Raw genomic sequence first — 60,948 nt, 5'->3', positions numbered from 1 at the left:
GGGTGGAGGGATCTTTCAAATGATACCTCTTATCAGAGATCCCTCTCTAGAACGCTAAGGGCAACTAACATTCCACTTGAATATTTCAGCCTGTTAATAGATTATAAACCACTGTAGGGCAGGGACTCTATTTAGTGTTTTGTTTACTAATTTTGCCTTAGTACCCAAGATAGTGCAGGTCTGTAGCCTGTGCTCACTATATATCTGCTGAACAAATGTTCGAAATGGAACTTTCTCCCACCCTCAGCTCAACCATAAACCTGGGAGTCAACCTTGACTCCTCCCTGTACTTCATCTTGTACATCAAATCATATATCAATCCTTGTGGGTTGTATTTCACTTACATCTATGACATATATACATCCCTCTTTAATCCTATGGCCATTACTCTAGTCTAAGCTTTGCATATCCACAATATTCTTAGTCAACAGAATTTCTGATAGAAAAATATCAAAGATTATATATTCTAGTAAAAGAATCAGGGAACCTCTAAGAGATGTCCCTAATGAAGACAGTCTTCAAATTTTTAATATTGGGAACTTTATGATATGAGGTTTAGCTATTTAATGTAAGCCACAGATTAAGGTTGTTCTGGGGTAGGGGGTTCAGGTAGATATTTTATGAACAGTACCTCAGAAGATAAATATTTAGGAATGAGCATGGCTCTGTTGTACATAAATGATGACAGAATGCCCCAAACTGTTCTGACCTTTTGGCTTATTGACAAAATTGGAAAAAAACACAAAAGCACCTAAAACTCTCCTCATTATAATATGTGTTGAATTTTCTAAAGCTCAGCAAGAGAGAGCAAAGAAGCTGACTTCCCAAAAGGCTTTCCCTAAGTTTCAAATAATGGGTCATTTAGAAAACATCTGTTGCCTCTAGAAATGGACTAGTGGGAGCAAAAACATTCATTGGAAAATAAAATTTGAATCTACATCACAGGCAGTTTCACAGAGAGTATCTAAGACTAAAATAAAATGAGATTAGATACAGCCGAACAGTGTGAATAGTATGCAGTTGATCAGTGTTCTCCAACTTGAGTAATGCATGGATCTTCCCTAAAGGAATTAAAAAAAATTAATTCTCAAGGTAGCATGAGACAGATCTACAAGTACAGACTTGAAAGGTATAAAATCATCTTAAATAAAAAAAATCATGTTACAGAATTACATGCTTAATACAATATTTTTAAGAAAACAGACAAATGCAAGTGGCAAACTCAAACAAATATTTGTTCTCTTTTTCTCTCTGAATGCACAGAAAAGACTAAAAATACACATCAAACTGTTAATAGTAGTTAACTTTAGGGTTTGGATTGAGATGAAGAAATATTAAGCAGTATTTTTGTTTTTTACTCTATATGATTCTGCTATGTTTTATTTATGTTTCAATAAGATTGTGTTCTTGAGTTATATAATTTTTAAAAATAAAATAATTGCAGGAAAAAAACCCTGTTACTTTAGGATTTATTTTTAATCTTAAAAAATTTACCCTGGATGGGAGTTATGAGATTTAAGAAGCAGACCAAGCCATACTTAATCCAAATACATGAATATAAAATGAGTTTTTCATTAGTGATCTCTGAAACCAAGCAGTTTATATACATGAGAAAGTCAAAAATCTTCATTAGCTCTTTGGCGTGTTATTTGTCACTCTAGCTTGCTATAAAATATTGTTATTTATCTGCCTAATCCATGTAGTGCTGTGGATGGAAAAAGTTCAGCATTCATTTTGTCATATATGAAAACTGCCCCCTGAGAGAATTTAATAGGATGAGCCAAGGTACCTCAAAATTCACTACAGTTGAGGGCCCAGGGACAAAACAGAGGAGAAGACAAGAAAGGTTAAACTCCAAGCAAGCCCGTCTTTTGTTCCAACATAAAATACCTAAATTCCTAACTTGGAAGGCAGGAATTAGCATCCCCATTTTACAGCTGAAATAAATTTAGAGGACTTTAGCAGATGAAAAATCTAAGTAGCTTATCCTGACAAGTGGCATGCTAATTTATATTTTCTTATTGGTGATAAAACTTACCCAAACACCAGGAACCAGGGGAAGGAGTAAAATCTATGAAGAAAGATGCTTGTGCTGATCTGAAAAAAATTAAGGTCAAATTAAGTGAGGAACAATTCACATAGTAAGAATTCTGTTATATCAAGAATTTTAACTGTCAACATGCTGTGATGGGAGGGGGACCAGAGATCTGCCTGCCCAAAGAGGTATCTTCTTCCATCCTTTCAGAAGGTCCTCTTGGGGTTGCATGTATTGTCATTGTCTCCAGAGGGACCTAGCAAGTAAATTAATGGCTCATTGAATGTCATATCTTAATCTCCTTTATAAAATGACAATTTATTTTGAATATGAGTGTATCTGGTGCTCTACCTGCTAATGCCTGGTGAGGTATCTCCTTGTGAAGCGGTTAAAGCAGATTAACATTCCTAATCTACGGTTGAGTAATGACCAAGTGGCAGCATTAGGATTCAAACCTGTGTCTTTGGAATCTTTATTCTGTTCTTTATTGATTCTTACACAACCTATCCATTCCTTTCCTGAAGTCATCTTAGCAATTTTTCTGCCCATTAACATTCTTTGACATTTTCATGCTTGTTCATAGCTTGTGCTTTTGCCCATAAAACTCCCTGGTCCTGAAAATGTATTTTTCAGTTCTTTTTTCTATCTCAAGATTTTACCTATTTGAAGGACCTTTCTTAAAGGTTGCCTCCTTTGTAAAGGCTGTCTTGGCATCTTCAGAAAGAATTTACCACTTACTCTGTGTGATTTCAAAGCACTTTGCAGATTTGTAGGTTAAAAAGCATATTTCACTGTAGCTATGCATATGTCAATTCACAATTGAGGATAGGGATGGCCTTGACCTAGCACAATGCTTGGCACATAGTAGGTACTTGGTAAATTATTACTTAATGAAGAAACTTTCAGTATTCTTACATTCACTGACTCTAATTGGCATGGGTCTATAAATTGGAGAATGTATAATCTAACTCTCAGAAGCTAATATTTATAGGCAGTTGATATCTGAAGGATTTATAAACTCAAATAATTTATTTAGATCAGTGATTTTCAACCGGTATGCCACAAGAAGCACACTGGTGTGCCGTAAGAATTTTTAAAACCTGTAATACCTGACTGTCTAGTCAGGGGCCAGACCTCTTTCCCTTAGATTGTCAAATAAAAAAACGACAACAGCAAACACATCAACAGCTGTCTAGTGTGAATGAATTACACCTATTTTTTTTGTCACATTGGCAAAAAATATGTCTTTTGGTGTGCTACAGGATTTTAGTAATTAATTTATGTGTGCCATGAGATGAAAATGTTGAAAATTGCTGCCTTAGAGCACAAAGTCTGATAAAATAATTGGCCTTTGGAGTCCAACAGGCTGTGCTTTAATCAGATAACAATTCTTCCATTCAGCAAAATGAATTTTAGCATTAATAATCATTTCTTCATTTCTCTACAGAGTAGAGCTTAGACTCGGATATATGCAGACTATTCGATCATTCCAGTTTAATTCTATTTTTAATGTGGGGGGCTGCTAACATAGTGGGGTCTCAGATGGAAATATAGTCTGGGGTTCAGGTTCAGGCATGCCCAGCTTCGTCTGAATGGCTGACCACACAGAGTGACCAGGAATTGTCTTTTCAGAGGTGATCTAAAAGACTCATTGAAAGGAGGCCACCACAATGAAGAAAGAGTTGAGAAATGAAATCTTGGTATAAATACAATGGAGTATTTTGAATTTAGCAGGAGTGTGACTTCTGGCCCAACACTACTGGCATCAATTAAATAATCGTGAACTCAAACCGTAACCATTTTTCTTTTTCATATTGCTTTTGACCCTTGAACAATGGGTAAGGAGTGGTAGGCACCCCAACTCCCCAAGCAGTCCAAGGCCTGCATATAACTTACGTCAGCCCTCCACGTACATGTGGATTCCCAACTGCCAGTTGACTCTTAAACAAAACAGGTTTGAACTGTGCGTGCCAATTGAAAAAAATCTGCATGTAAGTGGACCTGCACAGTTCAAACCCACCTTGTTCAAGGGCCAACTGTACTTACATACCAATAACAGAAATATTTAAAAATTTTTAGAGACTTGCTTTCCAAAGTTGCTCAAAATATAGAGGTACCCCTGCAATTTTCTAGGTGTGTGAGCAACCCCCAAGTGATTCTTGATCTGTAGCTCCTCTCTTTCCTACATCCATTTCCCAAGAAAAATAATCTCCCCACGTGACTACAAAGCCCAGGACTGCTGGCTAGCTACCTGACATTCACTGCCCCTTCGTTCTTCCTACCAAAATCATGATTTTGCTCAGGTATCCATCCCTGCATCACACATTCTACATGATTAGGAATAAAAGATACAATCTTGGGTACCAAGGATAGAAAATAATTAGCCTAAAGGAATCAGCTCCTGACATTCTCTTGGCAATTGTTATTGAGGCAGAAGTGGGCTTCTGACTTTAGGTGGCTTCATCAGACTTATATTCCATTCTTGGGCAGAAATTTTTTTCTCTCTCTCCACCTGGATGTAAACAAGAGACCGTGTTGCTATAGTTGCTGCTGGCAGCCATCTCGTGACTGAAACAAAAAGGATCCTTATGAGAAAGAAAACACTCTAGCCAGCAGAGCAGAGAAAATCGAAAAATCTGGGTTCCTGATGTCCTATCTTGAGCCATGAAATCAAATCACCCTGTGGTTGACTGCTGTATTTCTTATTATGTGAAATAATAAAGTTTCTTATTTCCCGATGAGTCCTGGCTTCTGTTACTGCAATCGACACCTTACCAACTAATACATGAATAGCTAACTATGAAGACTGATAACATAAAATTTTGTGTTGTACTTAAAACTTAAAGTTAACCTGACTCATTTAGCGCTTTACATAATTGTTATCACACCACATGATAACTAGGTATAAGTTATAGGCAATGAACACAAATGACTAATTTTACAGGGAGATGGTGAGAGAAATAAAAAGCATACCTGGTTCACAATTGTGGAGAGAAATCTTACACTCTGCTTCTAAGAAAAGGAGCTACTCCTAAATTTGTGATCAACAATCAGCTCCCAACTGGAAAAGCCAGGCACTGTCCTGGGCACTTTTTACACAGTCATCCAGCAGTCATTAAGCAGTAGACGTGGAATCACTCAGAACTGGTTCCGTTGGCTCATGTGCTGGAGCCAGACAGCTCTGAATTGAAAGAGCAGATGGAGTACAAGTCTTTCCTACTCTGTTTCATCCAAATTCCACATCTGGATTCCCCAAATTCCTCAAATTAGGTTATCCGAGCTTGTCAGTCTTTCCCAGTCCACGACTACTATGGCTCTGGTGTTAAGGCTCATGTAAAAGCCTAGCTAGCTACCCTTTTCATCAAGGCCAATTTATTTCAGGTGCCCCGTTGCTGTTCCTTGCCAGTGCGACCTGAGGGGAGCAATCCCAGAGAGCCCTGTGAGGCCTCCCTAAATTTTCATCTCAGGTAACTGCATGGGGTCTGTGATTCCCTGGATCCCAGAAGTCCTCTCAGTTCCTAGGTTACTCTTCTGAGGTTGTGACCTGATCAAGTTACAAAAAGTTTTGTTTTCAACAAATCTAAGAGTTCTTACTTTCCCACACTGAAACAAACAAGGAGTTTGCTCAGGTGATCTTCACTTGATAAAGAATTTAAAAATTCACAGAAAAACGACATATCCAAATTATGCACGTGTGTATGTGCATGTAAAATCAGATCATCACACAAATGCTGTGTCTTTTTAATGGTCCTGTGGGATTCCATCTATAAGAATATCATAGTTTACTTGGTCTTCCAATATTGAATTTTTATATTGTTTCTGTTTTTGTCTCATAAATATTTCAATAAATAAATAAACATTGCAATAAACACCAGACACAAAAGTTAAAATGTTCCCGTAACTTTTAAAATGTTTAATTAAATTTATGGGGGTAACATTGGTTAATAACATTATATAAGTTTGAAGTATACAATTCTATAATCCATCATCCGTATATTTTATTGTGTGTTCACCACCCAGAATCTAGTCTCTTTCTGTCACCATGTCTTTCACCCCTTTAAAAGGCCTTTCAAACTGAAAGACTGAATTCATGGAAATCCAGGATCATTGTAAAATAGTTTGGGGACTGCCTCCCCTGTCGACTAACTCAGTCTTGAGTGTCTCCTCATTGCTTTCCCCAAGGTGACCCTTGACCAAGGCCAACTAGACACTGGGGTGCCTCTGAGAGCCTAGCCCAATGCCACCCTGCTTTCTCCCTCTGCTCCTCTAAGACTCGATGGCTTGTGCCAGCCCTGCTCTCTGGTGAAGCATAAAGAAGTGACCACACAACAGCTTAAGTGCTCAATGTAAGGTGGGAGCTATGGGAAGGGCGAAGAGCTCAGCTGGGGCCAGGGAGTTGAAAACTTGGGAAAGTGCACTTGCAGAGCAGAGATCCCACACTCCCCTCAGTGCCTTTTAGCCCTGACATTTCCCTTTATTTCCTCTTTCTGACCCAGATTAATGTTCCAGTGACTGCCCCTGAGCTGCAGGTTTCATTTATGTTTTATCTTCTATTACCAAGCCTTTGGGCTGCTGTATTTTTACTGAGCTGCATTGGCTCCCAGCTCTGCTCTCCCTTCTGACCTTCCTTGGATCTCCCAGAGACCCTGTGCCTCTCCTGCATCAGGCGCTCTTGGTAATGAAGAGGCCGTGTTGCTCAGTCATTTATTCAGTCATTCATATTCATAGAACAGCGTAGAGACAATTTTCTTAATTACAATACTGGATGCTGCGATGTGTCTCCCAATTTTCTGTGTTTGGCTTCATCTGTGAACCAGGCACTCCGCTTGAATTCAGCACTTTTAATTGCTGAAGAATTTTCTCCAGGAGAGGTAATATGCAAAGAGGGAACTCGACTTCCAGGATTCCATTTAAAGAGTGATTATTTTGACTCTGGTCTTATTGGGTTCACGGGGCCTGGAAGAGCAGCTGCATTTTGATTTGCACGTAAAACCAAAATTAAGCTTCTGTTTTGTATTCTTTAATTACTAATAAAAGTTCGGTTTTGTATTTACCTGTAAATGAAGACTTAGACTTCATTCTCACCTGAGACCTGTGAAAGGAGGGAATGAGTGATTTGATGGCCTCTAAAACATGGAGAGAGAAATGCTGCAGCCTTTCACCATAAAATTGAATTTCTGTACCCATCAGTTAACAGCCTGGGAGTGTGGGGGAAGTGGAGTGTAGGTAGACTCTGTAGCCTCCCTCTGCATGCACTGGGAAAACTCAGCAAGTTGAGATTGGTTGGGCTAAGTGCTCTGTGCACTCAGGCCAGCCTGCAGGACTTCAAAAGAACAGCTTGAAGGAGAATCAATACCCCTGAATACATTTGCTTTTAGCATTTTTTGGGTTTATTTTGTTTTGCACAAGATGGTGGTTGTAAAATGCCATTTTATTTTATTTATTTTTTTCAATTTTATTTTTCAATTACCGTTAACATGGAATATTATTGGAACAGCTAAATCTCCCTGTTTGATTTCAAAAGTCCACTTTTATTACTGTCAGTTGGTCCAACTAAGCAGCCATTTCCCTCTTTATTCATTTATAGTCTAATGGCAGCCAAGTATGTTCCAGTCTGGCTCTGCCCCTCACTCTCTGCATCTGAATGCTGGAGGCTACTGAACACTGAGAGACAGTCTGAAGCCACAAATGGTCACGTCTGACACTGGTGCTTTACACAGTGCTCATCTACCTTTATGGAACATGGCAGCTCCAATCCCTTAGAACTCTTACAAATTTCTCACAATAACTGTGTCTATTATTAATGCCACTGTGCCAGATACTTTGCACCCATTTCTCAACCAAATCTTTGGTTGTTTTATATATGCTCTGAGAAATGATAGAGTTATTCTGAGATCACATAGAAAATAGGTCTAAATCTGCTTTACTCTAGTCTCAAAATCTTTAGAGTAAGTCCCCATTTTGTGCTTCGATATTCACCCAGACTGGGCTCATCAATTTCTGTCACAACTGATGAACACTGAGGTCATCTTCCCTTTCAGTTGATTCCTTTCTCCCATTGACTGGAATTCTGAAAGACTGAAGTGTCTAATTCTTGACACAGTCTTCTTTTGGAGAACCATATTAGAGGTGTGGGTTGTTTTCCATCACCATAACGACCAAAACAGTTTTCCCCTTAAAGCTCAATATAAGGCTCAGCATATAAAATGTCCTGGAAAAAAAACCCTCAATCCTTTTACTTATGCTATTACAAACTACATGTTTCACTACTTGTGATCCCAAACTTTGAAATCTATCCAGATTTTGATATGAGAATGCACACACACATCAGATTTTAATTGAATTCTGGAACATCCTTTCATTCCTAGCTTGGTGGTTAATCAGAATTTTAAAACCAGTAACCAAAGGGTTCTTTCTCTTTCTAATAAAAACTTTTTCTTTAAAATGTTTAAAACTTTGATACACTGATGACCAAATTCTTCAAACGTGCACCTGCTTTGCTCTGGCAACCAGCTGGGGCAACCCTTATTTCTCTTCAACCTATCCCTGAAAAGACAGACTGAAATTTTCTTTTATCTAAATAGTAGTCACAGTGTTCAAATAAGTGAGAAAATAGGAACCCAACACTGGACAGGTCTGTCTGGTCTTTGAGTCTCTGCAGTCACCTTTCCAGGGCTGGCAGCCACTTGACCTCACCTTGCAGGCTTATCCCAGGCTCTCAAATAAGTTGTGGCCTCAACAGGTTCTATGTAAGCACATATCTTACTCCTGCTATGCACAGCAACAAGTCTCCCATAATTCAGTGTGGCTCTGATTATTTACATTGATGTCTGCCTACTTAGATCTCTGAATATCACTAAATTCTTTCAGGTGCTCTATTTGCCTTTTAAATAAAAAAGCTACTTTATATTGGACTTCCCATTGTCTGATATATGTAGTGTATTTTGTATTCTACCAGTTATAGTGTCAGCACATTGTAGATGGTCACTACCCATTTGTTGCCTTAAATTGAAGTACGTGGATGCCATTTTCCCAAATGGACTGGATTCCATCTCTGTTTCTATAAATAGATGGGTCCCAGTTGCTCTGTGTCTTCAGGTTGTGGGTTTGATTCCTGGCGAGGGAATACCTAAATTGCAGGCTCAATCCCCTGTCGCAGTGCATACAGGAGGCAACTGTTTGATGTTTCTCTCTCTTCTCTCTCTATCTCAAATCAATAAACATATCCTCTAGTGATGATTTAAAAAATCAACAAAAAAATGGAAAATGTCTGTCTGTGTATTACTTATAATCATCTAGAAACACCTACAGTGGTACATGTTGAATGCCACTGGATTAAAATAAAGTTCTTCAGGTCAGTGGTTATGATCAGGTTACACCTAAAATGAAACAATTTGGAAGAAAAAGAAAGTGACAGAGCCAGCACTTCTGGTTTGATGCTTTATTGCTCACAATACACACATTGAAATAGACATACAGTTCTCCACAGCAGAGCTCATAATACTGCACTTTCTTAAAGAAGAGTCTTTGTCCCACAAGGACGCAATGATTAATTCCCAAGTGATGAAGTGATCAGCATAACTCTTTCTAAAATTGATAGCAGGAGGTCAACACATTCAGAAGCACATGATAAGCAACATGCAAGTCCACGATGTCACAAGTAATCTGAAGCTAATCACTACATGCTTTTCAATTTCATATTTAAACTTGAAGCTTAAGTTCATAAAGGGCCAAGGTCCCTGAGCTAGCTCTGATCTCTATGTGTAGCATAATTGGATAACCGGCAATCGTTAAGGACCCCTGGATGATACACACAGGTATAAATGCTTTTAAAAATATACTGACAATATAATGTAGAAACAAAGATATATACATATATATATATGTATACACACACACACTATATATATATATATATATATATAGATGCACTTGGAAAATTAAGACCATAAGAATACTTTCAGAATTATAACACATATATGACAAATAGTGTACTATATTTCCTATAGATAATAATTGAAATTCACCAAGTTTAGAAAATTAACATAGCTGACCAATAAGCTTTTTAACTCTATGTTCTCATGCATGGGTGCACATTTCCTCACCAAATGCAAATACAGGTAGATCCTTGACTTCTTTGACTTGTCCTTCACTTGGAGCTTTATTGGTGGTGGCAATATGAGAGGACGAGCTGCCGTCCTTAATCACTCCTTCAGGGAACAAACTTGTCTTGGATACATTCCTTTCATGTCCAGAGCCTTGCTCTAAGGTTTATTTGTGTCTCCCTGCCCTCACTCATTTTACTTTCCCCACATGGATTGTCTTTTCTTTAACTGTCCAAATCAAATGTCTCTTTGAAAGAAGTCCTATCATTCTTACAAAGTCCTCTTTAGTGACTCCAGGTCCCATTGACAAACTTTCTCCTCGGAGGAGCACACTTGCTTGTAGTTCTGAAAACACTGAGTTTGGCTTCCAATGACCTATTTTGCTTTTCTTATGTCTCTGAGTTAAATGTTGTCATTAAACTGTAATCTCCTTGAGGGCAGAGACTAGGTGTTAGTCGTCTCTATTTCTCATTATTAAATTAGGTGATTTTTAAATCAGGACGTGAAAGTGCAGTTGACATTGTCCAGCATTATGCATATGTAAGGGACCATTCGGACCCTGATCTAGCACACTAATGCAGTTCAGTCAAGAGAACCGTTTAAAATAGTAAGAAGCAAATAGAACGTTATCTGACTGTGCAGACAGATCGATAGGCTAACTGGGCATCAGAGAAGATTTTCAAATGTATTCCTCCATTTGAGATTCATCGATTTATTCAGTCATTTAGCAGATACTTAGGGACGTCATCTACGTTTAGGTAATTTGTGAAATACAAAGGTGAAATAGACATCCTCAAGGATTTTCCCATGGAGTTTGCTTATTAAGAATTATGTGATAAATAAGAGCCTTGAAGCCTCTACATAGGGGACCAGGACTCAGTGGTTTGCAAGGTGTGGTCAGACATAAGACATCAAAATCACCTAATAAATGAGAATCTCTAGGGGCAGGGCCAAACGAAGTGCATTTTAAGACCAGTTCCCAGATAATTCTTATGTTTACCAAAGTGGGAGTGGTTTATCATTCTTAGCTAGGGAGTAAACATTTGCCTCCTTACAGGGACATGTGTGCCATTTAAGGATTACAGAGACTGTTCTTACTGACCTCTGAATTCAGACATCCAGTTATAACTGGTGGCGTCTCAGTCGACAGCCACATTGGGTTTGTTTTTCTTTTCTGGAAAGCCTCCATTTTTATCAATATAAGTCCATAATATTTTTGAGAAAGTTCATTCTTTTGTTTTGCAAGCCAGAGAACAGGCACATGCATAAAAATTAGTCTATTATTCTGAGAGGAACAAAATAGCCACTTACAGGTGTTGCTGCGGGGCTCAAATAAGTTGCAGAAGCTCTAGTCAGCTCCACTGCTTATCCCATCCTTTTAACTTTTATAATTTTCAAAATGCTTTCATTTCCATTATCACAGTTGAGAGCCTGTAGTATGGACTTGATCCAAATTCTCCTCCATAAGGACATACAGACAATCGTGTGGATTTGCTGTTTCTTGGCCATAAAACTGTCTTGCTGGATCCAGATTTGACATTTCTGACCATTTGCTATTCTAGCTGTACTATTTCACCCAGCCCCTTGGTTTTCTAGATGTAATTTCTACAACATAAATCAATCACCTCAGGTAGGATTGCCCATGAATGTGTTTGGTGTAGAACAATGTCAGTAGGCCCAACAACATTGTATACAAACATTCACAGCTACTCTTTTCAAAAGAGGTTATTTAAATATTAAAATTGGAACCATATAGATCTAGTTCTCATTAGCATGGTCCATTTGGTGCTAACCATCTCGGTAACAAAACTGTTCCCCAATGTGCAACTCTTCTATATGAGGTTTTCTGCTGAGTGATTTGAGATTATACTTATAGACCAAATGTATGAACAAAAATATAACAGGATGTTATCTGACCTTTTTCCCCCTGTGTAACTAATGAAGTTAAGAATTAAATGAATCAATGTATCTAATTATAGTTCATAAAATAGTATTACAATACTTAAATGATTTTTATATTAAAAGTCATCTGAAGGTATTTCTAAATGGATTTTTAAAGATTGCTTCTTTAAAACATGGCATCTCTAATTCATATTCTAAGGATCACCAAACAGTTTTCTTGAAATGATATCATACTGGTCTTGTTTTGTTTTTTGCTTTTTTCATGGGCTGTGAGCTCCTCAAGAATGGGAAGAGCCTTTTGATTTCTGCAGAGATTTTTCATGCATCGAGTTCTCTTTTTATTGGTTTCTCACTGAAACCTCTGGAATTCATGAGGAAGCAGCCACGTTGAGCAGCTAGCTTCACTCTACACATGACCCCTGCCATAAAAATGGGGACATAAGTTAAACAGAGATTTTGAAAGCATCAGTTTTTCCATAATTTAAACATAATTTTATGAAAACATGAAGGTGTTCGGAACAACAAAATATTTCTTATAAATAAATACGGTTGAAAGAATATTTACACTTTTACTTAAGATATTTCATGTCCAGGTTAGTTTTGGATGAAGTCAGATGGAACTGTCTGCTCTGAGGAAAGGTGATGTTTATGGAGGGATAAGAGTTTGATAGGGGAGCAGGGCAAAGAGGATAATGTTTATCTGTTACAGAGCTGTGTCTTCATGTGTATTACTCTGAAAATGTATTTGCTCAGCCAAATCTTGGTTTTGATGGATATTTACATTAGGCAACTGAATATAAATAGAAAATAAATTGCTAGAGATTTTCATCCATCTTTCCAGCCAAACAAGTGATTCCAAACATTTGAAATTTTTTTTCTTTGAACCTGGAACTGACTAGTTGTTTCTGGATGCTCTCTTATTCACATCTAGGTTCCTTAACGGTGAATGTAATATTGATAGAATTCTCAGGGTCATAGGTAAACTATTTAAAAATCTCTTTTTCCTCCAAGAAGTTCACAGTTTCTCTCTTCTGTCATGTCTACAGATTTAACATAGTTTAGGATGATGTAACTTATTCCTCAAGAGCAGTCCCCAACTGTGTGGGCTCAGCTCTACTGACGGATCATCTGATTATTCCAGCATGTTCTCCTGGAAATTAAACAAAGTCTCCATTTAATATTTTCTTAAAGAAGTTTTATGGCTATGGTTTTCCTTCGATTTTACTAATTGTTTAGCTCAAACTGTTCATTTGTTTTGAATATTGTCGAGGTGTATTGTTCTGTGCATTTAGCCTGTTAAAGATTGAATCTAGTTTGGACTTTTCCCATTTCTTTCCAGCATTTAGAAGAGTGAGGAGAGAAGCTCAAGAGGGATGCTCACAATACTGGTGGTGAAGCCTTAGGAGAGAATTTCTGTTTGCTTGTTTCATTCATGATCTGGGACCTTTAGCCAATCACCTCAGGTGCAAGATCTAACCAAAGACACTCAGCAATTAATGAAACTGGAAGTAATAAAACAACTCAAGGAGTTTTATTAAGGGGGGCCCTTAATAATATTACTTCACTCCAGCAGCAACTTTTAATCTAGCTCTTTACTTTTCATTTGATGGTATATTAAGTTTTGATTCTTTATAGAAGTACTTTATGGTTTAGCACAGTGTGAGAAAAAATACCTTAAAAAGTTGTATCTCTTCTGCGTAAATCCAGGTATCTATTGGACATTACACGAGAACATTTAATTTTGTTATGGCATTTGCTGTAGAATTGAAACACGGTGAACTGTGTTCTTTGGAATTTCCCATGTGGTCTAAAACTAACGAATTATTAGCAAATAACTTTTAAAAATTAAAATGGGAAAACTGGAGCACGTATATTAAATTTCCAAAGGTATACTGTGTTCTGTGTATAACATGTAAGACAAATTGTAATTTTTTGCAACATCTGATGTTACCACCCTGCAAAGTATATGTATTTTTATTCTTTAGGCCATAAGGCTACAAAAATTTTAATCAGCATTCTGGGCTTAAAAAAAGAAAACAAAACAATGACATATTTTCTCTCCCTAGTACCTACACAATTTAGGGAAGCTGCACTGATCTCTGCTTCCTGGTCTTATCATCAGAGCCATTACAGCTATAGTGAGATTGTGATGAAGATCATGTTGGTAACAACCTATCAGCGTGCCTGAGACATAGTTAAAAGCTCAAAGAAAGTTCCTTTCCCGAATGAAAAAAAAATCTAGTATATTCCAATCCCCTTTGTTAAGCAATTTATTTACATGTGTCTGTGTTTGTATGCACCTGCATGTGTGCTTGTGTGGTGTGGGGTTGGGTCACTCTGGTGCTTTATCTATATGCTTCCAAGATTAACATTTAATTCAGGATGCGAGTCATTTAAAATAGATTTCTTAGTGTCATGCAGATAGACTTTTAGGGTATATATATATAAATGTTTGCTTGCATTTGTTGACTGACACAGTGACAGGATAAGAATGTCTTCCTGGAGTAGATGAGGCCAATTTTTACAAAAGCATATCCTGAAATGAGGTTCAGGATGGCAAAGTCTCCATGAAGCAGCATTTTAAAACTGAAGTTTCCAAAACAGAATGACATATTCTTCATTAAGAAGGTGAGGTGGGGTAATTATCATCAGCGATTAGGTTCCAGAAAAAATGCACAAAAAGGGATACAAGCTGGAGAGGGAAATTTTAGCCTATGGGACACTTAAAGGTACCCAGTACTTTTGACCCAGCCATAAACAATTAGCCATTAATGAGCCATCCCCAAGGGCAATTTATACACTTGGAGATGCTGATTGGCCAAATCTCAGTAGGTGAGTCATTTGAAGGATTAAAGTAAGACCAGACACTATGTCCTGGGTAAATTCACATGGATAGCTCTCTAATAATCACTGGAACAGAATAGCACGTCTAAGTCATAACTATAAAGAGATATTGATTGTGGGTTGAAATCAGTTTTAGCTCTATTGAAAATAAAGCAACAGCATTTTTGCAGTGCTTTCATTTAGACTCTGTAAACAAAATATCACTAGCACTTGAAAAAAAATAAAGAACCTACAAATAACAAGCAGGCAGGAAGGAAAGACAATTGCAGACAGGTTAAAATCTATAGGCTACATATGATGCTCAGAGGGGGGCCTTCATCTGAAAGTGTAATGGTCAGACTTTGACTGACTTAGAATAGCAAGTAGGCATTTGAGAAGGCTCCCGAGTTTTAAGCTAGAGTCAGAAGGATTTATTCACTGGACATAGCTCAGTAGTTTACACACAAGAATGCTTGCTCAAAAAAGATTTTCTTTCTTAAAAGTTTCAGAGATAAGTAAAACCTCATTTTAAATACTTGGTTTTGTCTTGGCAATACTCCTCAGTATTCATTGTGTGCTAGTTTTTATCTTTACACTATTTAATCTGAATAATTCTCATGTCTCATTCTTCATTTAAGAGGCTTGAATAGTTGATAAGAGCTGGATTTATCTAAAAATTAAATCTATATTTCTTCATAATTTGTATTTTTGACTATTTTTTGGTTTATTTTACATTAAAGTTGAAATGACTGCCTACTTTGTAAGATAAAAATCATTTCAAAATTTTATAAACATTATGACATTTGCTTTTGCATTTGTTTTAGTAGAGTGAACATATTTGTCTGATTTTTACACAATAAGTAGAATATTTTTTTATTTTCCCTGTAGTCTCAGATAGTCATGATATAGCACTGTACTTTGTTGAAATGCTAAATGCAAACATTTAAACATTTGCATGTTGCAAAATTACCAAATACAAGGTAGGGCAAAAGTACATTTACAATTGTGAGTACGCAAAACACAGTTTATTCTTGTATTATTTTTATTAATTATTGTATTATTTTCCATATAAACAACTGTAAACCTACTTTTGCCCAAGCCTGTATATGAATAATTTGGGGGGAAGTTGAGAAATCACATTTGATAAAGTTATTATAAATAATGTGAGTTGATGTCTAGATTTTAATCTAAACTTCATAGCTCCCCAAATAAACTGAATTTCTCAAGTTAAGTGGAAAGGGCTACACTCTCAATTTCCACCCTTTGGCTATTTCTCACATCCACTTCATTTTTTGTGATATTAGTTTTGTGACACTGGAAGGAAAACATGAATCATTCCATGGGTTAAAGTATGGTCACTGGAAAAGACTTTATCTGCTCTGTCTTCACATACGAGTACCTGCCTTTCCTTCTCTTGGGTTGATAACTGCACAGATGTACTTTGTGGTCCATTTTCTTCTAACTCATGAGTCAGCTTTGCCTAAAGGTTATTTCAGAAGCCAAGCAGGTGTCATCAAAAGACACTTTGGTGGCAGACAAATAGGTGTCAGTGACAGTGATGTCATCATGCTCTGTGCTGAAGTGATCTGACTCCTTAATGACACTGTAGTTGAGGGCCACGCTGTAGCTAGCGGGTTTCTCCGTTGGCTTCTGCTTACAGTTGCAGAGTTTTCTGAAGGCTGCTCGAAATTTCTGGGACATGAGGTTGTAAATCACTGGGTTGATGGCACTGTTGAGATAAATGCAAATTCTGCAAAAGAGTAAGAACCAATTTTCTTGGAAAGGGCTGGAGAGAAATGAGTTGACAACCACAAGGGTCCGGTAAGGCATCCATAAAAGGGCAAACAGAATTACAACCACTGCCAGCATCTTGGTGACCTATGGAGAGAGACATGGAGAGAAATGCAGTATAAACACAAATAAAAACAAAGCAAAGCAATACCTCCCCCTTTGGTTCCCAAGAATGTAGCCTGAGACAAGAACCCAAGTGTAAGAAGCTTACTTGGGAGATGGTTCCGGGAAGCCAGATTAAGGGTATGGAGGAGAGTGTCACAGAGGAAGAAAAGCCAAAATCAAGTGTGTGTTGTTGAGTAGGTGCCCACTGTGGGCAACTGCAGGTCAAATAGTGGCCTTCAAGGTTATCTGCCCAGAGGAAGAGAGGACAGGCATTTATGTAGTGGCTGCCCTCCCCCCTTTGTTGAGGGGGTACCCTTAGGGCTTTAATGGCCCTGCCCTTCCAGGATTTTCCCTCCTGGAAACTCCTGGGGGCTTTAGAGAGAACCTTGAGGCAGAGAGCGAATAGTCAGGGGATGGTGGGTACCTGAAGTGGGACACTGTCTCCTGGCAGGAACCATCCACTGTAGCTGTGGCTGAAATCAGTCCCGCTAAGAGGATGTGACACAGGGTACCAAAATGCATGACTGTGACAAACATTAGGAGATTTAGGGTCTAATCCCATCTTTACTAACCTCATATGTGATCCCAATAAATGATCTTAACCCTTCTTTTACCTCACCTGTAACATGGAGCCAATAGTGCTCCCCGACATCAAATGAGGTAACATAGAAGGATAGTGTCAAAAAAGATGGTTATTGAATGTCTATGCGCAGGACACTATACTAAATGCTTTACGTATGTGATCACATTTAAAAAGCTTGAAACCCTCCCAAGTAGGTATTTATTTCCATTTTCCATCTTTCCAATTAGGAAACGGAGGTACAGATGCTGGTCAGCACCATGTGGGAGCTGTAGAGTCTTGGAGCCAGGATTGGAATCCAGGTCAACAGAAGCCAAAGCTTTTGCCCTTCACACTACACAGCTTTCCTTCAGGGAAAGGGGAGATGGAGGCCAGAGAAAACAAACTCTGGAATTTAACGTGCTCCTAAATTCAGGCAATGCACAGGAGCTAGGACAATAGGTAAGATGAGGTTTAATACCCAAGATTGCCCAGGGACAAGATCACTGAAAGGCATAATTTAGCAGATTCTTCTCTGCCTCACATGCATGCTCAGTGAAAGGCCGGGAGTTGGCCAGGATTCAGAGTTAAATCAACCAGCTTTGATTTTTTTAAGTGGTTTTAAGACCTTAATAAAGTCATTCATCTGTACTTTCATTTCTGCGCCTGGAAATACGTCTGATCATATTGTTGCATTTACTCCATAGAGATGCGGAGGAAGTAAAATAATGAATGTGAGAAGGGCTTTGAAACCTTAAAGCTCTATGGAAATTTTACCCTTTTACTAATGACAACGTAAAGAGATCATAGTGTTTCCACCATAGGCAGGGTGTATTAAAATTGTAGCAGTGGGGGAGATACTGATTGCTTTTCTTCAAGAGCAGCACTTTGCACATTTAAAAATAAGGTGTCAGTTATCTTTAGTCTCCCACGGAGTTTAAGAAATTTCTGCTTCCTCAGCTCATACTTCCTAAGTGTTCTGCACCTGAAAAATACCCACCAACGAGAAGGAACTGATTCTCCCTCCCTCATCCCTCTTAACCTCTCAGCTGTTTCACTGAAGCCCCCACAAGCAGCCTCTATTTTGTTCTGACATTGAGGGGGATTCTGTTCTTAGAGAGCGTTTTCTTAAAGTTCTTTAATGTAGAAATAAGGACTCCCCACCTAGGCACCTACCCTTCCACTGGCATCTACTATACATTCGGCTCCCAACCTTGTACTTAATCCTGGTTGTAGAACCCATTTTAGTCTCCCATGTGAGAATTCCTCCCTTTTCCCCTAGTCTTCTGATCGTGGGGCTCTATCTTAGCCTTGACCATATCTCTTCCACCCCAGCTAGGAGCTCCCATGAGTCCTGAATTGCAGGAGTAGTGTTCATCTCTTCCTGCTGTTCTTCCTGGCTCTATAGTAGTTGCCTCCTCCCTTGGCTCTCCAAATATCGATTGCTGTAAGACTTCTCATATCTGGGTACACATAGCCTTTATCTCTTTTTGAACCATGACTATCTCTTCTTGAATGACTCCTACTACTTTCTTGCAGTGGCACCTCTGAGCTGTCCATCTGCTCTCAAGTTACTGTGTTTCCCCTTCTTCCAAGGCTGTTGGTCATGTTCTGGAAGCTCTCCCTGCCCTCCTGTTCTGTCTCACTCACCATTCCCTGAGCATCTCTTCTGACTCAGTGCCTGTAGGATAGTTACACTTCATATTTTCCTCACTGGGGCGTTGAGAGCTTGTTCAGTGGGAAGGTTTGGTTTTCACATTGGTAATACCAGGTAATGCCTTCCAGAGATTCTGACTTCTCAGAGGGAAGGAGCTACTCAGTCAAGAGGTTAATTGAAGCCTGATTTTTCCTAAGTAGACTTAAGATTGGGTAAATAATTGGCCCTAGGAAATCACAGGCTTAACTCGGTGATGACTATTCTGAGCTTTGGAAGGAGTGATAGTAATTATTATCTTTATTGTCATCATCGTCACTCACACCCTTGCCTTTGTTTCCTGCCTCGGACCCCAGGTGCTCTGACATCAGGTTACCGCTTCAAACTTGTCAACACCCTTCCGCTCCTTGCCAAGGACCCGGCATCTTACATTTGAGGCTTTCATGATGCCCCATCACAAAGATATGTAAACATCGTCACGTTTAATGCTTATAATAACTCTACGTGTTGGCTGGCCTTAGCTCTACTTTGTGTATGAAGAAGTTGGGGTTCAGGGAGTGCATGTGACTCATCTAAAAACACGTGGGTAGTAAGTGACAGAGCAGTAATTCAACCTACGTCTCCTTAAGCCAAAGACCATCGTCTTTCCTCTAGCTTTGCTCTCCCTATGAAAGTCCTTTGCATTCAGTGATGCAATTTTTACTGTGTCATCCCCATAACAGTTACAAAAACATTTAACTTCTTCTAAGTATAAATCCAACAAACTTATTACTGCTAAATTTCTGAAATTAAAGGTTGAATTTCATCTATATTTATCTTACTCTCTACAGTTGTCAGGTGAAACATTGAATCCACATTTAATATCTACCTTCTGTTTTCACTTAATGTCAGGGAGGGAGCAACTTCCATTGTCTCAAAGAAAAACAACCTGTTTCGAGGTCAGAATCTCTGCCATGAGCTTCCACAGTTGCCCTCCTCCCCTGCATACTTTGACATCACTCCCAAAACTTTTTATTGCAATGAGATGTATTTGTCCATCTCTCCAATGGACAGTGAGCTTCTTCAGGGCAGGGGGAAAGTTATTCATTTCTTTATCCTCAGGGATTTAGTACCATATGTGATAAAAGATAGTCTTTGATAAATATTGAATAAATTAGGCATCGAAAGAATTATTTCAAAATATGTAGCCAGGATCTTTTTGTGGGTTTCAGTTCTCCAGCATATTGTTAGAAGATTTGTGCAACTACTGTATTTTTTAATATTAAAAGTCTTTTTCAATGGAGATGGATTAATTAGTAAAATGAGTCCTTAATACATTTCAGCTTTTAATTTGAAATAAATTCATAAAAATTTAAAGAGGTGTAAAATGAAATAAATAGAATGATTTTCTAAGGTTGACCCAGAGGAAAATGTCTCCAGTGGGATGATAGAGAAGATATTGAATCCCACTCATTTATTTTTAGTTAATTTCAAATATCTTTGATCGAATTTAATCAATTTCTGAAATGTTCACTAGTGTTTAGTGTAGCCACAGCTTGGATTTTAGCACCTCTTACTCAGTGTGGGAGCAAACACCTAGAAAGGAAATGTCCTAAACATTGTCTTTCATACTCAATTAATTTCACAGTGGTTGCTAAAACCATTTCTGTTGCTATTCTTTATCCCGAATAAAGTAACAAAAATGCTAATTTGCAAATATCTTGGGCCATTATTTGTAAACATTGCTATTTTTGCCAAAGCAATGCGTGGGATATGCAATTATATATAAATAAGTCTTCTTTACAGAAGCCTCTGCCGCGGGATGGAAGCATCCTTGAGAAGCAGCATGACATAACCATCAAGGGAAAATGATCTCACAATATGTTTTTATTGGGAAGGAATTTATCCACTCATTCTAAGATTCGTTTGCAGCTCATACTGTGTACCTGTCCATGTCCTGGCCCCTGCGGACTTAATGCAGAAAGGCATTGCCAGTGGTTTCATGTACCTTACACTCTGGCGGGAAGTTATAACACAATGTGATAAATGCTAAGACAGGGGAAATTTGGGGTTCTATGGGAGCACCTAATCTGAACTTGGGGTTGAGGGTGGATGGTGAGGGCTTTTCCGTTTCAGTGACACCTGCGCCAAAATCTGAAGGTAAAGAGAGGCAGGAAGAGCGGTCCTGCAGAGATTTGGGGGGTGTAGTGATCAGGAGGCACGAGGTAGCAGGCGTACCCTGGGAACCAGAAGTAATTTAGCCTGCGAATTCCAGGTGCCGACCATGTAAAGAAGTGGAGCTTTCTCTTTCTCCAGGAAGCTTGCAGACACCATTACAAAGCCATCATTTTTATATGATGAGAGGATGTCACACTCTGTAGGGTGCTTGGCTTTCCATTGCCAGGGCAGAAGGAGGGGCGCAGCTGCCAAAGCAGACAGAGCTGCAGGGCAGAGGGTTTTCTGAAAAGGTCCTCTCAGTGGAGCATTTGTCAGCCAGGAAGCAGACCAGCCATTTTTGTGGAGTATATTGAAGGCCAGACATAGAGGCAGAAAAATCAGTTGATTAAAATGTAGTGTGTAAAGAGAGAGATTGCCAGCAGAGATGGCTAGGAAGAGCAGAGTGGGAACAGGACGGTCTAAGGGCTGGACGAGCTTCTGTCCTTGACCACCACGGTGAAGGGTCACCTTTTTTGTGAGGATTAGGTTGAAATTTTGAACACAAGCCCAACATATATATAATCTTTATTATATTTAATTGTGTGGAATGGTGGCATATAGTTCTCATAAGAGTTTGGATTCAGTCCTTTCAACTCACCCTTCTGTCACCTTTATCGCCTCTAGATAAAGACTTTATTTAGGAATCTTTTTCTTTCTTTCTTTTAAAAATGTGAACTGGATAACTTTCTGTCTGATGGCGAAAGCCGAGATTACGGCTCCTTGGGTGGGCACAGCTCAGCCCTGCATATGTGTGCTGCATGTGGACAATCAGAAGCTAACTAGAGTCTCCATCCTAGCCTGCCGAGAAACCTTGTATTACTAACTGCCATCACTTTTACTAGTGCTATGACTTTCACTGCAAGTTCTAAAACTATTAACTAGCATTTGTATATTGCTTTTATTCTAAAGCATTGCATTTATAGAAAAATTGCACACCTCCAGTTCTCCAGTAAAATCACTAACATCACCAACTGCCAAGTGTGAGAGTGTTTCTTGAGGAAAATGGACAGGAGCTCTGCACCCAAGTCCGATGTGGGGTGAGCCCTCAATGCTTATCTGGGTTTTTTTTAAGAGCAAAGTTAGAAGCACAAACACACGAAGAGTGGGAAGAAGTGCTGGAGCGTTGAGCTGCTCCGGTTAGTGGTTCAGGGCTCGCCTGAGAGAGAGACCCCCGTGGTCGTGAGCCTCACTTTCTGAGACCCTCCGAGAGTGGGTGTCACACGGGGACTGCACAGGACTTCTTACCATGCTTCCATCTAGACTGAGGAAGAGATGAAAATGGGGGCGTCCCAATCTGACAGTGGGAACTAGCAGATGAAAGAGAAGGGCCTTAAGGTAGAGGACATGCCGGCCACAGGCCAGGCACTGTGCTTAGTACGATCTTCCTAACAGTCCCACTTGACCTGCATCTCAGGGAGTAGCACTGATGCTGACAATGACAAAGCCACACGCTAATGGATAAAAGCCACACTTGAAGAACATGTAGATTTGACTCCAAAGTCTCCTCTTTACTAAAATACCTTGAACCTGGAGAAGACAGATACTTATTTTTCTGAAGCTAAAGGCTGGCGTTGGTGAAGGCCGTTGGTGAGAGTGCACCCTCTCTACCCAAGGGTGGCCGCCTCAGCACCTCGCAAAGACGTTTCTGTTTGCACTGCAATACCAAGTCCCGATGAAACACATTTTTTGAATGTGTCTGATTTCGAGGTTCTTCCGCTCAGAGCGGAAAACAGCTGCATGCCAGGTAACATTTGTAGCTAGACGGGAGGACTGGGTGCAGGACTTGCCGCAGCATCAGCAACTGCTCGCGGGTGGAGCTGTCCCTATCGATCGCAGCCTGATCATTGTGCCGATGAAAAGCTGGCTCCTCTCCTGCGGCCTGGATGTTTTCTTGTTCACGGGAGGCAGATATTTGGAAACATGCTGGGGGCGGAAGAACTCAGCTGGCAGAATTGGAATTCAAAATTATAATACCATCTTAATTTAGAAATAGAATGTCCTCCTGAATCCTTGCATGGGCCGTGCTGGGACGACGCTGCAGCTCACCTGCCCTGGGCTGCATGTGCTATTTAGCGTTTTCTAAATGTTCTCTCTCCCAGGCAAATTACTGGCGCCTGGCTCTGCTGATGTCCTAAAACATCAGCTTTGGTTTCCTTACCTTTGCTCTCTAGGGCATGTTTACTTCTCCTGGTCGTTTTTCTCATTGGAACCAGACCTTAGGAATGCTGACTGAAGCATGGGTGCTGGCTCGGAGCTGGGAACCTGCGACGCTCCTGCGAAGAAACGTGCTTCCCACGCTCGCCTCCCCCTGTGCTGCTCTGGCTGTGACACAGGGCAGCAATCCCTCAGCTGCTCCCGCCGCAGGGGATGGAAAATCAATGGGAATGTTTTAAAATGTAAAATGTGAATGATGGAGGGGGAGGGAGGTGATCTCTAAATAGAAGGAAAGCTCTCAGGGCTGCCAAATGTTTAGTGGGCATTTAGTTGTTTTGCTTCCGTGGGGCTGAGTGTACCTGGGAGGCAGCCAACTCCTCCTTTCGCCGTGTTTCTCCCGAGGGAGACTGCCTGCCTGTGCCACGCTTGTGCCCGGCTGGAGTTACAGAGCTAATTTTCTAGCTGTCCTGAAAGAACTCACAGGGACAACCGAAATGGCGGTGGTTCATTTCTTTCCTCCAGCCAGCCATAAATCCAGCATTTTCCACTGAGTTTAGCTTTCCGATGTGCAAAACATGGGATTCAAAATCAGAAGACTTGGTTTGAAGTCCCAGCTTTACCACTCATGACCACTCAAAGCCTTCTGAGTCTTGGTGTCTATAGTTAACATATGAAAATATATGTTTGAGGATGAACCACAAGGAAGACATAAAAACACTGTGTAATGTATATGAGAACTTTCTAATATAAAGGGCTGATGTACTTCCCAGCTTGTCTTGAAATCAGCATCCCTGGTGAGGAGTGCTAGTGTTACTACCTTGTGCTAACCTAACAGGTTGAACTTTCCTGTTTTTGGCAATTTTGTGGAATCCAAACATATTTATTTAATATGTATTTATCATTTATTTCTAGAGCACCTGTCATGTACCGGGGCCAGTACTAAGTATCCAATATTTTCACAAATAAACTTTTAAATAGAAATAGTTCAGGAGTCAGCAAACTTTTACCATAAAGGACCAGATAGTAAAATAGTTTAGCTTTTGTGAGCCATACACCTGCTCAACTCTGCCACTGTAACGTGAAAACCTCTGTAGACAACACATAAATGAATGGGCCTGGCTGTGTTCCATTAAGGGTTAAAACTTTAACTAGAGTTAAGCAGTAAAGCTAGATTTGGCCCATGACCATAGTTTGCCAACCAATGGAAGAGTTGAACACTTCTAGTAGAACTGACAAATGACATGTAACTCATTTCAAACCATATTGTGGATTTATGGGTAATTTTTCAAGTTTTTCATCTTTTTATCCACCAAGCCTATGAGAAATACTGGCTCTCAGCTTGTGGACCAAAGTTTTGATTTTTATATTTTATTTCTCTTATGACGAAATCATGGTTTGTGTTGCCTCTCTAAAATATATCACCTCAAAGTGCAATGGTAACACTATGTTTTCAGTAGTTCTGCAAGCTACTTCCTCCGAAGATTATCAGGTGTGGCGAAGAAACTGGGCCAGGAGCCAGTCGGAGAAGCTGCACTTTGGGATCAATGGTAGTTCGCCCACCTGGCCCAGAGCAAAGCGGGCCCTTGGGTTTTTTTGTTTTTGTTTTTTAATCAGACTCTCCTAATTAACTAATGTCAGCGACTCCTCTCTCACAGCAGTCACCCTGTGTTGAGACCCTGGCTCTGCCACTTACCAGCTGTTAGAAATTGGGCCCGTGACTATTTCTGAGTCTTAGTTTTCTGTTCAGGAAAAATGGTGAAAGAAACCTTACCTAATTCCCAGGGAGTTTGTGGATAAATGAGATGATGTATACCAAGCTCTTACACTAGTGCTTGGAACATAGTAAATGCTAGAAAAGCAAGAGCTGTTTTGGAAGCTAACAATAGAAAACACTTGTGACTTACTGTGTCTCAACCCCTGTTCTAAGTGCTTCATTTACATATTAGCTCATTTACATCGACAATAGCCTTGTGAGGAAGGTACCATCTTTATCTCCATTTTACAGAGGAGGGAACCTGTATACCACCTACAGGTGGTAAAACGAATTTGATCCTGACAATTTGCTCCAGTCTGTGCTTTAACCACTCTGGCGGTCCCCCAAAAGATGGAAGCCTCTTGTCTACCTGTCCCTAAAAGAGCAACTGTTTTTTATTCTCCAAGTGAGAATAGATGGAGATGTTATACTTTCTTTTACAAAAATGAGAGCTAATTTTGTATTTGGGTAAAAGAACATTCATCCCAAACCTCTCTCAATGTCTGACCTGCCTAGGGGTCCCATTCCCACCACTGGGAAATGTTTTGGTTCTGAATGAGAAGGTAGAATGCTTTTTCTCTTAGAATAAGTGTTATAAGGTTTATGAAACATAACTGAATAGTGTCACTAATGCTATATATACTTCCTGTGCAAAAAAGCCAATGACTTATGTAGGCAGCCTGGTGGTTTTACATTGCATTAATGGGGCAAACTCTGCTGTTTCGGGCATTGATTTATAAATGCCATTTACTAGTATCGTGCATATAGAATCAAAATAACACTGCACTTTGGAAATGGCTATTTATTTGGTATCTCTAACTACCTTATTTAAAATCGTACCCCTTCAATGGCAGCATTTCATATCCTTCTTACCTGCTTAATTTTTCTCCTAAATCTGATATGTCACAATCTGTTACCTCCCTCTCCCCCTTAAAATGTAAATTCTACAGGACAGGGATTTTTGTCATATTTGCTCATTACTGTGTTCCCAGGGTCTAAAACAGTGATCAGAATGTTCAAGCAGGTGTTCAACACATTTTGTGGGATGAATGGATCCACTACATTGTCATATGTAAGAAGTTCCCTTTTTCTTAGGCAGATATAGCCCACCCTGTACCTCATCTCTGAGATACTAGTACCGTAGTCAAGTGTGTGAGAAGGTAGAGCGTAGTGTTGCTATCAGAGGCTTGGGATTAGGTGCTAGACTTAGACTCTTTGTTCTTCCATTTTTTGGACTGGGTGACCTTGAACCTAATGTGGCTAGATCTCAGGTTCCTCACCTTTAATGTGACAGCCCTGGCTGATGGGGCTCAGTTGGTTGGAGTGTCCTTCAGTGCACCAAAAGGTATTGGGTTTGATTCCTGGTCAAGGCACATAACCCAGGTGCAGGTTCTATCCCTGGTAGGGGCACATGTGAGAGGCAGCCAATGGGTTTCTCTCACATCAATGTTTCTCTCTCTCTCTCTTTCTCTCTCTCTAAAATCAATTTAAAAATTAAAAAACCGGAGATGATAAATTATACCTATGCCATCAGTGAAAAGGAGATGATGTGTGGAGATCCCTGAGCACCATGCCTGGTGCACAGTAAGAGCTCATAAATATTACTTATCAGAAATGTTAATAAACTGCAGACACCTATGCAGGTGGGACAGACTATTTTTTTTTCAGGTTACCTTCCAGGTGGGAGGAAGCCCACACAAGTAGCCTTAACTGAAGAGTCTAAGCTAGAATATTTAAACAGTGACTCTTGAAATGGGATGGGAATTTGTGTTGGGATGTGCTTCTGCTACAGAAGGTAAAGCTTCCTGCTCCTCAGGGCTTTGGGAGTGAAATAAAAGTTGACAAATTTACAATACAGTACCAAGATGTAATATGTTCAAATGTTTATGATGATTGTAAACGTGGCATAGCTGAAATATTGGCTGGTTAGTACACAAGGAAATCACTGCTCATTACAGAGGCTCCTACACAGAGCGCTTCCCGTAGCCCTGCTGTAACAGTTCACCAAGATGCTTTACTTCTGAATGCAGGCATTTCTCTTCAGGGGAAAATGACTTTGTGAATTTCATTCTAGCTAATCATCATACTCCAAGTTGTCTTTATGATAAATTATTTGTGTTTTGAAAGAATACGTTATATTCTAAACAACTTGACTCTATTTTTAATATTGAGATCCTACTGGGTTGGTTTCGCTGAGGCAGAAAGGTGACCTTACCAGATCAATAGAATTCTAATTATAATAGCTTTACTTTATAACTCCTTAAAAGACAGCAGCATTGTCTAAAAGTGGCTTACGTTTAAGTATCAGTTTGTAAAAATTAATGAACCTTCTTTCAGTGCTACCAAGAGCTTCTTAATGACCATTAAAGATTATTCGAGAAGATAATTCATACTGTCACAGCCCAGAAATTTCCTTCTTTTGACTAACTGGGCGTATTAGGAACATGAGTTTTCTTCCAGTGCCACAGTTTTCATGATTAAAGAAAAAAATTCAAGACTGCCTCTCTACTTGTAGCATAAGCATGGATAACTGTCTATTTTAAAACAGGTTTAGAATGGGCACAATAGGACTGATGGGATTTAATAACCTCTCTTGACTAATAATCCTGAGGAAATGGGTGGAGTTGGGGAGGAGCAAGAAACAGAAACTGTTATTCATTAGCTTAAAAGCCACAGTCAAAAACTGCAGTTTTCTACCTATCTGAGTTTTGGGTCTGTGTTGGATTTCAAGTGGTGGGAACAATCTCCTTGACTTGGGAGAGGTTCCCTAAGGAATAAACAAACACCCTTCATGATGCTGAAGTGGGAGAGTAGTGCTCTGAGCCTCTCTGTGAGCCTCTCTGGCTTTTAGCTTTAGTGTCTCCAGGGTCTTGTGAGCCACCAAACTCAAGAAAAGTCAAGCACCCTTGGTCCTGTCAATCCTTATTTATTATTTGCACCTTATGGTACCATCTTTCTTAGAGCTAAAGTCAGTAACAAAGTCAAGTCAAGAACCGTGTGGGAAATGGAGTGGGTTGCTTTTGTCACAAGGCTAATTGCTCTTGAGTGTGCTTCCAGAATCCTTCAAAGATAAATTGGAGAGAGCCAAGATGTTTGAGGGAAGACAAAACAGGCCGTGAACACCAGATCTGCCAGCTAGAGAGGCTGATAAAGGAGAGACCTGACTTAAGACTGTGAGGACAGAGTTATTGCCATGAGTTGTTTCTGTTCACCATGGTTTTGAGTAAGGGATTTATTGAGGCACCTGACTTCTATCCACTTGGAGGCAGGGCTTCAGATGGAACTTTTTCATGAATGTAGAAATCGCTGCCTGTGGGACTGCATCAACCCCCATACAGCTCGGCCCTTACCACCAGGTCCTTGCCTCGGTGGAGGGAATGAAGTGCTAAATGTGAAATTGTAATGGTTGTGGGCACGTCACTTGTCACAACAGTAAAGGAAACAAACAGAACAATGAAATGGCTCATCTAAACAGGACACCAACTGTAAAGAGCATCAGGATCAGCGCCTCTGATTGTCTAAACAAAGGGATGCATTTCCCCTTATTTTCTAGAGGTGTTTACTGGGAATGAGTCCCAAGACAGGCCCACTGGGAAGTGTTTAGATGCTGCTAAGGAATTCAGAGCACCTGTAATTTACTACTGCACCAGGTTAGTTTTTCTAAGCATGAATGGGACTGAATCCTGTGATCATTCAACCTGTCACCTACCTCTCATTTCCCACCATAAGTGACCAAGCCCCTCGATGACTTTCCGTTCTATTTCCCTGCAAAAGCAGAGACCGGCTTTCAAGAACTCACCACTTCCTGCGCCACAACCTAAAGCTGATCTGTAGCCACAATCCTCCTTATCTCTTCTCCTTGCATCTTATGTGTTCCTTCTCTAATTCACTCGCTTATCCATTTATTTGTTTGGCATTAATTGGATACTTCTAGGTGCCAGACACTGTGCTGGGTGCTGCAAATGGATCAGTGAATTAGACACAACCCCTGCTGACAGCAAATGAAAGATACCCCCCTTTTCTCTCCAAGGTAAATTGTTTTGCCTACCGTCTTTGTGGTATTCCTTTTGGCCTCTCAGGAACTGTGCTCTATCAAAATTGGATCTTGCTTATATATCTGCAAATAATTCCTCCCATGCTACTAGCTCTTTTCCATAAGGATTTAACAGGCTCAGGTTTCTTCTGTCTTAAGAAGTAAAATAAAATAAAACAAATCAAAGTACTCTTATTTTTCCCGGTCCTTACTGTACCCCCCCTTCATAATCAAATTTCTTAAAACTGCTGTCTACTCTTATTCTCTGTCCAGTCTCCCCCTCTCATCAATTCACTCACCAACCCCATGAAATCTAATTTATTCCTCCCAACACTTTATGGAATCTGCACTCACAAAGGTTATGCTTTGCCTTGTAATCTCCCAGTGACTTTTTAAAAAAAATATATATCCATAATACAATGTAATATAATATAACATAATATAATATAATATATAATCAATACAATATAATATAATAAATCAATGAGATTTCAGAGAGGAAGGGAGAGGGAGAGAGAGATAGAAACATCAATGATGAGAGAGTCATTGATCGGCTGCCTCCCGCAGGCCCCTGACTGGGGATCGAGCCCACAACCCAGGCATGTGCCCTGACTGGGAATTGATCCGCCATCTCCTGGATCCCAGGTGGATGCTCAGCTGCTGAGCCACGCCCGGCCAGGTTCCCAGTGGCTTTTCATAGCCTTTAAAATGTTGTCCAAATCCCTCAATATTTTATATAAAGCCTGTATTTCCTGGTCCCTTACCTCATTAGTCTCATCTTTTGTTGTCCAGCCCTAATGAGCTCCTTAAAGTTCTCTGGACTGACTGTGTGCTTTTGGGACCCCTGACCTTCAAGTCTACAATTCCCACTGCATAACTGTCTTCCTTCCCATCTTTACCTACACAACCACTATTAATTTGCAAGGCCCAGCTTGGGCGTTTCCTTTTCCAAAAAAAGAAACCTCTTCCCAAGCCATCCAGGTCAGGTAACACTAATCCATGCTTTTCCTTACAATAACACTTATTCTTTTATGACTTTATTATCAATTTACTTTCCTGTTTTTCCTATTAGACTGTTAACTTTTTGTGAGCGGGTGCTCTGTTTTGTATCCTAGTACCTAACATAGTGCCTCGTATACAATAGGTTCTCAATAAAATCATCAATGAGTAGGTGAAAATCTGTCCTCGCTTCCACTGTTTCCTATTTCACATAACACTTTGGGAGGGATTGTAATAATTTAGCAAGATCACCTTTAGTTGCAGGATAATACCAACTCTGTACACTGCAGTTGGTTTATACAAAAGTTTTGACTTGATTGATGTTAACGTGTTCACGGAGTAGTCTAATTGATTCATAAAGATGTGCCTGGGAGGTCCTTCCTAGCATTTGATCATTTCTGTTAAATATTTCTCCTGTAAATTCACCCTGAATCTGAGCCTATTTCTATCTTTCCTGGTAGAGCAGAAAATATCCTCGTGCATGCTTGTCTCCCCCCTTCCCCTCCCACATTTTCTGTACGCATAATCTTTCAAATGTGTGCCAAGTAGAACCAGTCATAAAACCGAACCCCTGTTGGAGCGAACATGGCAGGGTGTCAATCTGCATATCGGTGGAGGCTTGAGTCACTTAACTTTACCAATGATCTTTAAAATGAGCGTCACGGGGAGCTCTGCATTCACCCTGCCTCTGCCTCTCTAACTCCCACGGTGGTGCCACATCTCTGAATCACCTCCTTGTTTTCTAAGCTAAGAGCTGCTGCCTTCAGAAAATATGCCGAGTTCTTCCATAATCATAAATCCCCATAAAACTCAAACAACAAAGGCACTGACTAGAGAGGCAGGGGATGTCTTACTTATTTGCAGCAACTGTATAATTACATTCAGGCAATGAATGCTTCCAAGGGATACAGCCAAAAGTCACCAGGGTTGTTCATGAAAGGTTGCAGCATTTTCTTTTCCAAAATGACGTTATCTGTTTTTATCTCAACTAAATATGACTGTCAGGTGTCTTACATTATTCATCCTATTTCATATGCACATGTACTTAGCCCTATTTAATTTTCTGAGCTAATTTAATTTTTAGTTATTCAAGTTCTTCCCATGTGCCTCTCGTGAATCTCTGAAGAGCTGTGTTTGATTCTAGTGGCAAGACCATGACTTCTCAGTTTTAGATAAATCCACTTCTTTTTTTTTTTCCACTTTGAAAAGAAAGCACATTTTAATGACCTGCATGTAAACATTTTTACCATTTTGCACAATTTATATTTGTAGAGGAATTCACTGTTTAAAATTTAACACAAAACGTATTTGTTGAATGATGGATGAATACATTCATCACTACTACACTACCTGAAATCCTGCAATATCCCTATTTCTTTCTCTTTTTAAAAATATGTTTTTATTGCTTTGAGAGAGAGAGAGAGGAAGAAAGGAAGAGGGAGAGAGACAGAAACATCCATCAGTTGCCTCCTGCACGCCCCCTACTGGGGATCAAGCCCGCAACCCAAGCATGTGCCCTGGCCGGGAATCTAACCTGCGACCTCTTGGTGCATGTTTCGGAACAACGCTCAACCAACTGAGCCACACTGGCCAAGGCACAATATCCATATTTCTTATAGGTTTAAACTCAGCATCATTATCATGGCACACTGGGGCATTTATATTCAGCTCTCAGCATACTTTTCCAAACTCATCTTCTCCCTGTCCCCAACATGCCACCCGACAAGCGGTTTCCCAAACTGGCCACGCTCTCCCACGCATGCCCCAGCCACAAGCATCCTGCGGCCTCACTTGACCTCTTATTTCTATCCCACCGTCTCGCAGATCACCCCTCAGAGCAGGCTTTCCCGACCTCCTCTGGAAGGCTCTGGTGTTTCTCCCTCCCTGTCGCAGCATTTTGTCCTTGCATCTGCACAGAACACCATGTTGCTGAAGCAATTTGTCCAGATGTCTCTCCCACCAGGCTGTGTACCCACAGTGGCTGAAACACCGTCCAATTCGTATTTGTGTCCACAGCGTCATGGTGCCCAGGGACATGGGGATAAACGACAGAACCAGTAAAGACTGGATAGAAAGAATGAGAGAGATGACAAAATCAAATCTGACTCAAAAGATTTCTTTTTCAGGAGACAGAAAATAGAATTGGTAAGAGAAACGCTGAGGGAGAGACGTTAAAATCTTCAGGTGACGGTGGGGATGTGAAGTGTAGGTTGTGAGTGATCAAGATCAGGTATGCGGATCTGGAAATCATTAGAATAATGGGGGAAAGGTATGACTAAGGTTGAATTTTAAAAGAGGGAAGGACAGACTGACAAAAGCTGACTTCTGGATGAAGCTTTACATTTAGGAGGCTAGAAGAGAAATGGAGTGTTTGCTAGAGAAAAAATGACTGGTTTTCCTCTCTTGGAACATGGCCAGAGGGCCAAAGACACCGTTTTATTGTAGGCTCTCAGGTGGGAAAGAAAGTAAAGAAGGAAGAATGATCCCAGGACAAGAGAAGGTTCAGTCAACAGAGTAAATGGATTAACTATATTCCTTGAAGAACTTATTCATCCATCATTCAACGAATACATTTTGTGTTAAATTTTAAACAGTGACTTCCTCTACAAATATAAAATGTGCAAAATGCCCTCCACAGTGAGGGAGCTCCCTTGGACAAAAAGGGGCAGAGATGCAGGGGGATGGCACCTGTGGGAAGGAAAACAGTGAGCAGAGCTATGAAGACAAGAATAAATCTGAGGGCTTCTAGGTGTCTAATTTTCCTAAAACAATTTGTACACATCACCTTCTTTCAAAACGAAACATCCCCCGAAGTCCTCTGACTGGCTCTCAAAGCCCATTAAAACCTGACCTTTCATCATTTTTCTGGCTTTGTTCATCCATTATTTCTGTAACTCAACACACAATTATTGAGCACCAATTCCATGCCAGGCGCTGCTCTAGAGAACTCACCAGAGCTGCTGTCTTATAGAACGGCAGTAAAGTATGAATGATCACTATTGAAAAACAATTGGGAAATAGAAGTTCCCGCTGTTCAGTGTGCAGAAGAGGCAAAAACGAAAGGGTGAGCACTGCACTTAAGGCTGGAGAACCAGCCCCCGACAAAGGCAGAGTCACTTCTGCTCTTGCATAATGAACAGGCACTCACCAGGCCAAGGGGGAAAACAAGACCTTCCAACCAACAGCAGTAGTCACTTACTTAACCAAGCTGAGCCCAGTGCAAGACCTGGAAAGCCCTGTGTGTCATCGAAGGCATCTGAACTTGGTTCGAAAGCACTGGGGAACCACTGAACGCCTCTGACAAAGGCAGTGGCAAATGGGATTTGACTTTTGGGAACTTTTCTCCTAAGATTGTCAACCCCGAACCAGGGAAATAGAAATATTTCTTGCAAGCCAAGCAAGAAGCAAAGAAGGCTTGAGTTAGGAGGTAACAGTAGGGAAGGCTAGGAGCGATGTATGTGAGTCAAGTCTGTGGAATTTAACTATTAATTTGGCTGATGAATGAGAGAAGTTTCTAAAGGGAGTCCCAGATTTTTAGCTGGGGTGACTGGACAGGCAGAGGCATTATTAAGCCTTGCACAGAAGAGAAGAAGAGAGGTCTTATCTATGTTTATTACTTCCCCATAGATTCAGGCATGTCTGTTAGGCCAGATTCTTCCAAATACCAAGCTCATTTATACTTTGCCACTTTGCTCATGGAATTCCTGTTTCCCAACAGGAATTTATACAAAACTTAAATTATTATTTGAGTTGCCATGTTTCTAAGTCAGCCTGACCTGTCTGGAAGAGGGAAATCTCCCCAAAAAGCCAAATCCACTAACAAGCTCACCACCATCCCAGCCAGCAGCTAGTTTGGCTATTCTGGAACTCAAAAGGGGTTGAATAAATTCCTTTCATTTATTATATGTAAAATTACATATGACACACAAACAGAAGTGTACTGATAGATATTTAACAATTGCCTCACCACAAAAAAGGGAGGGACCCTGAGTTGTCGTATTTGTTGATTTCTGCAATGAGAGCACTCCAACCATGGCCAATTTTAAACAACCAGTGTGATGTCACTGAAAAACCAGTGTGATGTCACTGGGAAGAGATGCTGACAACCTGCACTTGTAAAGCCTGTATTCTCCGGCTGTAACACAGGACGGCATATATAAGCTTTTAGGAGCCTGCAGTATGTCAAACTCAGTGCTGAGGGCACTGGGGATGCAAGGCCTTGCTCTTAAGGATGTTAGTGGCAGTAGAAGGACCAACAGGCTAACAATTAGGACACATAAGGATTATTAAACTAGAAGTATATGCAAAGTACTGTAAAAGCATAGGTAGGACTCCTAACATACATAGTTATGGCTGAGCATTCAGGTGTATAAATCTGCCTGAGAAATTCAGGGAAATATTGATGGGGTGCACTGGGGGCAATCATTTGATCTTAGATTTGAAAGATAACTCAGAGTTTGCCAGATGAAGGGCATTCCAGCCGAGAGACAGAGCGAGTTCAGAGAACTACAAATAATCCAATATCACTGGAGCATAAAGTGTAACTTAGGAGAGCCAGAGAAATGAGGCTGAGAACATAAGAAGGAGCCAGGATCTTATTTGTTATGCTGAGGAGTTTACACTCTAGGCCTCAGGGAGCTCTAAAGATCATTTCAGTAACAGATCTCCGTGTGAGAGAGAGATGTTAGTGAGCAGTATGCAGAAGGATTGGGGGCGGGGGGGAGTGGGAGTCAGAGAGGCTGGTGAGGTGTGTATTGGACTAAAGCAGCTGACATATGGTGAACTGGGACAATGGTAGTGTGATGGAGGACGTCAGAGGTGAGAATAGGAGCTGGAAGCAGCAGGACTTGGCTAGTACTGAGATTTGCACTTGAGTGGGACAGAAAGGCACTTAGAGGGACTCCTAGGCTTTTTGCTTGGGAACGAAAAATAGGAAAGAAGCAAAGAGGTAGGGGTTTATCGGGGAAACAATGGGTTTAGTTTTAGACCCATTGAATTTTATATACTTCCATGAGGTCCAAAAAATGACTAAGTCAGGGTCAGGAGATGCCTTTGCTAGAGCTGTCTATGGAGACTGACAGGTGGTAGTTGTGCCAACGGGGGTGGGTGAAAGCGGGTATCATGACAAAGGGCAGGGCTGGGGCAGAGGCGGGAGTCAGATGCCGCAGGACCACAACCTGGTTCCGAATTCCCTCACTAGGCGATTCCCTTTGGGTTCAACGGACTTGCCCCCTTCCCTCCCTCCCTCTGTATCACTGCCTGTAGACAGTCTCCCGTCTCTAAGGCCCTGCTGAGTGCCACGAGCTCCATAAGCTCCCTCCGTTCCCCCATGTCCCTTCCCCCGCACTGATGTGTGTCCCTGTTGCAGAACATAATGGCCCTTTCGGGATGGTCCGTGTACATGGCCGGCAGTGAGCTCCTGGAAGGTGAGGAGCTTGTCTTCATGCATCCCTGTGGCCTCTACACGTCTGCCTGTGCTAAGTGCTTCGGAGGCTGCTTAAGTAAATTGAGGATGATGTTGAATATAAAATGACCTACTGCAACATTTTACTTAATGCTGACCAAGATCTAGCTTTATACCTTTCCCCCTGCCCCCAACTCATTAAAAAAAAAGTAAAGGAGACTGATAACATAGATACAGCCCCCCCTTCATCTGTTTGGAACTTGGGATATCTGTGTGCAGTATGAAGGATTCACAAGAGGGTACATAAAAAAGTATAAAATAGTTTGTCATTTTCAAGGTTAGCTGATTTTATGGTGTTTTTTTTTTGTGTGTGTGACCAAATTGAGAATTCTGAAGGAGTGCAGGCTTTCCTCTTTTGTAGGCATTTAGGAAAATTAATTTTTCTTTGCTAGCAAAATTATGGCTCAAAGTTGCAAGTATAAAATTGGAAAAAAACAATGTGTGTTCACCTAACCAAAGGACACAAAGCATCTAACTGCAGGGGATTGTCACTTAGTCATTTTATGGATATGCACAAGGTCTTTACTCATATAGAATGTGAATCAGAAAATGTAAAGCTGTTTTTAATAATAAAAATAAGATGGCTCACTTAGATATCTGTGTGCTAAGTAACAAAAATTGTGCTTTTTTCCCCACATAGAGATCTTTATACTATTAAGGATATGATTGAACCCAGCCAACTGGAACAAATAAAACAATTATAAATGAAAGATGGGCCTGCGAAAACGCTATAAAACCAGTCCCAGTGAACTTGAGAAACCTCTATTTTAGGCCTAATGCTGAAGAGTTTTGTATCATTAATTTGCCTTGTAAGGTGAATCATTGATTAAGCTACCCATAACACTTATGGGACTTTATGCTCCCAAATATCAATCCTACTGTCTGGTATTCCACCATTATGCCTTTTTGTCTTTTTTTTTTTCCCCCCATTTAAAAATACGTTTTTATTGATTTTAGAAAGAAAGAAAGGGAGAGAGAAAGAGAGAGAAACATTGATCGGCTGCCTCCTGCACGCCCCTGACGGGGGATCAAGCCCGCAACCTGGGCATGTGCCCTGACCGGGAATCGAGCTGGTGTCGTTCTGATGGGAAGACACTCATCCGACTGAGCCACACGGACCAGGGCTCCCTTTGTGTGTTAAAGTTTTTTTCTTGCTTAAAATTTCTTCTTTAAAAAGTAGATAGCAACAGAGGTAGGGGTTGGAGGGAGGCAGGGGAGAAGAGAGAAGACACATGAGGCCTTTATCTGAGTGTCCACGAGCACATCATACTATAGGAAATTGCTTAAGAGAGAGATGGGAGGCTGCCTAGGGGATGGAGCTAGATCCCTGAGGACAGGAGTGAAGGAAGGCAGCTGGCGGGGCAGGCGGGAGGAGAGCAAGCATGAACTTTGTCTGATGCATCTCTTTTGATTTGAACAGAAACTCTATGAGTAATTGTTATTCCCACTTTAAAGATAAGAAAACTGAGGTTGAGAGAAACTGACTCACAGTCTTACCCATTTTTCTGTGCTATTCTCCTTGAGAATATGAATTTTAACATTTTTATGTAAAACCAGGATATAAAATTATGTCCACTATGTATATGTACTGTCTATAAAACAGAGCAAGTGAAAACATCAGCAAAAGAATATAACTAAATGCTAATAAATCGTGGTTTTAAGAGGTGGGGTAACGGGCTGTTTTCTTATTCCTAGTTTTCCGTGTTTTTCATAAAACTCATGGTGGGTTTTATACTGTCATCACAGTAACAATGGCAACAACCAAAGGTATGTGTTGCTTTTGAAAAAGCACACCTGCTTTTGTTTCTTGGGACACCAACATTCTTCTTGTAAGGTAGAAGGCATTTAAGAAATTTATGGACACAAAGGCTGTTTGGTATTTCAAAAGCTTGTTTAGTTACATAAAACCCATAATAAAAATTTGGCCATAAAGTCTTAAAGCCTCTATTTGGGTTATGTCACAGTTCCCCCACCAGTTACGCTGACAGAAAAGCAAACTACGTTAGAGTGACTCAAATGAAAAGCAAACGGGCGGCGTGATCACTAAAGTATCGTGCAGACCCTGCGCCCGTGGAAAGCTAGTGCTCGAACGGGATGTGTTTATCCGAATGATAGCCCTTTGGAGGCACCAGTTTTTGTTGCCTCCAAAATATCAAAAGATCCAATCAATTCCTTTGAAATGGGCAGTTAATAATAGAGACACTTTATCTCCACAATGCTGAGCCCCTGAATCGACTGAACTGAGAGTATTTTCGCAGTGTGCACATACAGCTGAGATGTGACCAATCATCACTTAAACTGCGCCTCTTCGACATCAAAGGGACCAATAGTCATGCAAGAGATTTAGTCAATCAGAGAATTCTTTTGTCTAGGCAATTCCAAGCCACCAGTTTGAGTAATTTACTTCATTGAATTTACCAAATACTTATTTAGTTTTCCAAAATATAACTAAGTCTCTGAGTAATAGGAGAAGAAAAGAGGCTGGCCTGGGTTTTCTGCATAGAGGATGTAAGTTAAAAACAAACAAGCAAACCTCACATTTGTCCCTTACATATAAATGTGCTTTTATTTCTCTTTTAAATGTAGTTCTTTTAGACTATGCATTTTTTTACTTTAATAACTTGGTTAGAAAGACCTGGCCTGGAAAGGATATTTATTAAAATGTGAATTAAACTTGCCTGAAAGAAAAAAATGCAGAGAAAACATTAAAATAAAAGTCCTTAGGTTATATACAGAAGGTGGAGGTTTGACCTTCTAAAGATTTAAGAGAAGATTTATTTCAGAAGAAGAAAAAGCCAGATGAAGGGTCACTGCTTTTGGACAGAACTTCACGGCTTCATGCCCACGCGTCCGGGGCACCGCTGGCCCAGGCTCAGGACGCTGGTCCTCAGTGAGTCACCCTCTCTGCGGCCCTTGGCTCTAACATGTGCACCTCTCACCCTTGCTTCCTTTGAAACATCTCCCCAGTCCACTCCTTGCTTTTTCCTGATAGAGAGTCTTACAGCCTCACTCCTGAATCGCTACCACCGGCTTCAGAATGGCCCTTTGGTGCCACCAGCCTCGCGCCCTCCAAATCTGCCTCGCCCACGGCTGGCCGAGCCACCGGCCCCAACGCCACTTCCCTCATTTCGGCTCCCTGCCCACCACCCTACTCTTTGCTGCCTCTGCACTGAGTTCAGTCTCCTTTCTCTGCCTGATTGTCGGGATCCCCCAAAGCCCACACCCCCTCTCTCCCACACAAACACCCATCAATCCTATCTCGCCCTTCACTACTCCCCCAAATACATCATTCATTTTGGTCAACGAGTCACTCCATCCCATAAAAATCGCACCCTATGTGCTCCTCCCGTCCCCTCTCCCAATCCCTACCCTTCGCATCCCAGCCACATCCTTTTTGTGCGGAGGGCTGTCTCTCCTGACTTTTACTTTCCAAATTATCCCCGTCTTTCAAATGCCTTCTCCAATGCCACCTCTTCCACGAAGCCTTCTCTGATCTCTCCAGCTTCAGAATTTCCTTTCTTTTCTCTATACTCCCATCCTATCTATAATTAGGACAAAATTCCATGACATAGTACTTGAGTACAATCCTATTGATTTATATGTCACCCCGTATTTCTCTCTGAGGGTGTTATTGGTATTTGTAACAGGCACTTCATTGTGTAAGACTCTCTTGCACGCTTCAGGACATTTGGCATCTCTGGCTCCGGATGCTCACTGGTGGTGATGTTATTGTGACAACCCCAAATGCTCTGAGTACATTTCCAAATGTCCTAATTATTAAACATTTCCTTAGAGACGTTACTGTATGGTATCACACCTGTTTAACAAACAACCTTTGTTTAAATGGCAAATGTATATTTTAAAGAATAAATCTGTATTTATTTTATTTTTATTGTTGACTCTATTACAAATGTCCCTCATTCCCTGACCCCTTTGCTTCCTCCCACCCTATACCTGCCAGCCCCCCCCCCCCCAGGCCTTCTCCATGTTATTATATGGGCTAGGCATATATGCACATATATTCTTTGGTTGAACTTTTCCTGTCCTCTCCATTCCCTTCCCCTTGGAGATATTCTGGTCTGTCCCATGTCTCTATGCCTCTGGTGCTATTTTGTTCATCAGTGTATTTTGTTCTTTGGATTCCATATATAAGTGAGATGGTGTGATATTTGTCTTTCTCTGACTGGATGTATTTTCTTAAGAGTTGCCAACATACTAGAACTTTAGGAAGGAGGCTGGTTAGCACCCGGGTGCTAATCACCACTCCATTTTAGGCATCTTTCATAAGATAGTTCCTCGAACCCTTGTAACCCTGGATGTTGCTATTTGCCCTCCCTTTATAAATGAGAAACTGAGGCACAGGGAGTTCTGCTTATCTGGGAGCACACAGCTTGATTAGAACTCTGGCACCTAAGCTCAGGATTGTCTGGAGCCCAATTTTTGGCTTTTCCTTCTACTACCCAGCCTCTGTAAAGACTGCCTATCTGCAATAGCTTTGAAATTAGAGTGTGAACATGTAACAAAATTAACAATTTAAAGCGCATTACTAATGCTATTAGGTACTAATGACTGTAATTGAAAGGAAGGAAATATTAGAACAGACAAACAATATTTCAGAATTTCTAACAAGAATATCAGTTGGAGTCTAATGAATAATTTTACTCACTGACATTTCTGCTGCAGACATTAACCCACGTCTGGTCTCTAACTGAGATGTACATATTCTTTGCTGTCTTATTGTATTTGTTAATGTTTGTCTTGGCAGATGGTCAGCAGTTCTCTCTGAATTTCCCTTAATCGAGTTTTGGGTAATAGACTGAGACACACCTTGTATTAGGTAGCACTGCTAGACCCAAAGCAACAGGAATCTAAGAGCTGGCAATAGTTGCTCAGTCTTCCCTTTCTATCATCTAAGTATCTTCAATAATGGATGTTATATAAATCAAGCACCACAGCATCATTTAAGATGCTGCAAATATCTCTTTTCAGTTACAATTCATTATTCATCTCATGTATATTGAAAGCACATACATTTATTAGTAGCTTACTGCACTTGTGCCCAAGTGTCCAATTATAATTCTTCTAATATCAGCTAATCTAGAGTTTAGGAAGTGGTAACACAAATGACCCATATGCATGCTTTAAAAGGTATACTCAGTTCTATCTGTGCACACAGGAAGAATTGGATTCTCTGCACACACACACACACACACACACACACACACACACAACACCAACCCACTTGAAAGAGCCAGTATTGTTGACTTCAAGATTCCTTTTTCAGCTTTGAGAATAAATGTTTACCATGTGTTTATTTTGTTTAGCAAAGAAAGAAAAGGAACTAAAAGCTAAGCTCATAAGCAACTTAGAACAACTGTGTAAATATAGATAAATATGTATATGATATAAAAGTAGTTTGTTTCTATATTGTCTTATAAACCACATCTACTGTCACAAAGTTGTACTTCATTCACTAGCAAGACTGATTCAGATGTAATCTCATGGGGATTCAGGTGATCTGAAAGCATAAAGGGATTTTAGGTATGCTTAGCAGGAAAAACAGACCTTTTAAAAAAATGCAATCTTTTTTTTGTAACAAGTTGAGCTTGGTGTTAGCCATTGTATTAGAACATTTCCTGAGCAAAGTGCATTTTCAGCTTCTGCAGGCTGAGACCCTTTGCAGGGAACAGGGGGAGAGGGTGATAGAATCTTTCCCACTAGGACTACAAAGGCAGGTCCAGGAACCCCTCTCAGTTATGTGCCTCCGTCTTGAGCAACTACAGAATGGTGAGAAAAGTTTCATTATTGCTTTGTCTCATCTTTTCTCAGACTATCTTGTCAAATATTTGCCTTGCAATAGAAGTCTTAAAGATATCCACCTGTCCCCTACAGAAGCCAGAAAGGGTATAAATATTTTGATAACATTTCCCAGAGAGGTACAAACGTTTTAAAGGTGGATTTCTAGGGCTTCTGTTTATACTTCCTTATATTTTAATAACACCTGAACTGGTACCTGCTGATGTGCTATCAACATCTCCCCCTCTATTTTTAGATCTTCATTTGCTTTAGAGATGGATTTAATACGTAAAGCAGAAGCTTACACTGTGAAATGTTTGCGTGATCATATTTTGGTTTAAGCATCAACTGAGAAGGGCAAAGTTAATCCCATCTCACAAGGAACTCTAGCCCACATTTCCTCTGTGGACCTGGAAGCACAGATGTGCTTACCTGCTTCCTCGAAGACACCGTGCTGTTGAAACACCTGTTAGAGGTCTTTGAATTCAAGTTCTTGTTCTGATGAGTTGAGTCATTTTTCCACGTCTTAGAGTTTTCTTTAGGATCTGAAGGAATGGGGTTTAAGAAGAGGATCCTAGCTATGAATCCATAGAGGACAGTGGCCAGGATCATCGGCACGACATAAAAGACGGCAAAGTCCATTAGGTAAATAGGTGAGTAGTAATTTCTGGAGATCTTGTAGCCACAGGACACCACGATAGCATCTTTGTAGGTGCTAATATTGAGATCCAGCAAGAAGAACCAGAGCATGCAGTAAATGGATGTGAAAGCCCAGACAAAGATGATGATCTTTTTGGCTCTGGAAAACGTGCAGAGAAACTGGGCTTTGATGGGGTGACAGATAGCTATGTACCTCTCAATGGTGAAGGCTGTGATGGAGCAGGAGGACGCATTAATGCCCAGGTACTGGAGGTATGTAATGCAGAGGCAGCCGGCATAGCCGTAGACCCAGGAGCCGTAGATGCTGTCTGTGATGTTGGGCAGGCCCGCGGCCACCAGGACCATGAGATCGGCCACTGCCAGACTCACCAAGTAGCAGTTTGTGGGGGTCCTCATGTGCTTGGTTCTCATGACCACCAGGACGACCATGATGTTGCCCACGATGCCCAGGCCACAAATCATGAGCACAAGTAAGATGGTGACCACTTGGTATTCGAGGGCCACCACTGCTCGTGGCTGAAGCTGTGTCTGGTTCAGTTCGCTTACTGTCTCGTTTTCCATCGTCAGTGGCTTGAGGTCTCTCTGAAGCACTTCTCAAAACATCCTCTCACAGTGTCCTGTCTTTGTCACAGCGCTGGTCCCCCCCTGGGAAGAGTAATAGTCCATATGCATTCACAGCCTCCCCGTGTTGGATCAAGACAGTGACTGCCCGGTAACCCTCACTTTCTCACCCCCCCCTTTTCTGCAAGACTAGGGCTCATGCGTACTTCTGAAAACTCCTTTTCTTGCAACTCTACAATAGGATGGAGTAACTGTTTTGTCCAGCTTACAGTAAGAGGGACCAGTTTCCTCTCCACGGAGAAACAGAAAGAGCTCCCTGTTTTGAAAGAGTGTTTACAGGGTAAACTGAACAATATCTGCTAATTGAAAAGAAATACCAAGAAACCTCTCGGATGCTTGGGAAAAGTATAAATGAAAAAAAAGGGTATGAGGAGGGAGAGGCGGTGAGGGGGGAGCCAAGGGTCTCAATGATCAAGCCGGGTAGGAAATCAGCATTTGCCTCCTTAGCGCTCAGAGGGTGAGATCCCTTTACTACAGAAAAGCCAGCCTTTGAGCCTCCGTCTCGGGTGCCCCCTGCCCTCCCCACCCAGGAAAGAGCAATCTCTTCTCTTACCTTTCCCCCTGTGGCACTGCCTGCTTCTCTGGGTGGATGAAGCAGCGCGGAGTCCAAGTTCCCAAACCTGCAGAAATCCTCGCCTACTTTGTTTGACAGGGAGACCACTTAGCGGTGCTCAGTCTCCAGAACTGCGGTTCCTCTGAGCCCTCGCAGCCCGTTCAAGTGCTGACGGACCATGCAGCCCGGCAGAGGCCACAGCAGCAGCAGCAGCCAGGCTGTCAAATCATAGATTGTCTCCTAATGAGAACTCCCTCTCCCTCTCCGTCTCCCTCCCCCTCCCTCCCCCTCCCTCCCCCTCCCTCTCCCTCTCTCTCTCTCCCTCCCTCTCTCTCACACACACACACACACACACACACACAAACGCTCTCACTGATTCTTGTTCTCCCCGTGAAAGGTTTACTTGGAGCTGTGCTGATCTCACACTCCTCAACCTGGAAGGCTGACATCACAGGCAAGGGGCCCAGAAGCAGGTGATCTTTCTAGAGGCTCATGGTGAGTCCTGCGAGCACTTCAGTTCCCGAGCAGCCCTGACATACGTGGACCCTCCATGCTTGGTGGGACGTTGGGAACAGCACACCCTTCTCGGCCCAGACACGGCCCTTGCAGCTTGAAATTTCTGTCTGAGCTGAAATCCATGCCTTTCTCCACTACAGAAACCCTCAGACTGTTTCTCCTGTAAACCAGTAAAATGGTCTTCCTCCTCTTGTATTATATGAATAGAAAATGAGTTAAAATGGATTTAAAACCATTTCAGCTTCAATCTTCTGAGGGTTATACTTATTACCGTATTAAAGAATGGTTTGAGCTGAGAACATCAATTTAAACCTGCATCTGATCTGTTAAGTTTGGTTTTTTTTTCAGTTCTGCCTCTGCCTCACTTAATAGAATTTCTCTAATTGCTCTGAGAATTTCTGTCATTGCCTGGGCACCTCTCCTGTCTTCGCCCACCCTCTGGACTACCAGCCGCACGTGCCACCCAGCAATGCTATCTGTCAGTGTATTTCTAGGTGCAAACTTGCCCGGTGGAAATCCAGGCCAGTGCCACTCTGGTACCACACGCCTGAAACGAAACTTTATAGACCAATCTTTTTTTTTTCTTTCTTTTTCTTTTTTAAGAAAAGCTCACTTCACTTTGACTTGTATTTGTCTAAAGTAGCCTGTGGGCAAATCTTTATACCCTTTCACGGAAGCTCAGACAGCTGTCCCCCTTCTCCAGGCACCAATGAACACACCAGTTGTCAATGCTTGTCCACTTGTAGCTTATTAACTACGAAAAACAGCCCTTAACTGAATTCCCTATGTGGCGAATGGGTTGATTCTCTGTTTTTAAGAAGTTTAGGTGGTCTTCCTTCTAGAGATGTCAATGGAAGAATAGGTTTTGAGTAGAAAGGACCAAGGGTAGGTATCAAAACCAGGTTCAAGGCCAGGTAACAATGAGATGAGTGAAGCTCAGGAACATACTGAGTCACTTCTACCCTCTGGCTGATTGAGGGCTCCTTGAGTAGCTACTTCTTTCAAATCATCTGTGGTTACAAGCTAACGACTCACGGCCCAGATTTAGCTTTCAGATGTGAATTGTTTGGCCTGCACAATGTAAGCTCAGGTGTAATATAGAATAAGTTGATCACTGTCTGCCTCTCGAAATTGAGAAACTGTATACTAAATCTGGATTTCTGCCTCTCATGAAGATGAGAAAGATCTGGCAATCACGGGCCCATATTCTGGCATAGAAACTATCGTCTGAAGCTGAGAAATGCATCCTTTGAGGACAGTCCAGTGGCATCTGTTTTGAAAAACAGGACAGCAAGTCATGGCTGAGGCAGTGTAGATGGTGAACCTAAAGCACTGCACACACCTTCAGGCTCATGTCCGTCTCACCCTGTTTTCTCTGACCTTATGCCTTTAGCCAGGTTGTCACGCTCAGACACCAGACTTCACAGGCTCCTCTAAGTATGTTCTTGGAATCCTAGTCAGCACTATCTTTTTTGGGGGAATGGGGGGACTGGCCTCAGACCTTGCCCTTGAACTTGAGAAAAGATTTAGTACTTCTTACCACCCTTGGAATTCCTAATCAGGCAACTTGCTCTCGGCATCGTGCTCTCTCTTTCCTTGCTTCCCCTGGAAACCATCTGCTTGGTCAAGTCTCTGTCCTTGGGACACAGTGGCTGACATGATATTGCACCTGCTGTACCCTCTGAGCTCTCTACACAAGAGGAACTCAGGCCAGCCCTACGCTTGTCTCTAGAGGAGATCTTAGCTATCTACATAGTAGGTGGTCCTCCACTGGTTGTCACAAACCCATTAGTGGACAGATGATTGTTTATGTCATCAGCATTCCTCAGATCTTAGCATGCATCTGAATTTCCCGGAGACCTTGTTAAAGCTTAGGTGCCAGGCTTCTTCCCCAAATTGCTGTTTTAGTTGCTCTAGGATGAGACCTGAGAACATGCATTTCTTATGAACATCCAGGTGATGCTGATGCTGTTGGTTTATGGACCGCACTTTGAGTAACACTGTGAGTAACTGTATGATCTAGCTCAGTGGTTCTGATGTGGGAGGTGGGGAGCAATGATTAATCAGAGTAACCTGGAGAGAGTTTTTTAAATGTAGATATTACACCAGCCCTCCTACATATTTAGGGAATAAGTGTATTTCCTGAGAAAGAAACCTGGACTCTGGACAAAAGTGTTCTTCTCACTCTTGGTCTTAAACTGGCTTAACTGGAGCAGGTAGGGGATTGTTGGGAAAGAGAATGTCTATGCTCACTACAGTCAAATGCCACTGGGGTCACAGAAAGTGCAGAGCATTTGGTTGGGTCAGTGGTTTGTAGGGCCCAGAGCAGAGTGAGGAAAGAACAAAATGTAAGGGAGCGGCAAAAACCTCCGTGACTGATATACTTAATGTTTTAATGCAATATCTTTAAAGTTAATGCACAAAGTCTTCTATGAATATCAAAATTTTAAAGACAGGACTGATATTATGAACTTTCCCTTTCACCTAAGTCTCCGAGTACTGATCCTTTACATAAAATGTTGATATTTTGTTCATCACAGATAATTTGGCATTCATTTTGATTTTCATAGGGAAGGGGGGTGGAGGGGCCCGGAAGAGATTAACCAAAGAACATATATGCATCTAGGCATAGCCCATGGACACAGATAATAGTGCGGGAAAGGCCTGGGGGAAGCTCTATCTTGATCACTGCGTTTTTGGAGCTCCTTTATATTTTGCACCCTCCCTTGCCTCACCCTGTTCCCAGTTATCTCATCCCTGGTTGAATTTTAGAATCATCTAGAAAGTTTTAAAAAATACAGATTCTTAAGTCCCTCTTTCAGATATTCTTCTTTAATCAGTCACAGAGTGAAGCCTAATATTTGGTACGTGCAGTGATGGTCAAGAGCCACTGATCTACACCAGCAAATGCTGGCCTCTAGAAATGAGGGATTGGAGGGACACGCAGTCTAGGCTGCAGGACAGCCAGCGAGGTGAATCACCTGCCAAGATTCCAAAGGGGGACATCAGAAAACTTTGGCAGCAGAGCCCTGGCACAGTCTCTGGTTGCCGAGAGAAATTGCGTAACTGCACAGGTATCTAGGCTTAGAAGTGCTGAATGCAGTGCAGTCTATCAAGTTAATATTTAGACACAGGACCTGCCTGAAACACTTAGTCACTGGGTTTGGGATATAAGGTATGGGTCCTGGAAGTAGAAAACAAAGGATTTTATGCTGAGTCACTTAGATACTGAGCTAAGGATTCTTCAGTTTCCTCCGTTCAGGTGTAATTTTCTCCAGAGCCTGGGGTAGAAGAAGGCATTTGGCAAACTTTATAGAAAAAAGGTGTCAGAATCCATTTTTGCTGGAATTTAAATATTAGCTAGAGAAAATTGTTGGCCATTGATCAGCAAAGGAAAATGCTTTATGTAATGGGATTATGAAGTTGTGTTTGTGCCTATTGGAAAAGACACGAAATTCTGTTTACTCTGAAAGATGAAATACGCTGTGTTGGGTATTTTGGACACAAGCTGCCTTCTTTTCTATTTCTCTATCATGTATACTTTTATAAATCCTAGTGTCCACATTTGTGAAGAAAATAGGATCTTAAATTTAAAAACAAAATGCAGTAGAACTCAACCTTAGAATATTTAAAAATGAGAGTGTAAACACATACACATAGCTCCTTCCCCCCTGCATCTGTACCTTTTGTTATCTGATCAGAAAGGGTTAACACTGTTTACCAAGGTTTCCCCAAAGCATCACTTGTGGACATGACCTATACAAAAGATTATAAAGAGTAAGGATTTAATCGAAACATCTAACTTCTGAGCTTGTGTTTCTTTTGATTTATTGTATGTTTTGTGAAACACTAAACTTATTTTTTAAAATTCATAAAATTCAAAAAAGTTACTGTTAAGTTATTATAAACTCTCATTTTGTAGCTGATTATATTTTATGCTTTACTGTGACTGCTAAGAATCTCAAGTCCACATTTGTATCCTCACATGACTAGTTGCATAAGGCTTTAACAATAAAATGTTGTTTTTATCTACTACATCTATCAACTTTTGTATTTGACTTTCAGTTCCTCCACTGGTTCATATTTCTTTACTGTGTCATACACACAAGTGTAGACACATAATATTGCTTCCCAAATGTGTATATATAATTTTCTCTAAAAATCAATTTTATTGATGTACAACTTACATAAATAAAAAGAATTCATATTGAATGTAAAGTTTTACAAGTTTCAACAAATACACAAACCTTTGGAGCCACTAACCACAAAAATGATACAGAAAACTTCCATCATCCTAAAATGCTTCTTGTGATCTTTTTCTGTCAGTTCTCTGTCCCCAGGACAAATCTGTGTTCAGGTAAATGTTGTTCAGCTTTCTATCTCTAGATTATACTTATGTTTTGAAGAGTTTCATATAGATGGAATTATACAGCAAGTATTCTTTTATGTCTGGTTTCTTTGAATCAGCATAATGTTTTTTATATTTATTTATTTTGTTACATGAGTCAGTAGTTTGTTCCCTTTTATGGATGCATAATATTCCATTGTATGGATATATAGATACATCATATTTTATTTGTCTGTCCATTCACCTATTGACGGACACTTGGATTGTTTTCAGGTTTGGGTTATTATGAACAAAACTTCCATTAACATGCACACAAATATACTGTTTGTGGAAATATTTTGTCATATTTCCTGAATATGGATTATCAAATTACCTAAGAGTGAAATTGGTAGGACATAAATTTAGGGTATGTTTGTATTTTTATGAAACTGCCAAAATGTTTTCCAAAATGACTGCACCATTTTCATACAAATCTACATAATGTTTTGTTTTTATACAAATCTACATAATGGATACATATAAACCATTAAGAGCAGAAGGTAGCCCTAGGTGTTTAAGGTGAACTCTCTGAACTCTCCTTTATGACTTTGTATGCCCCCCAGGATGCAGCACACAGAATATACAGAAAATACGGAGAAGGCAGTTTGTGTTCAATACACATTTGTTGTATAAATGAGTGAATTAATTTCCCCAAATTGTTGACTTAAACTATAATTTATAGAATAGATGTGATGACATCTAGAGTAAATGACAATACATATCAAGCACTCAGTCTAGCACTTGGCACATAATAAGAGTTTAGTATATTTACTGCTCTATAAACTCAATGTAGTTGCTAAAAATAAAACTGGAGTTATTAAACTTGCTAAAACACCACATTGCACCTTTAGAATATCTAAGTTATGAAACATATCTTGCTGTATGTAGCGGAGTTTTTAGTGGTTTGGCTGAGATATTTCTACGGAGACCCTAGTGCCATATCATTCTTACTCTTCTAAAACTGAGCTCATGTAAAATAAACATTAAATATTCTCATGTGTCAGCAATGTTATTAATTAATTAACAAAAATGCAAGTGTTTGTTCATTTACCATAACTGTGTCTGTAAGAAATAGGGGGATTTGTGGAACTGAAATGCTTACGGACGCCTTTGAAATGATAATGACTGTGCTAGATAACCTTGAAAAAATGATTTGTTTTCATTGTTAGGAATTGTTGGCTTAAGCAGTATTCTAAAACAGGAAGGAGAGCATAGAATATAGAAGCCACATATAATAATAAGGAAAGGAAGGCAGTGATTACAAATAAAACCTGGTCAGTTATCAGGGTGTTCGTTGTGTCTGGATGATTGGTTACCGATGAGGTGATCTTAGCACCGCTGTGCAGAAGGGGTCACATCTCCCTGAGGAACCTTTTCTGACAGTTTCACAGGAGGCCCAAAGGCATGGAGAAGGCGGGCGGGGTAGGAGCTCCTTGGGAGTGACGGCGACAGAAACTGGTGGTGTGTTTGAAAGAGTCAAGTAAGATCTGCTAAAACCACAAGTGTAGTGTCTTAGAGAATCAAAGGCCGCTTGAATATTGAAATGGGTAACAAACCAAAATAAATAAATAAAAAGAGACATGAATGCGGAAGAAATTTTCCGTTTGTGAAATCATCATAGTAATTTCCTCTAAGGCAAGATGTTCCTGAAGTACCTGTTTTCCCCTTAAACTGCCCGGTGTGCTGGGAAATCGGCCGGGACAGAGTGGCAGGAAGCGGTGCGGCGAGTGAGTTACGAGCCAGCGCTGCAGAGTGATTGCTCACCTCGGCGTAAAGGCGCTGCTGTGTCCACCTGCTCGTCCAGTCGTGCTCGGTAAATGCCTACTTATCGAGTGCCAGCTATTTGACAGGCTCTGTGTCAGACGCTACAGATAGAGGAGCTCCCAGCCTGCCAATTGTAATGCAGTGTGTTAGCTCCTATAATGGAGGTGTGTCCACATTTTTAATGGTGCAAGGAGTGACTCATTCCATGTGAAGTGGTGTGGAGCAATTTCACAAGACCAGGGAGAAAGTCAATAAGACTCAGGCCCAGGAGGAAAAAGTAAGCATTAAAGAGTTAGACAAATAGGCCCTGGCCAACCAGCTGGGAAATAGAGATGGAACCCTGCATGGAACACTCTCGGTGGAGAGCCGTAGATGCCTGGTCTCTCCCTGAGGATGCTGCATGGTGAGCACTGCTCCATAATACACTGCATAGTGCCAGATTTTTTTCATCGCTGAGCACAAAAGCCTTTTGCAAAGGCATATACTAAACCCATGGTCTTGACTCAGACTGACTGTCTTTTAGTCCCAGCTTGTTTACTGTCTGTGTGACTTTGGCAGGTCATTTTAATCATAGTTATCTCATAGAGTTGCATGTCTTTTTTTAGGATTAAATAAAATAATATGGATTAAAATTATTAGAACTATGCCCACACAAATAGTGTACTGAGTAAATGTTAACCGTTATTGTACTTGGAGTAGAAAAAATGCACTATTTTCTAATTATGCTGAGTTTTGAGGCATGGGCCTCTAAAGTTGTATCCAGCTAACTGTTTATTGGTTTCAAGACGTGACAGGGCCATCTATAAAAGCTGGATGCTCATCAGAATTGCAGAGAACTAACAGAGAAGAGACAGGACTTAAATCTATTTAATGATGAAAGGAATGGATGGCAAAGCTCCTTTTCTGTTGAACAAATTCTTAAAATAAGTCAGGGAGACTCGAGTGCCCATTCTTATGACTTCTGATTGAAGCTTTATAGTCTCTCTGCGTGTTCTATAGGGATTTCCAAAAACAATTGGTGTTTAGCAAAATCCAGCAAATGAATATTTAAAAAGAGAATGAAACTGTCAAGCTTTGTTATTTTTCAAATTGCAGGTTAAGACCCAATATTGGGTTATCAAATTAATTTAAATTTTTATGACAGATGCTATTTTAGACTGCAGATAATATGGGTAAGTATTATTTCATAAGCTTCTAGTTTTACTGAATTCATATAGGTAATAATATGACTGACACTGTTCTAAAAGCTTTATGATACCCCGTTAATTCTCATAACAGTCTTAAAAGATCGATTACCAACTCCATTTTACAGCTGAGGAAACCAAGAGGTTGAACAACTTCATAAGGATAGAGAGTTGACATATTCCAGAGCCAGGGTGCAGACCTGGAAGTCTGGCTCCAGAAGCTGTGGGGTACATGGTTATAATAGAAAATGTACATCTCACTGTGGATCTAGGTCAAAAGAATTTGAAAGCCTCTATGATGAAGAGATGAGCAAGTCCTACTACTCCAGCATCTCTTGGCCAGTGCACTGCTTTTGCAGACCTCCCCCATCTCGGCAATTGCAGCTGGTGTTAATGTTCACCTTACTTTTGAGTTTTTAGCCAAATGATTGAGTCAGTTTAAGAATGAAAGAGGGCCCAGCCAGTGTGGCTCAGCGGTTGAGCATTGACCTATGATCCAGGAGATTGCAGTTAGATTCCTGGTCAGGGCACATGCCCAGGTTTCGGGCATCACCCCCAGTAGGGGGCGTACTGGAGGTAGCCGATCAGTGACTCATCATTGTTGTTTCTCTCTCTCTCTCCCCCTCTCCCTTCCTCTCTCTGAATTGAATAAAGACATTAAAAAAAAAAAAAAAAAAAAAGAATGAAAGAGGAATGTATGTGTATGCAAACGAGTAAGATGTCATAATCTTCAAGGACATCCTTTTAGGGAGGGAACATGGCGAGCAGCTGGCATGTGCAGACCATAAACAATTCAGTTAGTATCATTCAAAAAACATTATTTCAGAAAATAAATATTTGTTGTGAACCTATATGCCCCAGTTATTGTGGGGAGCAAAGGTAAATAAGCAAGGTCCCTGTGTTCCAGTAGTTCACAGTCCCATGGGAGGAAAAGCAAACACAGAATATGAGTTACAATATGACCTTGCAAGCTCAGTGATAGAAAGGTGAAGAAATGCAGTGAACTCTTTAGTTGCACATCAGCATGACCACCACTGTGGCCCAGAGGGTCAGTAAAGCTCATGGGACAGGCCAGTTCTTGACCTGAATCTTGAGAGTGGAAAGAGAAAGGGGTATTTCAGGCTGAGGGAAGAAAGTATAAAATAAAGTGAAAGAGTGGGAGAGTGGGATATATTTATGGAACATAACATAAGCTGTTCCAACTTACTACCACGTTTCCTAGTAATGAGAATGCCTCTGGAACAAAACTTTCTATATTTTTCTATAACATCCTAATAACTGAAGAAATGCTGAATCTTGCCAAAATAGCTACATCCTAGGCTCTCTTGAGTACATGTAATTGAATACTAGCACAGCTGGAAAAGGGAAATTCTACAACATTATGACTGTTCCTAATAAATTCCAGCTGAATTGGCTTACCTATGGTGCTTCAGAGATTAAAACACTTTCTATTGATTGATTGACTGCCTTTCCAGGGAGATGCTGCAGGCAGCAATTTTAAACTTTCCTTGCTTGCCTCGGTTAGTATGTTGTGTTCACCAGCTCCCCAGGGCAGAACAAGTCATGAGAATATCTTCTCTTCATTCTAGACATATGCTTTTAACAATATGTTTCAGCTAGCAACATTAGCTTTTGGCAACCCAGAGTTCAATATGATGTGTAACGATCCAGTGTCATTCTTAAAAAGAATTGGTCCATGCTTGGAAGAGCAAGGAGGCAAGGTGATATGTGTAACAGAAATGGAATCCTTCAGTGTCCCATAAAAGACTTGAGTATCCCATAAATCAGCTGATGACCCTGGGCAATTTGCTTCAGTTTCCTGGTCTACAAAATGAAGGCAATGAAATAATTGACATGTTCTGGTTTTAAATGTTTGATTTTGAGGGTATTTTAGGTGCTTCTTGAGAACCAAAAGAGAAGTTTAAGGTTCAGGTAGCACAGTCATACTCTAGCATCTCTCATACCCCATCATCTCAAGGGAACCAAAACAGAAGACTTCAATTTCCTCTGTGAAGCTGGACCAAGCTGTCTTCTGAACCCAGGCTGGGAAGTTGGAGTCTCTGGTTGTGCCCCTGGGATTTCATGCCATGTCTGCCTGCATTTGCAAGCAGCCTACAAGGCTGCTCTGTTTGGCTCTCTTGTGCCGGTTTACCTCCAGCGTGGAGAAAGGCTTAAGCTCTCATGAATAAGAGAAGTAATACCCTTATCTTGCAGAGCCTGTGAAGGCTAAGATCTGCATAAGGGAACAGAGCAGAAAAACCCCTGTGATGTCAAAGAATCAAGCTCCTGGGGACCTTTAAACCCAATGTACATATGCAGATGAGTCCTCTTGAGAGTACAGGGTAATAGCTCCTCTTTGCAGATAATCACCAGACCTACCCTCTTGCTTTCTGTTCTTCTGGAATGCATATTAACACGAGAGAAAACCAGAGCTCCACTGGGCTAATGATGTATATTTTATGGGTCTTTTGTTATAAGTTCAGCTCTTTTATTGGTTACCCCCATAACTGTGGTTAAGGAAATGCCAAATCCTGCTCCTGTCCTGTTGCTATAGTGATGCTAGAGAGATAAAAGCCCAGGCATAAAGCATTCAGGTGAAATTTTATCAAACTAATGTTTAAATTAAACATGGACTTTCATTCACTTATTAAAATATTCAAAATCCGGTGATCAGGGAAGCTGAAGCACTACTTTCCCAATTAACTTTGCCTTTTCCTCTTTGCTGTTTCATGCACACAGGTGTCTTCAGCAACAGTGACTCACCTGCATTTTCTTATTCTCAGGTGAGAGTCGCAGGACCACAGTGAAGGCAGTTGAGTGAGTGGATCAGCTGAAGGGTCCACTTTTTCTGGGCAACTTTAACTTTCTTTTTTCTGATAGGAGCAGTCTGCTTACAAAGAGATTTTAAATGCTTCTTTCCCCTCCCATTTGAACACTGGCCCAAATATTTTTAAGGTCACAATAACTGTATTTTGGAAATCTGGTTTTGTTATTAGTTCCATTTTGTAGAATGGCCACTTTTGCTGGGTTATTTCTATTCATACGTCTCAAGATGAAATAAAGTAACCTATTGGTGGTAGGTCAGAAATTTCCTGCTGCATCACATTCTCGTACAGAAACAAAAATATGAAGTGAAATCGATGGGGGTAGGTGGACCAGAAGGTTTGCCTGGATGATCACCTAAGTACGTCAAATTTGGAGAATCCTCCTCAGTCCTTGCTAAGTATTGCATGCGCCAGGCACCAGAAACCTTTCTATGTAGACCAGAGACTAAATATTTTTGGCTCGGTAGGCCATGCCACCTCTGCTGGTCACCACTGCTCAGTTTTTTCGTGGGGGCACAAAAGCAGTCGCGGACAATGCAGAGATGAGTAAGGGTGGCTGTGTTCCAATCACACTTCACTTATGGACAATTAAGTTTGAGTCTAATGGGATTTTTATGTGCCACAAATTCTTCTTTTGATTTTATTTTCCTCCTCAATGATTTAAAAAGGTAAGAACTACCCTTAGCTCACAGGCCACTAAAATGTGAGGCCGTGGGCCTATTTGGCCTGCAGGCTGCTTGCTGAGTGCTGACCTCTGGCGTAGAGCGCTAAGGGCCTGAAATCAGGTCAGATGGCCTCTCTCTGAATTCCAGACTCTTCCTTTCTGCCTGTGACACCTTGGGCAACGAATTTCTCCATGTCTTGGTTTCCTCATGTGTACAGTGAAATTGGTAATAATACCTACTGCTGGAGTTTTTGCGGTTTAAATGAAGGGATAGACGGTGGTAAGAATTGCTTTTGCCATAGTAAGTGCTCACCAGTAGGAGTCCTTCTCATCCAGGGTGGGCCTCAGGGCACAAGGGGAGATGCTGTGTCATCGTGGACAGGGCTGACGTAGCAACGTTTGATATCCCCGGAAAGAGCCAGTGCCACCGAGATGGAGCATATAACCACCTTTCCTTCCTTCTGCGGTCGCCAAAGCAGTGCAGCCTGCCTTCACCCACCTGGCCCTGGCGGCCTGCTCTTGGCCACCATCAATGTCCCACTCGTGACAAATGTTTCCCTGTGGAAACGGCTGCTTGTGCTCCATGCGCCGGCACCTTCTGTCAGACAAAATGGAATCATTTTTATTTGCCTTCCACTGCACTTTCTGTGTTGACACGGTGATTTCAGGACCAGTCTCATCACTTTCAGGCCTGATGATGGCCGTTTTTTATACCCCATAAATCCAGAGAGGCAAAATTTGCTGAACATTACACAGCTGTTGGGCAGCTGAGAACTGCCCTCCCAGAGTTATCTGTGAAAATAAAAGTTTTTTTACGATGCTTGTTGCTTTCTCTCCCCTTTCTCTGCCCCCATTTACTTCTGGCTCCTGGCCCTTTAAGGAAATTTAGAGCTGAGAAATAGATTTTTTGCGGGAGAGTATAGAGCATATAGAATAGGAATACTTTATTCAGAGCAATTTTGAAAATATCTAGAGGCTATCCATATGCTTTCTACTTGATGATTAGTTTAAAATCTTTCAAATCAATTTTCCCAAGAAAGGCTATACCACAGTATTCTCTCTAACCTCAGGAAAGCCAGGTGTTGATTTGGAGAACTGGAAACCGCTGACGACACTTTTTATTGCTCCTTAAAAATGGTGTCAGACACTTTCTAAGAGTAATGATTTTCATAGCTATGTGATTCCTATTGTTTAGGTATGTGAGTCCCTACTGTGTTGTCTTATAATTAGTTCAGCTTTCAAAAACTTAAACTTAACTCATTCATTTATGAAAAGCATAAAACCACAGGTTCTGGAGTCAGTCCTAACCCCAGCCCCAGCACTTACTGGCTTTGTAACTTTGAATATGTTATTTAAGCTCTCTTTGCTCAGCTTCCATCTGTGTACTAAATGGGGGAGGGGTTATAATCATACCCACCTCATAGAACTGTTGTAAGAAAAAGCCACAAGTCATGTAAAGCTCTAGAATGGCGCCTGGGACAGAGTAAGATTTAGTCCATGTTAGCTCTTTTCATTCATTTATTATTCAGCAGGGCGTTCATTTGTCCCTGCTATGCCCAGACCTTGGCCTCTTTGATGTACTAGCTGGTTGCTCAACCTCTCTGAGCCTAAGGCTTCTCATCTGTCATACCTCACGGTATTGGAGCAGAAAATGAGTTAAAAGCATTTAAAGCATCTAAATTAAGTCCTGACACAAAGTAACTGCTTAATAAGTGTTAGTTATTATTATATTTGTAATTAGTCAAGGCTCTATGGTATATTCTGGGAATTTTGAGACAGAAGACAGAGCCACACACAAACTCGTAAAGGAGACCACGAGTAGGCCAGTAATCGTAACAGAGTGTGACCGTGGTGATGACAGAGGTGTGTGTGCAGATGGGACTTAGTTTAAGGTAACAGCCAACAGTCAGTTTTCTTCCTTGAAAACCAGTGGGATCAGCAGGCTTTTGTTTTGAATGTGGACACGTGAGACTCTGCCGAAAAGCAGAAGGCAGGTACTCAGAGTGGAGGGGTCCGTGTGGCCCAGGAGAGAGCAGATGGAGTCAGACAAGCCTGGGCTCCGTCTCTCACCCTGCCGTTGACTAGTGAAGTTCCTCAGCATCTTAGAAGTTCCATTTTCTTCTTTGGAAAATGGGGATGAACTTGCTTAACTGTATGATTCTTGGGAGGTAATATTCACCTCCTATCTGTCACATGGGAGGCATATGGAGGCTACAGTGATTATTAACTAGAAGTGGAAAAAGGAAATTAGTCATCAGGTTAGAAAAGTGATTATTTATGGATTTAAATCAAGTCTTGTCTCCTGGCTTCTAGAGGCAAAACTTCAACATTCCAGTGTTCCAGACTTACAGATGTTCAAAAACACAAATGACTATTGTACAGATATAAGAAATTAGTTCACAGGAAAAATATGATTAAAATTAATAGAATATTTAAAAAATTAATACATTAGTTAATCCTTGATGTAAGCCTTAATTGGTGATTATTAAGCAATGTTTTCCAAAGCATTTTACTGAAAACACAAATCCTATTAATCCCAAGTGGTAAGATATACTGTTGTTCAAACACTTGGAGAAATTCTGGATTAAACAGGTTTCTTCTACAGAAGATTTTATACCTTTTAAGATAGTAAGGTATATTGGGTGTCTCTATGAAGGGATATAGTGTGTAACATTTCCCCAGTGTATTTGACCATGGGATTCTCTCTTCTTTACCCCTCTCCCGTGTGTGTGTGTGTGTGTGTGTGTGTGTGTGTTTTTCATGCCCTAGTCCAGTAGAAATCATTTTGGAAAACAGTGCTTTATCTTTTTATACGCCCATATAACACCCATGTATGTCTGTTGTGTGTGACAATCCTGCTGCTGTTCTGAAGGTCAAATATAATATCGTGCCAGACACAAAGATGTTCTCCACATCTCCTTGAACTTACAGGAGTCTTAGAGATTTTCCTTTGAACTGCCCACAGTGAGTTCCTAATGAGTAGCTTAAATTTTTTTTAAAGGAAACTCTCAAAACATCAGATTAACACTTTGAAACAGGTAGGAAAAAAGCAAATAATAAGAAAAAAGTAAAAGTGATAGCTGAAATCCATTGCAAATAGGGACTCCAAAAACAGCCTTTCATCTTGGGTTAGAAAGAATTCTGTCTGGTGCATGAATAAAGGTTTCGCCTCTGTCTGATTCAAGCTCCTGGTATGAATTACGTTCCGGTACTGCTTGTGCAATGCTCACAATGAGAAAGATGGGCTCTACGTGTTGCAAAGGCAGGGCTATGCTGCCTGAAAGCAAATGCATCCCTTCGAGAAGAATAAAGAAAACAGCCACGGCCAAGGCCAGCCAGCAGGACACTCGACCCCTCGCCTCTGTCCCTGTGGCATGAGTTGCAATCGAGGACCCACGTGAATTCTTCAAGTCAGGATCTACCTGGGAATAAAGAAACACGCTTTTGGTCCCACTGCTGTTTCCACAGCCACTCACAAGGCTGAATTTACCCACTTATACAAAACCCAGAGTGCAGTGAACGCTTCTGGAGCTGGTGGACACCTTCATGGTGAGACCTACTCAGTACTGACATGCACGCTTGATTGCTCGGCCCTCCCGGGCTCTCAGTGAGGCAGGAGCCAGAGGGGTCCACTTGCACCCGGCCCCGCAGCTCTAGCAGACGCCAGTCCTGTTTCTACATGGTGCTTTGGGGACAAGCACTCGTTCTTAATGGGAAATATAAACTGATAAATTCAGTAAAGGCTGCAATGAAAACAATTTGAAGATCTGTAAAACTATCCAGGAACTGATTCTACGTTTCCAATCTTTTCCCTTGAATTGTAAGTTCTTCTTAAGAGCTGGTCAGGAAATACTTCCAAGTATGTGCCACACAAACCCAGAGATGGCAGCCAATGGCCTCGTAATTAAGATTTAAGACTGAAAATTTTAACACATTTTTACAGTTAAAAATATGAGCTTCTCGGTAAACAGGGTAAATGTTGGCATTTGACAACTTATTTCTTGCAACTTTTCAAAAGTATACCTGAACAAGACAACCTGGACCAGAGAGTAATAGGGAAGGAAGAACTTCATTTTTAAAATGTACTTTAAAATTGATACTATTACCCTTAAGTACTCCGAGGGATGTGCGTGACCTCATGTACACTTGCTTTCCCATTTATGTGAACCACCTGGAAAAACTCCCAAAGTACAATTGTTATTAACACATCCTATATTATTCAGATTTCCTTCTTTTAAGGGAGATGGTAAATTTTGAGGGCAATTACAAGAAACTGAATAATGGTTGCCCTTTAGAATTCTTCTCTTCAGTGTTCCAGTTCCTTTGTTTTTATTTCTGTCCTTTTACATCCTTATTAGAGGCATTTATTATAATTGGACATTTTTAGTTGAAATGAGGCTCTCAGAAGCTATTGCCATAAGCATAAGAAAGAAAATGTTAATTTTCAGAGTAATTAACAGTGGTTTTAAATTGTAGAATGATTTTATGAGCTTCCTAACCATGACAACTCAGATAAGTTACTGAAATTGGGGGAAACTTAAAATATGTTATGTTTTAAATCATTATGTTTGCTTATATTCAAATGACAGATCTGTTTATTTTGATACCCCCATAAATCCAAAGTGACATATAGAAGGTGGTTTAATGTTTTATTGACTAGATATTATGACATGCTAGAAAATGGCAACCCTGTTGATGGAAAAGCAGTGTATTCAACAAGTTCATGCCACCAAATGATTGAGTTATGTCTCTAGCTTTTGTGCCTTATTAATCCCCTCATTCTTGACTATTTCCAGATTTCTCTATTTTCAGTTTCTGACACTTGTAATAACCTCCCTCCCTTCCTTTTTTTTTTGCATATGCTTTTCTCTTTGTCAATTTGTTTGGTTAAAAGAAAAGAGGCTACCTTTGCTTCAACAGAACTATTTTTGAAGTTTGTTTGTCAGCATGTAAATAAAACTACTAGTAGGTCATTCACTCAATATTTTAAAACATTTTTCTCACAAGTTTGCTGACATTTTTGCTAGATTAAAAGCAACTAATCAAAGGTTGTCTACACATAACTAGTTGTTCCAAAATAGGTGTCTATGTCCTGAAGCAGCTATGGGAGAGTGGAAAGAACACTGGGCTTCAAAGCAGAAAAATCTGAATTTTAATCCAGATTTCCTTACTAATGAGATGAGTGATCTTGAGCAACTACAGATTTCCTTACTAATGAGATGAGTGATCTTGAGCAACTACAGATTTCCTTACTGATTAGATGAGTGATCTTGAGCTTACTAATGACTTTCAGAGGTTTGCAAAGAATGATCCATGGACCTGCCTTCTGTTTTGTGGATTCGGTTTTATTGGAACCCGGCCACACCCGTTAGTGTAAGTGTTGTCTATGGCTGCTTTCACATTTCAGCAGCAGAGATGAGCAGTTGTGACAAAGACTTAGTGGTCTACAAATGTCTAAAATAATTACTCTCTGTGCCTGTATAGAAAGTTTACTGACCTTATAGCATTAGAATCTTAGTTTCTTTACCTGTAAACAGGGGTGATATGCCCAGCTCATGGGTTTGTTGCCAGGACGCTATCACGGTGTATCCGTGTGCGCATCTTTAGTGCAGTGCTTAGCATATAGCCATTGCCCAACAAATGCTTGTTCATTTGGAATCTAAAATTCCACCCCAATGCTTAATTTATAACTAAGCTATTGCCTTTTGAATCTTTTTTTTTAATAAGGTAAAACAATTATATGTCAAATAGTAAGATTTCACATTTTCCCTTTGAAAACACTGGCATTTGCATAGTTCTCATGACTTTGTCCAACACTAAATACATAACCTTTTTGCATCTTTGTCATAAATAATTAAAATAACAATGGGAGATTTTAAATGCTGTTGCTGATGCAGTGCTGAACTCCACACACTTTGTGCAAATAGAAGGGACAAGAATATTTGAGTTTTCTGAATGGTAAATACCATAATTTTCTCGTTTGCAGCAGCAAACAAGTGAAGACTATTTGCGGTTCTTTTGTAAATGATACTATTAAGGATATAAGATTTTAAAAATTTCCCTGTGCTTGATGTTTAGAAATATATTGCATCAAAAATAAAATGATAATTCAGAAACAAAAATAAGTATGGGTAGTCTTCATAAGGCACTGTTCCAGAACCGCCTGCTTTATATACTATATTTATTAGCTACTCATGCCAATTATGGCAAGTAGGTAATACAGAGAGGCAAGCCACCAGGAATTGTTGTCTACTGTGATTGATCATGAGCCTATATTTCAGTAAACTATAAGAACATTATTGAGCATATCCTGTTTGATTTTAGGACAATAGTCTTTCTATCCATCCTGATAAAATGCTGTTTCTATGTGATGAGACCTGCGCACTGAGGAACTGGTCAGGTTTC

General features: G+C 40.6%; 1 protein-coding gene across 1 annotated transcript; it reads right to left on the bottom strand.

Annotated features, from left to right (window-relative positions):
- Window positions 1-11,202: 11,202 nt before the first annotated feature.
- TRHR (thyrotropin releasing hormone receptor) lies at window positions 11,203-43,441 on the bottom strand. The gene is made up of 3 exons (XM_081116578.1): window positions 43,204-43,441; window positions 41,802-42,674; window positions 11,203-16,743 (listed from the first exon to the last, which is right to left on the bottom strand). Exons 2-3 carry the CDS (start codon window positions 42,588-42,590, stop codon window positions 16,336-16,338), a joined length of 1,197 nt encoding a protein of 398 aa, XP_080972704.1. The 5' UTR covers window positions 42,591-42,674; window positions 43,204-43,441; the 3' UTR covers window positions 11,203-16,335.
- Between the last annotated feature and the right edge of the window lie 17,507 nt (window positions 43,442-60,948).

Source organism: Miniopterus schreibersii (genome assembly GCF_964146895.1).
Source record: "Miniopterus schreibersii genome assembly, chromosome: 17".
Classification (NCBI taxonomy): domain Eukaryota; kingdom Metazoa; phylum Chordata; class Mammalia; order Chiroptera; family Miniopteridae; genus Miniopterus; species Miniopterus schreibersii.
Note: the sequence above shows the minus strand (reverse complement) of the source record. Positions and strands in the feature narration are given on the sequence as shown.

Excerpts from the sequence above, each read along its gene's own strand:
- TRHR (XM_081116578.1), bottom strand. The coding sequence starts at position 42,590 with ATGGAAAACGAGACAGTAAGCGAACTGAACCAGACACAGCTTCAGCCA. Across the intron at positions 16,744-41,801 it reads CGGTGTCTTCGAGGAAGCAG|GTCACCAAGATGCTGGCAGT; the intron begins GTAAGCACATCT and ends CTCTCTCCATAG.